The following is a 72089-nucleotide window of genomic DNA, read 5'->3' on the forward strand; positions in this document are numbered from 1 at the left end:
CAGGTGCGAGGAAACACACTATGCAAAAGGATACTTTGAAATTAACAATTGGAATTGCAGAAATTACAGATGGAGAGATTTAATTTATTAGTTGGCATGTGGAATAGGTGCAACTGAGGAAGGATGAATACTTTGGTTCCATCTGACCAAAGCTTTTTTAATTCTTCACATAACTTATAACTGCAGATGTCTGGTTTCTCTCCATTAAACTGATGCAAGAAATGCAGTCATCGTCTCAATGCATGGAATCAATTGTGAAGGACAAAACTTGCATTAAAAAACATGTCTAGTCTCTCTTTTCTTTGACGTCGGAAAAAAAAAAAAAAAAAACGTCTGGTCACATTAGGTATCATTAGCCCATTGTTAGTTTGAGATGTACACAAGAAAGCGTACAATATTATTAAAACAGCTACAGAACAAATTGCCAACAACTCTGAAGGCCCAAAAAAAATACAAGAGCGTACCACGGGGCTGTTTTTAATTTGTCACGGTACACATTGCCTGCACGTATGCTTTTGGTCTTTCTGTTGGAGTTTCTATGAATACAGAGAGTGTGGAATCGATCGTGGCTTATCTACGAACCTGACCTCTTCAAGTAAGCCATCACCCCAAGCCCAGCAACAAGTGCAGCTCCAGCTGCAACTGCACTGTATGCAGACGCCCATGCATCCCTCTGGGCATAGTCAAGGCCTCCTGATTCACCACCTTTCTTCCGGCGACCTAAACCGGAGAAATCTAAATGCAACCTTAAACTCTGCATGAGAAAGAGATAAAGAAGTTATGTACATATAATTCAAATTTTGACTCTGTATGCAACTGAGCTACTCGTATTCGTCAATGGATAACAATGTAATAATAACAACCATCAAGCCTGGTCCAATATAAGATTGGCAAAATGAATCCTCATTTGTCAATCATGCCGTCGAGATCCCTCACCATCTCCGTCCAACTTAGATGAGGCCCGTACCTTCTCTCTCTGAACTTGGTAACGTAGATTTAGATACCTCTCCTTTCCAAGACCTCTCAGGATCTTTGTCCCAAGTTATGAACAGCAACAAGATGTTAACTAATATTTCTTGGTTTTAGGTTAATTGCATTGACAATTTACAATTTTTCAAGACATTTTGGAAAACTACGTATGCTAGTGAAAATTAATCAGCAACTAAGAAGCATTGTAGAAATTATCGTCAAAGGGAGTCACAATGTCTCAGCTTAGACCTATCATACCTTCCAACCGGCTTGTCTAGCATGATCAACAGCTGCTGCGAGGTCATTGTCAGATGCAAGGATGACCTTGTCATGATCCTCATCTTCATACTTCAAAAAGGACATCACAAGAGAAAACATTTTAAGGAACCCCTTCAGTGAAAAAGCCAGCTAATTAATGTTAAATGGCGTCCAAGCTTAGTGAAACAATTGAGTAGATACCAATATTTGGGGAAGATTATTCCTATCAATATCATCACCCGCCCTCTGGAGAATACAAGTTATAAGGTCTGTCAAGCTCTGTGTTTCTGAAATGGACAACAATAAAGTTCAAGTCAGAAACTTCTAAATGGAAGAATTTCTTTATTTGTCATAATGTCTGACCAGAGAGCATACCACAGTTAAACCTGTGCATTCTGCCCTTTCTATCTTGAAGCTTAAAGCCAAATGTAGTAGATGGACCTGAAGCTGGATAAAAAGCGTTCCTCCCTGTGTCTGTTGCTTCAGAAGACACTTTGATGGATCCTTCACTGAAATGAAAACCAAGCATGGTCAGTAAAATACATATTGAAAAATAAAGAAAAGCATTCACAAAAGAGTACGATAATAGTAATGCTATTAAACCTCTGAGAATCATCATCGTTATCCAAAGGTCCTATGGCCATAGCAGAATCCCAAAACTTTTGCAACATGGTACTTGTTGCCTCATTTCCAAGTCCCCCACCGCTTCCCACCTTGAGATATCATGAACAATGACAACAAATTACTTTATGTCAATTGCGAATGGAGAACAATGAATACTATATCTGTCTGTATGTGTATGCATGTGCATATACACATATGTGCATGCTTATGTCTATGTATGTGAATATGCATTGTTAAGTCAAAATCTGAAATTCTTAATGGTAATCAATGTAAAATTGTAAATAACTGCAACAAGGCAAATAGAATACTTATTGACATAGAAATTTTATAACAAAAAGCAAATTTAGCTGATCATGCAATACTAATGGAACACGCTGGTGCTTGATGTACAATGATGATGGATATGTTGCAGTATGGCCATAGAATTGACAGATGATGAAAACATATAGCAAGGAACCTTTTAGTCACAGGAACATTTTAGTCATGGATATGTTGCAGTATGGCCATAGTGTTGATATATGATAGAAACACATAGCAAGGCAACTTTTAGTCATGAAATTGTAATGGTGGGAGCAATTAACTAAACCAGAATTTTAACCAGTTTCTGTGAAACCAGTCACCAAGTAATACTTATATCAAATGCTGCATGGTCCAGGAAGTCTCATTTAAAGAAGAGGAATCCTGTAAATAGCTTATAGGTTTTCTTGGTTTTCATAACAAGCCTGTTTAGATATCTAGGTAATGATAATCAAAGAACGTATAAAACATAGGAGCCAAATGATGCTCTAAGGAAAAAACCAATAAAAATATTATCCATGATATTTCCAATACTTATTTTTTAATTGATTGTAGGAAAAATACATAAAAAAAAACATTGCAATCAAAAAATAGCTGAATATATGAATATAAGCTAATTTGACTTGGACATGACCTCCTAACAAGTCTTGAGTCTAGATTTCAACCCAAATCTGGTCCATCAACTGGTGTGCTTGGCTTTTACAGGGTCTTATTTGGGGTTGGATAAATGTCAAGTCCAGTTCAGTATGAAGCTATACTCAATATTTTTCAATTAATCTGTACAGAGTTCAATTAGGTCCAATCGGATTAAGTATAGAGCTCGTATCTAAAGATTTATTTCTCACCATGCCTCCCCTATGCCTCTTTTGTATCCTTGACCTTCTCCTAGTAAAAGAAGAGAGTAGTTGGATGGATTGCATCGACCTAATTATGTTAGAAGAATCATTATTCAGATTGCAAGTGCATTTCCTTAGAAGGGATATGGGAGATGCTGCATAAGCCTTAGACTCCATTGTATGTTTCTTATATAATTCAACAATTTAAGTCATAAAAATTGAAGATTGGCCTAGAAGATAGATGTAGGCAGTGGGATGACTTTTGCTAAAGCCAAGAGCTGGTGCAGGAGAGGATGAGGCTGCAGATATTGTAAGTAGATATTTTAGTAACACTTTCAGTATAGAAGTGCTTAGAAAGCAGGGTTGCTGTACAGTAGAGATTCCAGGAAAATGCCAAAGTGGGAGTGTTACTCCAGTTAGAACATTCTGGCTCTAAGGACATGAAAACCTATGTTGTATAGAGAATTTAATGTCACTTTCTACTACTGTTGGGTTATAAAGCAAGAGACTCTGACAACATGAAGTTTAGTGTTGATTATGATATGGGATTGTGATTGTGCAAAGGGATCGCTAGTGAAGTGGTTCTTAACTGAATATGTTAAATCTGCTAGTCTTAAGTGAAATTATGATGAGCAATCAATGGGGTTCCATATGGAGGAATACCAAATCCAGTAGGAACATATTTAACCAGGTCTTGATGGCTAGTCATGGCATGATCCTTCCAAGAAATGGTTTTATTTTAAAGAAATATAAATAAGTTGGGGTCTTGACATGCCATGACATGGAGATACTCTATATTCCATTACAGAGAAACCTTAAAACATATGGGAAACAGAGAAGACTTTCCATATAAAAACACTGTAAGTATACTAACCAAATCTTGGATCAGATGCTCTCCCTACTGCAGTATTCCTTTTCCACATCCTCATATTTATTTTATTATATCCTTTTAACCTTCCATGCTCATTAATCCTCACAAGATATGATAGATATATGTAGGGGACTCATCTGCAGCAGCAGCAGCGTGAATGGTGGCAGACTCCATGGATGGCACATGATGGGTTGAGGTGTGAAGGTTGGAAGGTAGGAGATGGAAGGAAAAAAATGAGGATCATAAGATACGTAGAGCTAGTAACAAGTGAGAGGATAGAGGAGTGAAAGGGGCTGTGGGGCTTCTAACGTAAACATGGGAAAAAAGAGAAATCAGTGAATTTTCTTTTTCCCAGGGAATCTCTTAGTTTCCATGTACATTTAACTGTAAAATCTCTCCCAAACGAGTTTTGGATTTCTATTCCTACAAAGTCTTAAATTCCCTTTAAAATGCCCTGATCCCATCAAATCCCACGGGAATTGGATGCATCTGATCAGGCCCAGAAAATTGTTTACCATGACTCAGTGGGAACTATTCAACTCATTTGTAGAGGCACTTATCTTGAAACTGGACCTAGAGATGAGCTGTTTTGCCTTCAATCTCATCATTAAAGAAAAGACCACAAAGTTAAGATGCAACTTAAGATTGTTATTCAGAATCTCAGATGGCATTCACATTTCATATGCAAGTATCTAACTGAAACTAAATTAGCATCCAGCTTCAGAGCATGCTCCAAAATTGCATGAAATTATTAACGGGAGAGCACATGAGGATGATAGTAGAATTTAAATCCATATTGTGAATGGTAGATGGCCCAACAATGGGAAGGGTTCAAATGCAAGAAAAAGTGACAATACAATGAACAGAAACCAGGCAATAAAGTTACCTAAAAAATCTACTTTGATAACCTAATATTTTAAAGCCAAATCTCAGATTAAAATAATACTTTAATCATACAAATCAGATTTAGATCAGGCCATGATTAAAGTATCAACATGTATCGTAAGTGCATGAAACAACATAAATCAATTACTTGAAAATTGAAATTATCATCATCGAGTACACCACAGTATATCGGGCAACAAACAACTAAATATATATGGTTCTGGTTCTAGTATTGCTCTTTAACATAGCAAAGTATTTGGTACAGTATAGCACATCCTATCTGCTCATACATAAAGATAGTTGATACATGTTAATAATTTTTTGGGCATTGTCTTTGCTCTCAAATATTTAATCAGTGTTGTATAGTTATATAGATATAAATCTGCAGCCTCATAGTTTTTCACTACAATATCTCTTATCATAGTGCAATTAACCACAAATCAAGTGGAAAAATTTATGGTATACATGAGTCTATAAAACACAAAAGCATTAAAATTCGTCTTAAAAATGTAACTCTAATGCATCTAAACTATAACATTTACCAGCTTTCATATGCTAATGTGGCATTGATTTTAGTATTCAGAATTGCTTGAAATACTATCATCACTTAGTTTGATAATACTTGCACAATAAGCAACTCTGGACCACTGAGTCAAGCAAAATGCATGTCAAACGAACTTTTTTGCATTGGATGCTCACTTAATCCAACTAAGCATCATCAAAAGATAAAATATTCACATATACTTTCATTATCAAGATCAAAATCCCAATAAACATAGAACAGAAAAAATGAGTCCAGTATAGCTATATGAATGAGTAATACTAAAACAGCAAGAATCAGAAACAAAACATGTATATTTGCCTGTTGACTTTTTGGCAAAAACGCATGATAACGAATGGCATGATAGAAACTTTGAACCTACCTATCGTACGAGATTGCACAGTAGAACATTTATGTCTTGCACATGCATAGAAGTCTAAGGAATTGAGCAAGGAGCGAAATAGAAAGGCGCTTTTGGGTATCATATGAGAAGGCAAGCATTGGCTATTTGAGGAACAAATGAATAAGACAGTAATAAGGCTTATGACATCATCCAATTAATATGTTAGAAAATTAAGAAGTTCTTACACAAAAAATAGAAATGTGGCACAGATGAGAATGCTGAGACTGATATATGCTAAAACTGAAGGAAATAATATATTAAATGCAGCATATAGTTGCTCCTATTAAGAACAACTGATCAGGAACTACTTGGTATGATATGCACATGTAGAATGAAAGTCCGAGGGCCTAGTAAGGAGAGATAATTGGATCCATGTCCAGAAGTGACGTGTTTGAAAGTTAGGACTGGAACAGCTTGCCATGACACTGAAAAATAGACTTCAAAGAAACAAAATTTAAAACAAAGCTTCAAAAGACCAGCACCAAACAATTGGGATAAGTCATAAACTTCACAGTTCTGATTCACATAGCAATGTGACTGTTAACAGGTGAGAGTCAGGTCATATCTGAGCAAGGTTCAAGTGTAAACTCAATGAAGATACTTCAATTTGGATATGGTCTTGGTATTTTCTTATCAAATTCCATTAAGATTCAGACCCATCATCAAATATTCAAATATTCTATTACTCCACAATATAGTCAATTTTTCACATATAGTTTCTTCAGTATCTTCTTGCCTGTTTTGGCATAAAAAACCTTCCAACCACACAACTTCTAATTTAGTAACTAAACCTTCCATGTTTGGAACATTATGTCCTTTTATAATGATTCTAAACTATTAGCCTAAGAAGAACTACCATGACATTTTGCAAGAATGGCAGATTCTAGTTATCCTTAAATAGATAGCTTATATTTGGATCTAATAAATGATACATTAATAGATTGGCATGCAATATGCAAACCTGAAGTGCATTCTATAAGTTATAAACATGTATGGAATTTCAATTAGAAAATACGAAAATATATATATTCGTGCCTACAGATTGCTATGAAATTGCTAGTTGGGTTACCATTTTGGATGTGGGTCACATCCAGATCCAAACCAAAAAGCTATTGATTATTGGATTGTCAGGTTATCAGATATTCTCTTTAATTCAATTATCAAATTATCATATATTATTTACAGCACTAGGAAGCAATCTATGTTTACAGGTGACAGGCAGTAATTTAGCCATCTGTCAGCATGTAGTAATTGACAAGTGTCCTTATAAGATCCACTTTTAAGCTACAAAGTTGATGGTGTAATCGTCAAGGTCTATGGAGTGAAGCTTAATGATAAGTAGAAAGATGACACTATTTTTTTTTAACACTCTTTGTTGGTATGAACTATGAACTGTAGCAAGCTAATTAGTTTTCTTGGAAAGTTCATAAAAATTTAAGTAGACATATGTTAATATGTATATAGGTATCTGTAAATATTAATAAATTTTACATGCATACAGAACCCGTGATGGGCCATCTAAAGTGGGGATTAAGACCATTCAGCATGATATATTGCACCAAAAATTCCTAGAAAATGCATCAAGGATTCAAAAATAAAATGTACCAATTTTAATTAAAACATGGTATGATGTATAAATTGAAAATACATGCCATCAATCATGATGCATGTGTCTTAGGATTTGCAAAGCTCTGAATTCAATAGGTTTAACTTATGCAAACTATAAAATATTTTTATTATGGGAAATCATGGGTCATGGCCATCTTTATCTCCTATCACATGACACATGCACCAAAAATGCCAAAGACCAACACACACACACACACACACACACACACATGTATGCATGTATAAAGCACAGATACTACATGGGCAGCCAAACAATAGCTTTAATAGGCCTGGTCCTGATCGGACCAGAAGAAGCTTTGCTCAAGAAGATTTGAGATCATATCAGCCTAAAGACCAAATGCTCTTGAGTATTGACGAAAAATAGCATCGCTTAAAGGTAGCACCATGCAACCTCTACATTAAATGTCCTTCTACACTTTCCGCAACTAAGACATCCTGAACCTACTAATAAAAGGATGGGGAAAAGTTGGAGTAAATGGAGTAAAAGAAGGTGAAGCAAGGATGAGGTTCTAAGTGAAGAGATTTTTTTCACAATAAAGGGCATGGGCCACCATATTGATCCCATGTTTGAGGTTTTATTGCAGACAAGGATGATGTTGCTAGACATGCTGGATCACTAGAATTCTTAACATTTCTTTTTCTTTTTCCTTCAACCACAAGATCTAGAAAGCTGATAACACTAATGCAGGTGAAATTCTAGTGTGCTCATGCTGATAAACACCTTGATTATGCTCTTCCCACCACCCTCCCTCCCTCACCCCCTATAGGATTATTTTTTTGTTGCCTTTGTACAAACTTCTTCTTCTATAAATATTTATATGAGCCCCAGTTTTGTGGGGAGGGTTTAAATAATCGATGCATTACTCACCTAGGAAATATTTTGGAAAATATTAAGAAATTCATTTGGTTAACAAGTCATTTAGTTGAGTTATGCAAGAACTCCATATAAAGGGTATCAGGATTTATAGTATGGGAGATAGGTATCACAACCAGAAAAAATAGACACATTTTGCTCTTATGGTGAATACGTGGCTGATCTCGAAAACTGAATAGTTTAACTTTTTTCCTATTATAGCAGAAACCAAATCTATGTGTCCCACTTAAATATCTTCTATACTTTATTCTTTTTCTTTCCAATTCATTTGAATAATTTTCAAATTTATCTTCTTTTCTTATTTCCTTGAGCCTTCAATGGGCTTTGTATCCATCTTGCGTCAAAATGAGGTGTTCTTAAGGAAATATCCATATAGTATCAAAATACCATTTTACCAAGATAGTATTTTCGATCAAGTTGTTTCTTATGCAATAAAAATTACTTAATGCGAGGACTTGTGTGGGCTTGTGTTTAGTGCCATATCACCTGAAAGATCTTGGATACTCATGCAAGGCCAAGGAATCCAAAATGTACCTTTTGGCTAGCCTTTGTGGGTGAGGCCCTAAGTTGTTACAAATGGTATCAAAGTAAACCTAGTCATGGCCTAGCTTTACTAGGACACTGCAGCACGAGCCCTTTTAGAGCTAAGACACTTAGCCTAGCAAGGATGCTAGTGCCCAAACAAGGAGAGAATGTGAGAACCTGCGTAGGAATGTGTTTAGCCTTATATGGATTGTGCACTAGAAAGATGTTTGGTACTTATACAGGGCCAAGAACCCAAAATATACTTTATGGCTAGCCTTTTTGGATAAGCTCATCGGTCGCTACACTTAAAAAACCAAAATATTCAGTTCCATTAGAAGATCAATTAGTGTCTCATTAATTTTTTGAGAAACAAAGCCATTCTTAAGATAATTCTTCCATTACCATACATTTGGATTTGAGCAATAAACCAAGGAATGCGAAAATCGGCCAGTTCGAGGTCAACTAAACTAGACCGATAAGAAACTGGCATGGTTTAGACTTGGCTGGTTTGCTTCAACCAGCCCCTCTCATAGCTTATTTAACATGGTTTGGCTCGATTCTTCGCCTACTTGTGGCATGAAATACATGAGAGAGGCCTCCTGCTCTTGCAAGTAGCTACACCACCTAGCCCCTTGCTTGCTTGGTTGCTCGAGATAGTTCGCCCCCCCTGCCTCTATTAAGTCACTCCTTCCCACCCTCTCCCTCTACCAACCTCCCTCCCTCTTTCTCTCTCAAAGTCGCATTCCAGTAAGGGTTAAGGTTAGGGTTAGTGTTTCCATTCCCTTATCCACCCCCTCCCTTCTTCCCTCCCTCCCTCCCTCCTTTTCTCCCTCTCCTCTCCCTCTCTCTCTCTCTCCCTCTTCCCCCTCACTCCTTTTCTCCTCCTTCCTCTCCCGCTTCCTCCCCAACACATCCTATGTCAACAGTTTTTTTCCTGTTTCACCTTTTTTATTTTCGAATTTTGAACTGAAGTCGGCAAACCATATGCTGACTTCAATTCAAAATTCAAAAACAAAAGAAAAGTCTGAAATGGACTGGAATGGTATGGTACTAGTATCATACCATACAGTCGGGTTTTGGTACTGGTACTACCGGCCTTGCAATAAACTTTTCTTCTATTCACATTTATTATAATTTTTTTTTTCAACAATAACAACTTGAAAGTCACTCTCAATCACTTAAAGCATCAATAGTTAGAAAACCAAATTTGAGAAAACTCTATATATTGCTTTGACAAGCAAACCAAGGGGAGTGGTTGTACTAGGTAGTCCACCAAATCACAAAAGAAACCTCGTGGACAATCTTCTTCATAGGTAACCTATAAGTTAGAGTTTAACAATGTTCTAGATGCTAATGCAATTGAGTTACACTAAATTGCATGGTTAATCATGTCTAACTAGGGTGACTATACTTTTAAAAATCTATCACTTTGTTGAACCTACTACACATGATTGAAGTTCTACCCCCAACCCACTTGGCACCTCTCAGACCAAAAAAACCGAGGTTAACTTTACAAGACATACCTATAAAACAAAATATTGACATAGTAAGAAACAAAGACACCAAGCTCAGATACCAAGAATTCTTTAGCATAAAAAGTTTCATTATCTATCTGTCACAAGATCACCAAAAGAGTCCAGAAAATCCATAATCCATGGCATGCTGCTGCTAAAAAGGATAACTGTTATACCCAACCAGTGCCATACAATGCCTGAGAGCATGACTGCATGATGTGCTAAAAACAGCATTTAGAAAGCAAGAGATCAAGGTTTGATGCAAAGCTAGCTTGCAGCATCTGGTTGTCAATAAAAGAATGAAACTTGAAATCTAGTGTGCAATTTGAAGTAGATGGCTGAGACTGGGCACAACTATATCATGAAATTGATTGATTAAAGTCCCTTAGCAACTTACTGTGGCTACTGCAGCATGAGTAATATGAATCACATCCATCACTGAAACTATATGTCCATCTGTTACAAATCACAGAAGGTAGGTCAGCAACAAGTGCAATTGTGTGGGTTTGCATCCTAAAGCAACCACTTTGTGCAAAAAAAAAAATGCCAAAGTTTAGGTCTGTCCCTAGTTCACCCCTCACAGGATTTTGGATTGCAGGGACCATAATTAGGCTATGGCCCTTTAGATCAGCAATATCAAAAATGACTAATTTTCTAGTTTTATATGTAAGCATACCTCTATCTACAACAGGGAGATGCAAAAATTTCCCATCATGCATGGTATGAAGAGCATCAACAATTGGAGTATCGACTGTTCCACATTCAGGATTTGGAGTCATGACCTGAGTACAAAAGTTACCGACTAAGACGTTTGCTAAGGAATACCAACATTAGTCTCTTAATAAACAGGATGATGCATAGCTTTCACGTAGAATTAAGGCAAAAACTGTGAATGTTAAATACAAACCTGTTGTAATCATGGTTTGAGCTATTATTCTGCATCATATGGTACATATACAACTCAACCTTTTTTTTTTTTTTTAACTTATCAAGTATGAATCCCCAAATTCTAGAGTATTATTGTCACCTTTTCGACTAGTATCACTCAATGTCACTCAAGACCTTAGCATAGTACTTGGCACTTTTTTTTTTTTGCTTGGATAATTGATTTTCATTCAATTCAAAGATCGTGAACCAGGAAAAAATATCTACCGAAAAGAACAATGAACATATATCATGTGCTTAAAAATAAGAAAAATTGCATGCCATGTTTATATACCGTAAAAAATTCAATTCCACATTTTATATATCAAATGAGGGATTTTAGAATTTTATATAAAATGTTGCAGCCAATATCTGTTCTGCTTTCCCTGAGCTGATTACTCGATAACTAATATATTTACAGACACAAACCCATATACTCATTTGGTTCTTGCAACTAAAACTAATTTGCAATTGATTAAAATGTTTTCCTTATTAACCAAATTATTTAAAAAGTAAGTTATATAGATATGAGGGAATGCAATGAAGCATTTGGCTAATTATGAAGTTTATCCAAATACAAATCAGATGCCAAAAAAAATAATTATTTTGACTTGCAACTACATTCAATTGACACAAACTATGCATTTACAGTGTGGCATAACGCAATATGAATATTAGGTAGGTTCACCAATGAATAGTACCGTTACTCTACCACTAATCTTTTGTTGGAACTTTTCTAAAGAGTATAACATTTGTTGCTGTTTTATGTTTACTAGTAAAGCATGTATAAATAATATGGTACAGTGCATTACTCCTGATTTACATAAATTACCCAATTTCTTTAATTTTAACTCATCTAAGCAGCGGAATACCTTTATATTAGACATTATATCATAAATTACCATGCCATTGCATGGTAGAGTATATGTGATTCATTACATTTTTGTGTTGAACCAATAAAGGAACAATTACAGCAGAAAGTCATATCTCAAAACCCAAGCCGAATCATCACATTGTTAAGTCATATACCGCATGATATTTTTCCAAATATGAATCAGTTTGATAATTGGACTTAACTCTGGATCCTATGATCCATAGGAAGCAAATATAATTATAAATGCTCAGAAATTTTCTCATTCCGTTTTCTAACAATTTATTTTTTTCTTGCATCAATTTTTAACTGATCATTGCATCACTCACTACAGCCCAAATCATCATAACATCATGCAATTGCACTGCAAGTTGAGCTAAGCATTATATATGGATTTGCAGGAGAGAATGGTTCAAGTGGTAGACAGATACCTTCTCAACAGGGGTTGACTCTGGAGAAAGATTTTGTGAGATTACTCTCGTCAATATATCTCTAGAACTGGGACATAAAAAAGAAAAGAAAAGAGTAAAACAGACTTGGCATAGGGAAAAGTAATTGATTCCTTCAACATGAAAATATTTACAAACTTGGGGAGAGCATACGTCAATATCCCCCGAGGTTTGTTTTCTACTGTCACCACTGCTGAACTCATTCTGAGTTCCAGCATCTTCTTTGCCGCAGTTAACACTGAGTCTGTTGGTGAGACCATAACAACCCTAACAGAAAATGCTATCCTCAGTCAAATTAATTACTTAATCCTGTATGTGAGCATGAGATCTCCTAATGATGGTATTACCTACTTTGAGTTCTCTGGTATGATGGTAGACAATGATGGCCTGAACATCTGCTCTCGAAGAGTTTCAATAAATGAATTAGGACCTGGCAAAATTAAAATTTACAGTATAATGAGAATATAGGCCACATATTTAGTTGTCTTATGACAATTAATATGCCATGATAATAACAATGTCATAGAGTAATTTTATTGGAAATAAGAAAACTATGAAACAAAGCAGATATTAATGAAATTTGATGAAAAATAATCACGAGAGAACAATCAACTTCTGCAAGACGTCCTATCTACACACCAGAAATTGATGTTCCCCAATGCTTTTCCACCCCCTCAACGGCAGCGGCAATGGCTTTTCCCTTCTCAGCTGCCCGTTCCATTCGTGCAATTGCATCATATAGACACTTAGCTATGTCAAGTAAAGCAATGACTTCACCATTTTCCACGACAGGCAAATGTCTGAACTTTCCTGAAAAATAGAAAGGTCGAGGTTGAACAATCAATAAGCATCATAAAGAAAAAAGTAGTGTGCGACCTAGGGTTAAAGGATCCTTACAAACCTTGCACCATCTTTTGCAGTGCTTCCACAGCCAATGTGTCTGAAAGAACAAAAACAGGATTCCGAGTCATGACTTTGGAAACAGGTGTTTCCTCAAGCTTTAATTCACGAGCAATGACTCTTGTGGTTATATCCTTCATTGAAGAAAACATATAAAAAGCATCATGAGCTCCAATAAACTGGCTTAGACTTTATTATGTTTCATGCAGAAAGGAGTGAGCATGAACCTTGTCAGTGAGGATCCCACAAAGCAAAGCATTTGAGTCCGTCAGCAACACAGCATCAACCCTACGAGCAGCCATCCTGCGGCAAGCCTCATACAGAGTTGTGTTCTCCGGTATTGTTAAGGCCTTAGACAAACGCAGTCTCTTTACAGTTCTTTCACTCACAGTCCTGTTCCCGGGGATGAACAATAAAATCAATCATTTCACATTTGCATCAAAATTGCATTGTAAAATACCTTTTGGAATTTTTTTTTTCTTATTGATGTTCTTTCTTGCCATTTAATACAAAAAGTTCCATTCAATAGGCCCAGAGTAAAGTGAATAGATATTGTGTGTTTCCAAAAGGTATGCACATAGGTGGCACATGTGATTGTCATATTGTAGTTTCCACAAAATGCATTATGTTTCCAGCCATATGCAATTTCCAAAAGTCGCATTGTAATGGGCATCAAAAGTAAATATTAAGATTCATATGCCAGTATAATGAGAAACTTGAAGTTGCAGGAAGTACAATATGGTCATGTAATTTCAAGAAGTAGAAATCCATGCTTTTGTCAAACAAAGGCATCATATTCTAATCCTATAGCAGCACCAAGGAATTGCTTAGAGCACCAAATTTCCTTTCTTTGCAGAGTTGAATTATTTCAGACTTAAGAACTCAACTAGCAACTTACGTAAACCCTCACCCAAAACCATAATTCCTCTTATCCTTGTTATGCAAAACTATAATTTTTCAAGCTATCAAAGCTCTCTTATCATCAAAAGAATCCAAGTTTCCACATATTCTCTTTAAATTGAAACAGATAAGACTAAATATGGTGCATTTTCACAAACCTTATCTATTTAAATCCTTAAGTAGTGGTCTCATTTTTGGATCAAATCATATTTGTGTGGTAGCTAATCAATCTTTTCCAAAGCTACATGTATTTTATAACAAATGTTAAAGCATGATATTCACAAAATAGGTCCATAGCATTGACAAGGAGCTTAAAGATTGAGACAGTTAAACAGTATGAATTGAGCTTAATCTAGAAGAAGCAAAGTTGCTTATAGTGCTAAACTAAATTGCCCCCTCATATCATGTACGTATCATGCCAGTAGGTCATTGAAATGGCATAAAGATGTGTAGCTTCATAGTGTTTGTTTCAATTAGTATCATCATGCTTTGGCTTGAAAGAGTAAATAAGGATATGCATTGATACCAACTAGTAGATGGTATGAACTCTGTAGTTTATTGTTTTAAACAGTGCCAAACCAAATCAGTGTTACCTGGATAATTGGCACAGGTGCCAAGTGTCAAAATGTCAGACATGACAGCCTCCAAACATGGTGGCAAGGGAACAAAGGAATACATATTGATGTATAATTTTGTTATACATTAATATAAAGCAAAGTGTTAAATTCCATGCGACTGGACCATTCTTGTTTTTCCATAGAATTGAGACCCCGCATCCCAACACTCAGAAAAGTGGATGTCCAGTCCTGTCCTAGTCCATTTTTCCAACTCATCCTGTCCTCACACCTCTGATAGTACTCCAATACGACAGTAGGATACCCTGCCATCCCACCGATATCTAAAACCTCGACATATATAGTTTATTTATACATCAATTATATGGGTTTTTTGTGTCTTTTGGTGCTTATCCAGGAAAGATGAACAGACAAAGGGGAGGAGAATTATATATACTGTTTAACAGACAAATTAGTAGAAAAGCCATGAGTGCACAAGTTATTTTAAGTTATTTATTTTGAGATTACTAAAGATGTTGTGATACTTAAATTTTAATTGACAATGATAACTCTATATGAAAACTTGATGACACTTAAATTACAAATGTTCATATAACTGTGATAATTTTTCATTAAAAATATAAGAACACTTTGCTTAATGTGTCCAAATAATCTAGATAGATCTATGCTGAAAGCAGAAGCACACTTTGGTTGAAGCATCCATAAAGCCTTAGTGACTTGTATTAAAAACATAGGACATTTTGCTAAAAGTGACCAACACCTGAAATTAAGAGTCCCTTGCATGCAACTCAAAATTGAGAAAAACGAACAACTACCAAGTATCGGACACTTTTCCTGACATTGGCAGGACCCTTCAAAATAGAGTGTCCAGCCATGTTGTGTCATGTTGTCTCCGAGTGTCCAAAAGTTTCAACACTTCTAGAAACCTGAAAAGGAAGTGCCCAAGTAACCTGACCATCTTGAACAACCTTATCACTGTTTCAGACATTTCATAGCTTTTTCCTATTGTTTTTCTTCTTAGAAAAAGAAAGAAGAAAAGTAAAAAAGAAAACTATGAAGACAAGTAAAAAAGAAAACTGTGTACAAATTGGACACTGTAACAACCTAAAATAGCTGTTCCACACTAGATCAAAAGCTACAAGTATCCCACACTATATAAGAATATGCAATTCTGCTTTACTACCAGGCTATGAGCTTACGATAATAAAGGCAAATGTTAGCAACATCTATGATATTGTGTAACATGTACATAATTAAATGTTACCTTCTAGTTTCTATCATGAATCATAAGTTTGTTTATAACATTAAATCCTATAGATGTCCAGGTTGATTAATGTTCTAGATTTCTATATGTTAGAGACTATCTTCATTTGTTTGATTCTCATCTTTAAGCATATGTCAGGCTTGCATTATTCAATCCTGTGGTGGATATACGTATCTTGAAATGTCAGTGCATCTCACCTGTCGATAGAGTGTGCTACATAACCATACAATGCCAGCCTTTGACCCACACAAGTAATATAGGCTATGCTTAGTTATTGTTGCTAAATGCCTAGTCTCCCTACTAAAAAGCTTGGAAAAAAGCTTTGGCATGATAAACCGCTGATTCCCTTTTCTGAATATGTCTTAAACAAAATCTTGGTGAATTTTTTTAAGGTAATGTCAAGCACATAAGACCCTTCCAGTTTAAGCCAACATCGTGACAGCACGTTGAATCCAAGCTAGAACTGATAATGGATTCGTCAATCATGGTGCTAAAATAAATCCAGCTAAATCATCCACTGATTGGTGAATAAAACAAAAGAAAAAATTCACATCATTTATGAGAGATCTCTTTTTTCATATCCTAGAAGGTCATTGAATGGAGGACCATAATTTATGGAGTTTGAATGTTGCAAAAGTATTGGACAAGGAAAATTAGATCTAAAGTCACATAAAGAACCAATCCTTTCCCAATGTGCAGCACATGCCAGAGAAACTTCCTTTCGTTCCAATATATCTTGTTGTCCAGTCCAACTACAATGTAACTTTAAGTTAAACATGGACAAGAAGTAAACCAAGAATCCTTACAACCAAGAAATGGATTTACTCCTACACCCTACAAGCAACTTATTAAAATCACTCATTCTATGCAAAGCTTAAAATAAATCTCAAGACGTCAACCACTATGTGATTTCTTAAATAACTAAACAAGCGCTTCCCCAAACCATCTGCCAAAAACCTGCTTTCCTTTTCCTCAGACAAGGTTTCTTAAACTGATCCAGAATAGGATTTCATGCAATCAACCTATAGCCTGATCATCCAAAATTAATCTAGATAACCAATTTATACTTATTTTGTAGTATACTAACACAGCAACTTACAACTACTTAAAAGCAGAGACAGGTCATAAAAACATTACTTTCAAGGATTCACGGGCAAAATAAGCGGAGAATTGCAACATCATTTTTTCCTAGTTCCTTTTAGCAACTAAAATTGTCTAATTTTCAGTAGCTTGATGAATTAACCATTTCATTCTTAGCTGGAAAACATCAAAAGAAACTCAAGTCCCCAAACAAAACACCCAGATTTCAAACTTCTAGGAAGCAAAACTATGAGAGACAACTCTGGTCCTTTCTATTAAGGATAGTATCATAATAACCATCACATCCCGAGCAGGGGAATCAACAAAATATCAGTAATCCAATAACCAGAGCCTAAAAAAACAGATATATAGGCCAAGTAATTCATTTGATATTTAAAACTATCAATATACGGAAAAATCACCAAGAAACAAGAAGATAGTATACGCAAGAGAAAGAAAGATAGCTTTATGAATCGAGAAAAGAAAGAAAGAAAGGATCATACGAAGAGCGGGCCAGGGAACTCCTCCGCCCTCCATCGAAGCTCCCGTTATCGGAGTTGTTCTTCTTCCTCCCCGGCACGCCGTTCCCCGACAGGTTCCTCCTGTGCGGACCTCCTCCTTGCCCGTCCATCCCCACGCCCACGATCGTCAGCCCTTCTTCTCTCCCCTCCGCCGCCGCCCGATAACCGGATGCCGGTCCTAAGCACCGCCGGGAAGAACAAATAATCGGAAGTCTCGTTCCGGCGAGCAGTCTTCGATCGCCGGCGACGGAGAGGAAAATGAGAAGCGAAGCGATGCGATGGCCGATACAAATATAAACTCTCCCCACGCCTCTTCTCCTCCTCCCATTTGACGGGATTCGAAGATTCCCAAAACCGCAAATTTTCCCATTTTTCGGAAGCAAAAAATTCTTAATTTCAATTTTCTGCCATATAAACATACTGAAAAAGAACTCGTACTGTGACCCCCAGGGTGAAGAGGCCAGAGATTTATGTAACATTACGCGTGGGGCCCATGGGTAGACAATACGAGTCATATTGTGAGTTGTTGTGTAGGTAATTTTACTGTTTTTGTTTTTTTTAAAACTTGGCCGCCACCCTCAAAAAGGGCAATTTTGGGAAAAAGGGCCTTTCCGCATCCGTGTCCGAAGCCTGGCAAACCGTGTTGATGCGCGCTAATAAATGCTGCAAAAATATTTGCGTGCGGGAAGGCCTCTGCCGTTCGATGATATCCTTGTAGTGGATCGGAGACAAAATGAACGGTCGTTGCGACGATGTTGTAGAAATTTCTGTGCGGGAGGTGGAAGATGGCATTGTCCGAGAAAATAGGAGTGGGATTTCCAAGAGCATGTGATGTGGCGTTAACGCGCACCTTCAAAAGAGAAGACCAGAAGATGTGGTGCTGTTATTGGCTTAACGAATGCCGGTCTAGTGCTCCCGTGAATCTAAACACGCCAGGCAATCCCGCTAATCTTTTACAACGGCTGGTATAAATATGATTATTTATTTCTTGTATGTTTCACAATTTTTTATAATATAAAATTTTATTTTTTAAGATTGAGAGAAGAAAAGCCGCTCGTACTAATCACTTAACCAGACTCCATCACCTGGAAGGGCACCACTCAAAATTCCAATCCAGATCCTCCGAGCACACAATCACTTAGGTTACATTCGGTAGCTATCCAAGTTGCTGGCAATTTGATGTAATAATCGGTATTACTATATTTGATATACTTTTTAGATGATAATATATATTGTGTTAGCAATCCAAATTGTATCATGGAAAGCAATCTAAATTATTTGAAGAGAGATGACTATCAGATTATCATTTTTTTAATAATATTATAATAAAAATTTTAAAAAAATTATCTCTTCAAAAAATCACATAAAAATCATTGCCATCCCTCCCCTCCCCCCCCCTCTACATATGCCTCCGCCGTGGCTCCTCCATCTCCCTTCATCTACTCGCGGCTCCTCCATCCTTCTCCCCCATCCCTCCATGGCTCCTTCATGCCCATTCTCACTACCCTACGGCTCACATGCATCCGTTCCCTCTTCACTCTCAATACCTATGTTCCCATATCCCTCGATCGCCACTTCTTTACGCCATCACCATATCCACTCACTCCTGTTATTCTCATTCGGAGAAAAAAAATATCAGGACAAAATGATTGGAGATATTTAAAAATTTGATTTCATATAACCAGTAATCTGATTATCATATCAACATATTAATCAAGATTTTCAATAATTTTACTGAATATCTATGTGTATAAATATAATAATCAATATTATTGATAATTTAATATAGCAATCTATCTTAAAATAATCTATATTATCTTTCAAATTATTGATGATGCACCAAATCAACTCAGAGAATATGATGTTGGAATCAAACCTCCATCAATTAAAAGAAAATAAGGGCTATATGCATTATTTCAATCTTAAATATATATTCATCTGGTTCCCACATAACTCTTTGATTGAAAAGGAACCATGTTTTGACCTCTCAGCCTTGCCCATGTTGAACAAACGGTCCCTTCACTTTAAAGGTTTTAATCAACTCCTTCCATTACCTTTTTGTGCAATTCATCTTTTTTATTTGTAAAAATTCATGCGGGTATACGTGTAGTACTAGATTGGTAGGTCTTGGAACTTATGCAGAGACAGTGAATCTAAATAACAATAATTTTGATTAATTTTTTTGGATGTGATCTTGATTTTGCAATATTTAATTTAAAATTATTTGGAGAATACTTTTAAAAAATATTGATTTTTTTTTTTTCTCGCAATTTCCTTGCATTTTTTATTCCTCCAACAACTATTTATCAAAAGACAACACCCATGGATCTTGCTAATATTTTCAATTCGCATCCTGTATTCTCATCACACTTCTATAATCCCTCGCACCAAGTTAATCTCTAAGCCATTGTCGCTTTCCTCTCCTCGTCAAACCCAAAAGAAAAAACAATAGAGTTGTGAAGGTTGCAAGTAGAATTTGGCCACAACTCATTGGAGGCCTGGAGCATTACCAATTAGAGAATGCAGTGGGGTTTTGAGAAGAAAGGCCTTTGGATTATTGGTGGTTGGAGTCATGTGACGAAAATGAGAAGGTGGGGAAAAAGATAGAGCAAATTAGGTCTTGAGGCAATGTTTCCTCGAGAGAATCTATGGTGGAATCCTACATTTAAGAAAATTTATTAATAAAAATGATTGAAGAAACCCAAGTTGAAGAATGCAATAAAACTTTAGCTTAATTATGATATAGTGGAACATTTGATTGGTACCACTACCTCCATACGGGGTTGCAAACTGGGTTGGGCACAACTTGAACATGATTGGCAATCCCGCTCATTAGGTAGGGTTAAGTTGAAGTTTTTTTAAATTTAGGTTAGGTTGGGCTCAAAATTGAGGACTCGATCCTAGGTTAGTTAGAGCTGACATTGACATATGAACATTACTTATATGTTTCGTACAGATAAGTTGCATGTTTGATATAGTTATATTCTTAGCATCCTTAAGTGTATCATTGAAATTAATGAACAGCTGAGGCCTCAATCCAATAATTATTAATCTAACAAAAACAAGCATCTCAAACATCTTATCTATATTACATTTTATTGTTCAACCTGATTTAATCTGATTAATGTGGCCCAACATGGCTTGACTCAACTAACTTGTCTCAACATAAATTTAGCTTAAGATTGTGTTGATGTTAGAAAATTCCAAACTTTAGATCGAGTTGGTTGAATTAGGGATGGGAGCTATTGAAATTGGGTTGGTTAGGGTTACCCTCAACCCAACATAAGCTGCCTGAGTTGCAATCCTACCTCTATACCGTAGCCAGTGCCAAATACTTAAAAAATGCAAAATCTCGATTGTCCACTTATAGGGGTGACTAGTCCAAAAGGGAATTGACGCATCTCTATATCACTACTTAGCTTCTTTTTTGAGAGAAGGGGAGGGAGACCCGTTTGTACTATAACTATTTAGAGCCAAATTTTCTGGGATGCACCGGCCAATGATTGAACCTAGAATCTTTTGTTGGTATGCAGAGAGGATGGCCACTTGGAAAAATCCTAGTTCACTTTTAACTTCATAAAGTACCACCCAGTATGTAGTAACCCATTGAATAACTTTAATATGATTTTTTATGCTTTTTCCACATATTTATCCCATGTTATATTATCATCTTTCTACCAAGTCGCATACAAGTTGAACCACACACTTTAATTGAAATCCTTGGTGAAAGATTTAGCAGTCAAAAGTAAATAGTAAGCCTTCCGGAATTACCATTCTAAACTCATTAAAAAGACAAAAATCCAATATCTGAAGGTCTTTAAGTGGAATCTATGCATCAAGTGATAGAAATCGTATGTTAATTCTCTCAGTATCAGATAGGTAGATATGGATGGCAATGATGAAGATTATACCTTGATTCTTTCGATGTCATATTAGGCAGATATAGGCAATTATATAATCTCATGCGATGAAAATCATATCTTGATTTCCTTGGCCAACTATGCAATCGGATTTAACAGATATGACTAATTCCATGTGATTGAAACCATTCCTAAATTTGCTATGTACATATTTGTAGAGATTTTCATATACAGATTATATCATTCCTTTGATGTAGGGATTTTGATCCCATTTGATGTGTATGTAAGCATATTATTATAACTAATAAAAGTAAGCTTTTTGGCTACAAATTTCTTCTTAAACATTCTTTGTCTAAAACATCTTTTTTAACATGATATCAGAGCCATCCAACTTTTATTGAATATTCAGCACCATTGTCGTCTTCCTCATTGGTGTCCCAATGATGGTGCATCGGTGGGCTACCATTTTTGGTTGACACCTTCTTCTTCTCTTTCACTAGTAACATTTCTCTCAGTAATAAGGATTTTTTTTTAAAGACATCGAAGATCTTCTCTTTGATTGTCATCGAGAGGAGCTTTTTAATTTTTCTGCCACTTCCAAGGTTTATCAAATTTCTCTAATTTTTTTTCTATAATTATATACCCATTGGATAATCTATACTCTCTACCATCGTGGCAAAAGCTCAACACCTTTTGCTAATCCTTCTACCATTGCTTTAAATAGCTCTACCTCCACTCCTCTCATTGATCCAAATTTATTCTCACTCTATACTATTCATCATCCTGACAACCCAGGTGCTAGAATTGCTTCCAAACTTTTGATTGGTGATAATTATTATAGTTGATCCCGTACCATAAAAATAGTTTGAAATGCCAAAAATAAATTGGGGTTCATAGATGGTTCTCTTTCACGGCCACCCACCACATCTTCCATCTACTCCTTACGGGATCATATCAGTGATATAGTCATTTAATGGATTCTGAATATGCTCTCTGCTGAAATATCAGATAGTGTTCTTCATTATAGGACAACCTATGAAATTTGGCAAAGTAATAGATCAAGAATCTTTGAATTGATGCATGATATTGCAACAGTCAAACAAGGCAACTCCTCTATTGCTGTTTGTTATAGAAAGCTTAAATTTCTATGGGACGAGCTTGCCGGTTTGTCAAAAATTGATTCTTCACATGTGGTATATACCAATCTGTGTCCTAATTTGAGCTTCGCCAATGATTGATGCAATGCTTAATAGGACTAAATGAATCATACTCTTTTCTTCACAGCCAAATCTTACTTATAGATCTACTTTCTTTAGCAGGCAAGGCGTATAATCTCCTTTTACAAGAAGAGCGATACTACTCTCTTCATGTAACTTCCAAAACTCTTATGGAAGCCATAACTTTGGCTACTTTTAAGTATCCCATAAGAAGTGCTCCTAATCCTTCCATGCTACTGGCATGTCGTTATTGCAAGAAAGACAATCACACAATTGAAACTTGTTGCAAATTGAAGAACAAGCAAAAGAACGATGCCTTACACTACAAGAAAAATAAGTATTAGCGACTGCTATTAGTGACAGTAGATCAGTCATCACTAATAAATATTTTTACCGATGGCAATTAGGGACGGTGATTTTACCATTGCTAATATTTTTTTTTAAACTTTTTTAAAGAATATTAGTGATGGATTCTTAATTATTAGCGACGGCATTTTCTCATCACTAATAACAAGTATTGTTTTAACATTATTTGCCATCAATTTTTTTTTATTTATTAAAATTATTAGCAATAGTGAAAAAAATATTAGCGATGACACTATTAGGGACGGCATGTCCATCGAAAAAAAATTATTTATTATAATTATTAGCAACAGCATGAAATATATTAGAGATGATAAATACTGTCACTAATAATTATTAGCAACGAAACTATTAGCGATAGAATATCTGTTACAAAAAGAATTTTTTTTTAAATTTTTCTTTGAATATGATATAATTTTAAAATTTAAAATCTATTTTCGTCATTTATTATCTAAATAATTATCGTTAGAGTATTATCATAAAAGACCACCTCGATCCAATGGCTTAAGATATGTCGATCATTAAAATTTGATTTTGATGGTCATAAACGATCGCATAATGATCTAATAGACAGAGACCATCGATAGATTCAAAAATTTATAACCATAATCTCAGTGATATTTATGATATACTATCAAAATTTTACTTTAATCAGACATCATTATCATGGTCAATTTAGCACGAGATGATTTGGATCGTTAAATAAAAATTAAGTGATCAAAAGGTCAAACGATATCTGATTATAATATAATTTTTTAGATAAATAATCTTTGGTACTATTTGATCATTTGTACGATGATGATCATAAAATTCAAACTATATATATATAAGTGATTCAAAACTATATGTCTCTTGATATTCATTCTTAAAATCTTTAAGTAATTATACTTGTGCTTTTGTAAGATCTGCTTAGCGTGGATAGTTCATATATGCACGGTTTGAATTTTATGATCATCACCATACAAATGATCAAAATAGTAGCAAAAATTATTTATCTAAAAAATCATCTTAATCGGATGTTATTTGGCCTTTTGATCCCTCATTTTTTATTTAACGATCGAAATCATCCTGTGCTAAATTGATCATGATAATGATGTTAGATTTAAATAAAATTTTGATAATATGCTATAAATATCATCAAAATTATCATTGTATATTTTAGATCCATCGATGGTCTCTATCTATCAGATCATCATGCAGTTGTTCGTGACCATCGAAATCAAATTTTATTGATGGACATAGCTAGGGCTATCGGATCGAAGTATTTTTTGTGATGATATTCTAACAATAATTATTTAAATAATGAACGATGAAGATGGGTTTTAAATTTTAAAATTATACCGTATTCATATGATTTTTTAGGGATGGAGTCATAGTTATTAGCAACGGATTTTAGCGACGACAAATATGCCGTCGTTAATATCTTAATCGATGGCATTAGCGATGGCATATTGCCATCACTAATAGTCCGCCATATAAACCACCATGGAAAAAATTTTTTTCACTCGCCCGTTCATTCTCTCCTATTCTTGCCCCTCATCCTCCTCTCGCCGGTGCCCTCACCACACCCCAACCCCCCTTTCCTCCTGTCTCTCTGGCATCCCGCAGCCGCTCTGACACCACCGGCCTCGTTCCCATGCTGGCCCGACCCCAAGAAGGCCCCACGGCTCCTGCCCCGACTCGACCTCGAGCCGACCCCATCGGCCTCGCAGCCCTTGCCCCGATCCCATGGACCCTACCTTGCCGCCCCAAGCTTGCAGCCCTACCCTATCGGCCCTCGAGCCACAGCCCCAACCCCGACGTCCTCGGCATGACCCCATGGTTGGTCCGAGCCCCTGTTCGTAGGATCCCAAGCTTCTTGGTCGCCGACCGTCTCCCAAGCCCCGACCGTCTCCCCGAGCCCCCGGCCCACCACCCCCCGACTGCCTTCGGTCCCTTCTTTACCTCACCGCTGGATCCAGCTTCCCCGAGTCATCGGCTGCCTCCCCGCCCCGAGCCCTCGGCCCACCTCCCCCCGACAACCTCCTCTCAATCACCCTATCCCCGACCACCTCTTTGAGCCTCTGTTCGTCGGATCTCAAGCCCCTCGATTGTCTCCCGCCTCCTCGAGCCCTGGCCTTCTCCCCGAGCCCCCGACCCACCTCTCTTCGATCGGATGTATGGTTTAATCTTTTGGATCTTTGTTTATGGTGGTTTTTTGATACTTTGTTTGATAGTTTATTTTTGTCCAGGTGTTAACATATAGAGTGGAGAATTATAGTGATAACATGGTTGGATTACAATCAAAGGAGTTATTGGGTAATTCCATACTGCCCATTCAGGCATCATGATTCTGAAAAGTTGATGTAGTATTTTATTTTTAAACTTTCATTATTCACATGTGTATGCTATAATATTTTATTTTTTTTATCCATTAGCTAGTTTCACGTGCACACTGTCTTCTTTATGTTATCAAACCTTATTTTATATCCAAGGGCTTAGATTAATGTTTGCTTGTTCGTGATTCTGAAAATAGTTCTTATGCTTGTAGATTAATCAAGTTGAGTCATGCATTCAAGGGCCTAGTCGTAAAGCAAATCAGGTATATTATTATATTATACTTGCTTTACTTTCTTAGTATTTAAGAATATGAATTGCATTTGTTGGTTTGATGCTGTTGCAGAACTTGTATCCTTTTATGAATAAGTTAGTGTCAAGATTTTGATTTATCCTACTTGATCATAGATTGATGTTGTTAGATAGTAAATTTTCACTTATTATGTATTGATATTTTCTACTTTTCAAACCTAAATGCCTTAATATTAGTTTTTGTATGTCCAATTTGATTGATTCGCTAATATCAATTAACGTCGGTTGCACCTTGGACTGCTTATCATGTATGATGACTAGAATAAGAAACAACCTTGGATTGCTTGAAATAATTTGTGAATGCAAGGATGGAAATTCTCGTATAATCAAATTTTTGAAGGAGAATTTATGCATCTCCAAAGAAAATTCACTTTTGCAGGGTTTACTTTTTGACAATGAGCCCATAATTTCATTTGACATTTCTTTGCCTTGACCTCAGATAACTTAAATAAAAAAATAAAAAAATATAGCTAATCAAAAATATACTGTCCTTGCAAGATTAGATCTATTTTAGAGCTTTTCTTGAGAAAGAATGATAGTTTTGATCATTTAAAATAAGAAAGGACATCAAAGAGTGTTCTCAACCATTGCCGCCACATGCATGCTTTCTTATTAACTTTAAGCAAGTAGTGCCCTTATTTAATGTCTAGCTTCTGGTTATTCTAATACTTGGGCAATTTCCACACCTTAACAATGGTCTAAATTTTTGTCCAGCATAATTTATGGAGTAAATTAGCTCACTATAGTTTCATAAATAAAGTAATGGGATGCACTATGAAATCAAAATATAAAAGTACCACTGATCACTTTAAAATATTTAAAAATCCTATATACTTCGCTTCTTTCTTTAACTCTTACTTATTTGTGCCCCTTCTTCTTAACTATCCTTGTAATCTTTCAACCATTTCATTTCAATATGAATATGAAGAATAGTTTGTTTTGATCTGTTCTATATTTCAATGACTTAACAAACATCCACTATTAACAGCTATGCTCATATAGTTCGCTAAAAAAATTATGTTAAATAATTTAGATTTTAATATAATATAATAATTTTTTATCTATAATTATGTTAAATAATTAATATTTTATTTATAACAAATTTTAAAAAATAATTATAAAATAAGTTTTAAAATATTTAATTATATACTTTTTTAAAAAATAAAAATTATTAACAACAGCAAGCCATTGCTAATAATTTTTTTTAAGAAAATAAAAACTATTAGCGACGGCAAGTCGTCGCTAATAGTTTTTTTAAAAAATAAAAAATTATTAGTGATGGCAATAGTGATAGCTTACCATCACTAATAATTTTTTAAAAATTATAATAAAAAAATAAAAAATATTAACGATGACCTATCATCATTAATAATTTTTTTAAAATTATAACTAAAAAAATAAAAATTTATTAATGATGGTATCGCCATTGCTAATGTCAACATTAATTATCATTATTAGCGACGGTAAAATCATCGTTGCTAATAATGAGAATTAGCGATTAGAATATTTCTATCAGATTTTTAGCGGCGGCTTATATTAGCGACAGTAAATTGACTATTAGCGAAGGCTAATTACCATCGCTAATAGTCAGTTTTCCTGTAGTATAATACTTTCTAGGTACTCACTTTGCTGATGACTTAAGGTTAATAAATTCTTCATCATGACTATCTCATCGAGCTTCTGAATAATCCAATATTCCGTCCATCATACTTTACCATCAATTATGGTGAAGGTAGAACAAGCGCAACAAAACCTAGGATAGCTTAGGTGTAGATATGACTGATAAGAGTGTAAATATGCAAGGGTCAGGTTGAACCAACCCAAAAAAGGTGAGGATATATGAATAGATGAAAGTCGATTGGAAAAATATCAATTTGTTGAGGAAGCCCTAAACTAAATAGAAAATTTACCAAAAAAAACTAAATAGAAAATTGGTTGTAATGATATTTTAATTTGACAATTAAATCTGTTTATAGTGACATCTAGATTTGTGATGGTATTCTGATTCGATAAACTAATTAGAAGTTGGTTTATCAAAACAAATAGATTATCCCAACCAATACTCATGAGTACTTGTTCATCAAGACAAGTGGAAAAAGATTAGGGATAGACATGATGAGGATAGCCAAGAGGAAGAAGAAGGACGAGCACCAAATAAAATGATGCAAGGCTGATAAATATAGTAATGCAACATAAAAAGTATTAAAATCTTTGATAATTATTCTATGTTATTTAGAATTTGATGTTTTTTATGATCGTTTAAAAAATTATGGATCAATTAACAACTCAAACTCAAATCAACAATTAAAAAATATGTCACACGCATTTGAAAATAAGTTTTTGAATTATTGGGATGAAGTTATGCGGCCCATGGGTAGTACACTAAGGTAAGATGCGTACGTAACACATACTGGGTTTAAGCTGGTACGCCTGCATGAGTTGGTGTATGGGTTCAAATAGGTGCTGCACACGTAGGAAGATCTAAAGAAAAAAAAAGAGAACATATACGGTAATTATATAAAGATAAAGGTCTTTTTTGGCATGAATATTTAAAAAAAAAAATTCATGATGCATTTAATGTAAAAAAAAGGCTTGGATTTTTAAACAAATGGATTTTAGAAGTTCTCTCCCAAAAAATGGCGGGCATCAAGCGGGATCGAGCGCAACATGTGCCACAAGCGAGACCCAGCGACATTCTTTAATTCAAGGGGCTCGATCAGGTGTTGGGACTTGGGCGTTGCTGGCGTGGGACAAGTGATTGAGGTTTTTTTTTGGCACGGGCATTGGACACGGGGAGGCATGTGGTTACACGTGAGTTGGGCGTGAAGGCTGAGCCATGAAAGAAACGTGTTCTTCACGCAATGCGGTGGCCTGGACGCAGACAGACAGAAGCTTTAATAGTTTTAAAAAGAAATAAAAAAAAGAGAAAGGGGAAGAAACGGCTCAGATTTGGAGTTTAAAAAAATATATATATATAAAAAAATTTTACCATCTATCTACCTCTGGTCATTAATCCCATATCAAAAAAGTACAAAACTTTATCTTTTCTACACTTATAAATAAAAACCAATATCTCTATCCTTAAATATCTCTCTACACCATAATTTTTGTAGGGGGCCCAAGTGATAGACAGACATACTCATATTTTAAATCGAGAAGTCCGATTCTTTAAGATAATTTATTTTATTTTTATTTTCTGTTCCAACTTCAAACCTCGTTAATGGTTTAGGAGTTAAAAAAATTTTTTGTATCAGAATTTTTATTCAGTAATAAATTAATTTTTTTATTTAATTTTTATAATTTTAATTTTTATAATAGAGTAGTTTAAATTTTTGTATCTTTTAATTTTTGTAAGTTAAATTTCAGTAAGTAGCATAAGATTTTATTTTATTTTATTTTTTTAGACTTCAAATCAAACTATTGAAGTGAAGTGTGGTGATTTTTACATATATTTTTAAAAAATTTACAGCGGAACTATATAGATTAAACAATTTAATCTATAATGCATACATAGATCAAATTTAAAACTATCATACAGGATCTATGACATAAACTAATATGCATGTATGTAAATCTGAAATCTAAAATTCAGCAAGTATAGATTATATCTATATATAATTAGATCATATCAAATTTATTTTTAGATCACATCTAAATATGAATTGAGTTTAAAACTTCATACGTGAGTGCAGATAGTAGATCATCGCATCCAAAATCTATAATAGTTGGTTCTTCATATTGCTCGACAGTCGCACATGTGTCCGGCCTCTACGGGTATCCATATGAAGTCTTTGTGCTGATCGATCTCCTCGAAAGTGCTAGCTCGCGAAGACACTACGCTTTGGTTGATCTAAGAGAAACACGAAGAAGATAAAAGAATAAGGAGATTTTTTTTTTTTTTTTCTGGATCGAGGCATCAAATCTCTACAATAGAGATCTAGAGAAGAATCCTTTCTTTTCAATTTTCTCACGCACAAGAAAGAATCTTTCTCTCTTCCTTTCATGCCTTTAAGAAAAACTTTTTTTCTATGATTTTCTATGATAAAAATCAAATGTAATCTGATTTTGTATGCTAAAAATCATATGGATTCTCATGTTCTAAAAAAATCCAAAAGAGAGACCCAAGAGAAGAACCATTCTTCTCTCTTTTTCTTCTTGATCTAGAACTCTAGGAAGTCGCAAACATCCAACCAGATTTTTTTAATATTTTTTTTTTCAAATCTTCATGTTAAAAATTAGATTTAATCTAATTTTTATTTTAGAAAAAAATAGAGAAAAGATCTAGAAGAAGAACTCCTTCTTCTCCAAGGATATGCACAAGAAAGAAGATCCTTCTTCTTCCTTCTCTTTCTCTCATTGAGAAGAACTTTTCTTCTCCAATTTTCTACTGTATAACCAGCAGAGGAGCTTCTCTTTAATACCTAAGAATTAGCAATAAAAACCTCACAAAATCTCTTCAAAAGGGGTTGAGAAGGAACCAAGATGCATGGGATATGGGGCATCCAACTCTTGGACGCCCTTCCTTTCTTTTTGGCGACCAAAAGAGGAGGAGACACCCCTTTTTTTCATAGAAGAGAGGGGAGGATGTGGCTCCTTTGGTTGGGCATGGAATTTTACATGGTGAAGAGGAGATGTGGCATGGAGAGTCACTTAAATAGATGTAGTTTAGTTGGTTTAATCCTATTCCAAATAAGACTCATGAATCTTAATCAAACTCTAACTAATTCTTGGACCCAATCTTAACCAATTTAGAAATTAGTTATAACAAATTAACTAATTAGGTCCTAGCCCAATCATGAAACCAATTAGGCCCCAATCCAATTGGAGAATTAGTTAGATCAAATTCCTATTGATCCAGGGATTGATTTTTGATGGATATCAGGAAAGTTTTTGATAATAGGGCTTGATCCAATCAAGCCTATTATCCAATAAAATTTGATCCAATCAAAACCTATATAAAACTAATTGAATCCTATTCAACTTAAAATTTGATTTGCATTCCTGAGATCAATTGGAACAAGCCCTGTTATCCAATAGGGATACATTCAATCAATCCAAAGCCAACCTAATTGAATTCAGTTAAATTAGATCTAATCCAATCTGCATTGCTTAATCAAATTGAGCCAATTAACAGTTAAATTATTGATTAATTATTTTTTAATTTATCAATCATTAGTAAATAATTTATTGCAACCTTTGCATAGGATCAATCATCAATCAAATTGATAATTAAACCCTTCAATGATTCATAATCATCGATCAGCCATTTGATCAGATAGGTACTTCATATATGTGACCCTTATAGGTTCGAACCTAAGCCGGTAGTACAAAAATTATTTTTATATTAATCGATGTAACTATTTAGCAATGGGATCCGACGTCCTGATAGGCCGAATGTATGTCCAGCAACACTCTAGAACCTATGTGGATATAGTTATCGTATAATTCATCTCTTTGACTCTCGATGCTCAAGGATAACTAAGGGTTAAACTGTCAATTTAGAATGAGTGGTCCACATTATGTCTCAACCTTAAAAATCCTATGACTCCTTACTAGGACTACTTTGGTTAAAGTTTTGCTAAATTGAAATACAGTGATACATCATCTCTAATTTTACTTGGAGCGATCAATCCTATCTTGACTTGCACTCAAACTTCACAAGTACTTGATTGTACCCAGTAACCTTCCATTATTGAATTAGAAATTTGGATAGTCCAGCACCAAAGCACAGTAAATTATTTGTAAGTCACCGATGCAATCTCAGATCAGAGGGATATATATACCCATATCCCATCAGAGCAATCTTTGATAGCAGAATGCTCCAAAAGTGGTCATGCTCAGTGAAATATACTCCTACAAATCACCTATATGCCATACCCGTATCACCATACGCCTTGGTTAAGAGGACAATCAACTAATATGGCACACAATGACCTACACTCGATACAATTATCATTCTTATAATAACTGTATCATTTGGTTGTGAGCAGGATTTAAGAACCACATGATAAATTTTTTTTTATTATTTTGGAAGTAGTTTTAAGGACTTCATCATAACATATGAGTTCTTTTTAAGAAGATGTATTCCTTATGATGAATCTGCTAGATAATATTAATTATTTTATAATTTATATATATGTATGAAGCATAATTATTTACAATCTAGATGATTGACTTTAGGACATATTTTCTAACAACTCTCACTTGGACTAATGCCAATCAGATTGGTATGAAATATCCATCTTTCATTTGAGATCATTGAACTCATTAGATCCGAATGCTCTAGTCAATGGATTGATCAAGTTTTCCTTTCAGTCGATCTTCCTAAGGTCGACTTTATTTCAATCTTATCGAACAAGATGATTGTAATGCAGAATATATTTGATCCTCAGATGGAATATCAGTTCTTCAGCTTGAGCTATGGCTCCAGTATTGCTGTCAATACAGAAGAACTGGACCATCAATAGAGGGTGCTACTCCAAGCTCGTTAATAAACTTTCATAACCAAACAACTTCTTTACCAGCATCAAATATCGCAAAGAACTCTGTATCATAAATAAAACTGACTACTGACTATTGCATGGAATCTTTCCAGCATGTCGCTCCTTTTAAAATAAAAATATAACTTGACATAACTTTATCATTTCGATCCGACTAGAAACTAGAATCAATATTCTATAGGTTTTAAGTCAGACTCTCTATAAACGAGCCATTGGTCCTAAGTATTTTATAAATACTTAAGGATGGTTCTTATAATCTTTCAAATCTTTATAGAGAACAAAGATGACAACCAAGCTTTTATTCTCTATAATATAGGGATGTCGTTTCCTATTAAGAGAATTTCATCCAAATAATATAAAGAATACTTTTACAGAACTATTAGTCTATTTGTACATACAGGATTCTATCTTGTTCTCAATGAAGCTATATGTTCAAAACATATGTTTCAACTTTGAGAAGCTTGATTCAATCCAAATAGACTTGAGGATTGTCACAAGAAAAATATCTCGTTATAGTCAATACTATAACTTTGATAAAATCTTTTGGCAATCGGATGAAATTAATAGGTCTCCACCTTTCCATCTACACCTCTATCCATCTAAAATCCACTTACATCCTATAGATCTTATCCATTCAGGTGAATCAACGAATATCCATACATCGTCGATCTTCATAGACTTCATTTCAGATTTAATGACTCCAAGCTACTTCTCAAAGTTAGATCCTTGTATTGCATCCATATGAAAGATCAAATCTTCATCTTGAATCTAGAAATCGAAGTATCCGTTCAGCTGATACGGTACTCTACTATATCTACTTAAGGATGCCTTTCCATCGGGCTCCAGATTTGATCTAATCAACTTCGATTTTGTTGGTTTGTGTCAGAGTCAGTTCCTCTACCCATCAAGCTTTACCAAGCTTGCTCTTAACGGTATCAGTTCTTTCACCAAAGAATTTTTTTTTCAAAAAGAATGCCTTAAGATTCACTAACATCTCATGTCTTTCAGGAAGGTAGAAGAAATATCTTTAATATAATATTTATCAAACCAAGATTCAAGTTAGTCGATTTGTGAATATTTCACATAAGTTTGACACTCTGAATCCTAAGATAAGATAGCATCGAATTAACCAGGTCCATATCTCATATGGAGTTTTGGCAATCGATTTGCTCGAAATATTTTTGAGTACATATCAAGTAGTCTCTAAAATATAACCTCAGATAGACCAGCAAACCCACAATGGACCAAATCATATCTAACAAAGTTTGATTTCTCTTTTCAGACATCTTTTTTAAATAGTGATGTTCTAGAAGAGATCCATTAAGAGAAAATTCAATTTTTTTCAAGATATGTCAAAGTTTATTGTAAAGGTATTCACTTCATCGATCTGACCGATGAGTTTTAACACTCTTTACAGTTTATTTTTCTATCTCATTATGAAATTATTTGAATATTTCAATCAGTTTGGATTTATGCTTCATAAGCAAGACACACCCATGCCAAGATAGGTTGTCAGAGATTTTAATGAAGTAATAAAATTTTCTTCTTGCACTTATGTTCATGAGTGCAAATACATCAATATGTATCAACTCAGAATATCACTGGCTCATTCACCCTTTCTAATAAAAGGTGACTAAGTCAATTATATCAAAAGCAGATTTCTATGATATTATCTAATCTAGGATGCTAGTCAGACGTGTACATTACACTAACAGGCTATGGTATTAAGTTTATATCATTTTCAATTATTCATTTATTATTGTAGTATCATCCACAATGATAACACAACAATTATACTTATTGATACCATCAATAAGATTGGACAATAGTGACAATCACTTAAAATGATAGCTTCAGAATTGAAAACAAGCTCGACGATTCTTAATGTTAAGAGTGGAACAGACTTCTATTTCTTACATTCAAGAGTCTTTTACCATTTTCAAATCTTCTACTATCCTGAAGTCTTTTATAACTATTTGCAAACATGATTTGTACTGTCGATATCCTATACCCAGGTAGTAGTATTACCAATAGAAAAACTTCAAAGAGTTATTATATAACTATCTTGACCAGCAACCATTTGCTGATTTTTTTTAAAAATCTATTTGGGTTAGCCTGAAACTTCTTGATTAATTCGCTCAAAAACTATACTCAACTTCTGATGCTGGCTATCGAGGTTAGGTTTGATAATGTTGTCATTACCTAATAGTGAACAGAGTGATAATATTTTAATCATTTTTGAAAAGAGAATAATTGACCTATTAGTATATAAACTATTTTAAGCCTAAAGACTTGGACTTTAGTCTAAAAGTTCTTCCACTATTTTATATGAATTGATAGCCTCTATCTCCGATTCAAAGAATTATCTTAATTCCTTAGTGGGTACTAGAATCCACACAGACTGCATATAAGTTCAAGGATGGTTCGGTCAACCTATATGCATCTATGGATAGATTCTCAACTAATTATTTCTACAAATAACTTCTAGTATCTAATTTAGCTCCAGATTTTATTTCAGTAGGCAATAGGCCTCTACCGAAAGTCTCGGTTAGGTCAAACCATTAACATGAACCTACTCAGTGATTCTAGTCAAAGAATGATCAGATCCGAAGATGGCTCGATCAATCCAACCATTCATCCGATAGTTCAACAGAGTCATCATATGATGAATGATAATTTCATCATTCAGAAAGAACACCAGATGGATGGCACCTGCAATATCAATTAGAAATAATGGATCCATTATCATTCACCTTAATGAGAGGCTATGATCTAGTTATCATCATAACTAGCTCATTTTAGAGATCTAGTAATTTAGAGGGTTTAATCAATTTTGAGAAGAGAGAAGAAAAGATCAATCAGTAGACCACAATCCTTTCACTGACTTCATCAAGTCACTGAATCGGATTAGGTCATACTGATTGAACTGGCACCTAGATCAGTCACACTGATCAACCTTAATGGCATGGGCTAACTCAAATCACTTAGCAATCTAATCAAAATCTAATTCACTAAATTGGTCAGATAAGTGAGATCCATGGGAGGATCTGCTAAGCTTGCCTTAGACATCATCGAAATGGTCAGATAAGCCACTCTCAATTAAAAACCATCAGTCAAAATATCAAATTTATCTTAGACATCAATTGATTAACTAGTTTTGATTTGACCAACTTAATGATTCGAGTTCAACCACTGAGCCACAATCAAGATCTATTTGGTCAAATCAAAGACATAGACTTGACCATCTACAACTATTGTATTAGAAAAATTTTGATTAATCTAATTTAATATTTGATTAGACTTAATCAATTTCTCTACATGGTCAATCAATTCTTTGATTCTAACCTTAAGTCAACCCAATTAAAGAGAAGGATCTGATTTGAGCGAACCCATACCCCAAGTTTTATGCAACGTCATTAGATCTCAAATCACAATTTTAGATCTATTTAGTTTAATACTTAATTCTCAATGAAGCTTTTGCATCAACATGGTTAAGGTTTCGAAATAATTTTTTATATAAACTTTTTACATTAAATTATAATTTTTTTTAGATCAAATCTAAATTTTTATGATTTTAAATTAAAATAATATTGATTAATCAAGATTAGATGTAATTAGTTTCTTCGCAACTTGCATCATAAATAACAACACCTAGAGTTTCAAGATATAGGATTTTGTAAGAAAGTAAGTTTTCTCCTTTTACTTTCTTTTTCATGGGATCCCACAGTGGCACCCCTACACGTCATAAGAGTACCCCATTGAATGGAAAGAGAGAGTCATATAATCCTATTTGCTCCTATGATCGGATGGCCTGGTGATTACCCAATCTGAGTATTTTGCTACTCAGAACATCTAATCTAATTCATAACTCATATATACAAAAATTTAGATTTAATCTAAATTATATTAGGTCTGATTTTACATTAGATCATATCTAAAATTAGATCATAACACATCTCATGCATTACTAAATCTAGATTTCAACTCTACATGCATATGTGTTCATGTCATAACGAACCTTTGCTCTGATACTATTTGAAGGGAAGCATGGTGGTTTTGTACATGCATTTTTAAAAAATTTACAGCAGAATATATATAGATTAAATAATTTAATCTATAATACATGTATAGATCAAATCTAAAACTACCATACAGGATCTATGACATGAACTAATATGTATGTATGTAAATCTGAAATCTAAAATTCAGCAAGTATAGATTATATCTATATGTAATTAGATCATATTAAATTTATATTTATATCACATCTAAATATGAATTAAGTTCAAAACTTCATACCTGAGTGCGGATAGCAGATCACCGCATCCAAAATCTATAGCAGTTGGTTTTTTATATTGCTCGACAGTCGCATACGTGTCCGACCTCTACGGATATCTATATGAAGTCCTTGTGTTGATCGATCTCCCTGAGAGTGCTAGCTCACGAAGGTACCATACTTTGGCTGATCTAAGAGGAACATGAAGAAGGTAAAGAATAAGGAGATCCTCTTCTTTTTTTTCTGGATCCATGCATCAGATCTCTACAATAGAGATCAAGAGAAGAATCTTTTCTTCTTAATTTTCTTACACACAAGAGAGAACCTTTCTCTTTTCCTTTCACGCCTTTAAGAAGAATTTTTTTTCTCTAATTTTTTATAATAAAAATTAAATTAAATTTAATTTTTTATACTAAAAATTATATAAATTTTTATGTTCTAGAAAAATCCAAAAGAGAGACCCAAGAGAAGAACCGTTCTTCTCTCTTTTTCTCTTTGATCTAGAACTCTAGAAAGCTTCAAACATCCAACCAAATTTTTTTGATATTTTTTATTTAAATTTTTATATTAAAAATCAGATCTAAGCTAATTTTTATCTTAAAAAAAATTTAAAAAAAATCTGAAAGAAGAACTCCTTCTTCTCCAAGGCTGTGCATAAGAAAAAAAACCTTTCTTCTTCCTTCTCTTTCTCTCGTTGGGAAGAACTTTTGTTCTCCAATTTTCAACTGTATAACTAGTAGAAGAGCCTCTCTTTGATGCCCAAGAACCAGCAATAAAAGCCTCACAAAATCTTTGAAAAGGAATCTAGACGTATGGGATATGGGGCATCCAACTCTTGGACGCCCTCCTTTCTTTTTGGCGACCAAAAGAGGAAGAGATGCCCCTTTTTTTTCATGGAAGAGAGGAGAGGACGTGGCTCCTTTGGTTGGGTATGGGATTTTACTTGGTGAAGAGGAGATGTGGTGTGGAGAATCACTTAAATAGATGGGGTTTAGTTGGTTTAGTCCTATTCCAAATAGGACTCGTGAATCTTGGTCAAACTCTAACTAATTCTTGAATCCAATCCCAACCAATTTAAAAATTAGTTATAACAAACTAACTAATTAGGTCTCATGCCTAATCATGAAACCAATTAGGCCACAATCCAATTGGAGAATTAGTTAGATTAAATCCCTATTGATCCAAGGATTGATTCTTGATGGATATCAGGAAAGTTTTTGATAATTGGGCTTGATCTAATCAAACCTATTATCCAATAGGATTTGATCTAATTAAAATCTATATAAAACTAATTGAATCCTATTCAACTTAAAATTTAATTTGCATCCTTGAGATCAATTAAAATAAGTTCTGTTATCTAATAGGGATGCATCCAATCAATCCAAAACCAACCTAATTAAATCCAATTTAATTAGATCTAATTCAATCCCCATTGTTCAATCAAACTGAGCTAATTAATAATCAAATTATTAATTAATTATTTTTTTAATTTATCAACTATTAGTAAATAATTTATTATAACTTTTGTATAGGATTAATCATCAATCAAATTGATAATTAAATCTTTCAATGATTCATAATCATCGATCAGCCATTTGATCAGATAGATACTTCTATGTATGTGACCCTATAAGTTCGAACCTAAGTCGGTAGTACAAGAATAATTTCTGTACTAATCGATGTAACCATCTAGTAATGAAATCTGACATCTGGATATAGTTAGCAATCTGAATATGGATATAGTTATCGTATAATTCATCCTTTTGACTCTTGATGCTCAAGGATGATTAAGGGTTAAACTGTCAACCCAGAATGAGTGGTCCACATTATGTCTCAACCTTAAAAATCTCGTGACTTTTCACTAGGACTATTTTGACCAAAGTTTTGCTAAATTGAAACATAGTAATACATCGTCTCTAATTTTACTTAGAGCGATCAATCCCATCTTGACTGGCACTCAGACTTCACAAGTACTTGACTATACCCAATAACCTTCCATTATCGAATTAAAAATTTGGGTAGTCCAGTACCAAAGCACAGTGAGTTGCTTGCAAGTCATCAAGACAGTCTCAGATCAGAGAGACACATATACCCATATCCCATCAGAGCAATCCTTAATAGCAAAGTACTCCAGAAGTGGTCACGCTCAGTAAAATGTGCTCCTACAAATCATTCATGTGCCATACCCGTGTCACCATACACCTTGGTTAAGAGGACAATCAACTAATATGACACATAAGGACTTACACTCGATACAATTATTGTCCTTATAACAACTATATCATTTGATTGCGAGCAGAATTTAAGAACCACATGATAAATCCTGCTTTATCATTTTGGAGGTAGCTCTAAGGACTTCATCACAATATATGAGTTCTATTTAGGAAGATGTATTCCTTATGATGAATCTGTCAGATAATATTTATCATTTTATAATTCATATACATATATGGAGCACAATCATTTGCAACCTAGATGATTGACTTTAGGACATATTTTTCAACAACTATGTCTGGCTAAGCAATTTCTCTGAAATTTACGATGAAGCTAGACCATGAATAGAAGCCTTCTCTTTTGAATTTTTCTTTTGAGCTTTTAATTTTTAGAGTCTTCTCTTCATCTCTCTTGCCAAGAGACTAGATGGGCTATCGTTGGGTCAAGATCCCTTTATAGTTTATGCTTAATTCAGTACGAGAGGGGATGATTGGTAGAAGATTTATAAATCACTAAATCCTTCTTCTCCTTCCTTGTGAAAATTTGATAGGTTATAGTTGGATCAGAATCCCTTCATAGCCCATACTTGGGCAAAAGGAGAAAAATTTTTTTTTTAATTAGGATGAAAGAAAAATACTTGATGGATCATAGTTGAGTTAAATCTTTTTATGATCCATGCTTGTTCATATTTTAAACCTTAATCAAGGTGTGACATTATAAGAGAAACCATATGAAGGCTCTCTAATTCATTGGTCTAGTGGATTCAAAAGTCTTAGATCTTTTAGATAATTTATTTTTATAATTAATTAATTTACTACTTTGATAGTTAGTAATCCAATAAATAATTTTTTTATTTTTTCTTTAAAGCTCGTTTGAGCAAGTATTTGACACATTTTAAAAATTCAATTCCTCATGGGATCGATTTGTACTCATTGGATGTGCTACATTGCACACCGTGCATTTACGATATAATTTAAGACATATAAAATTTTTGATGCACGTTGTGCAATATAGTACATCCGACGAGTATGGATCGATTCTACGAGGAATTAAATTTTTAAGTTTGTCAAATACTTGCTCAGACGAGCTTTAAAGAAAAAGAGAAGAAATTATTTGTTGGATTACTAACTATCAAAACAGTAAATTAATTAATTATAAAGATAAATTATCTAAAAGATCTAGGACTTTTGAATCTATTAGACCAATGAATTAGAGAATCTTCCCATGGTTTCTCTTATAATATTCCTTGATTAAGGTATAAAACATGAACAAGCATGAATCTTGAAAAAATTTAACTCAACTATGATCCATCAAGTATTTCGCTTTCACACTAATTAAAAGACTTTTTCTTTCTCCTTTTTCTCTTGTGTTGCCTAAGTATAGGCTATGAAGGGATTTTGATCCAACTATAATCCATCAAAGTTTCTACAAAGAAGGAGAAGAAGGGATTTAGTGATTTATGAACTTTCTACCAATCATCTCTTCTTGCACTGAATCAAGCATGGACTATGAAGAGATCTTGACCCAACAATAGTCTATCTAGTTTCTTGGCAAGAGAGATGAAGGGAGAAAAACTCTAAAAATTAAAAGCTCAAAGAGAAAAATTCAAAAGAGAAGATTTCTATTCATGATTTAGCTTCATCACAAATCTTAGAGAAATTGCTTAGCCAGACATAGTTTGATTTGAAGTGTGAAAAAAATAAAATAAAATCTTACGTTACTTGCTGGAATTTAACTTACAAAAATTAAAAATTATAGAATTAAAAGATATAAAAATTTAAACTACTCTATTGCAGAAATTAAAATTATAAAAATTAAATAAAAAAATTAATTTATTGTTAAATAAAAATTTTGATACAAAATTTTTTTTAACTCCTAAGCCATTAACGAGGCTTGGAGTTGGAATAGAAAATAAAAATAAAATAAACTCTTTTACAGAATCTGACTTCTCTCTCTTTTGGCTTGAGGCCAATCTCTTCCTGGCTGACTCTCCTTCTCTTGTGTTGGAAGGCTGGAAGAAAGTGAGAATAAGATGGATAAAAAAATTTAAAAAATGGATATGCCTGCCTGTCTCATGGGCCTCCTATAAAAATTATAATGTAGAGAGGGAGATATCTAAGAGTAGAGATATTAGCCTTTATTTATAAATATAGGAAGGAGGAGATTTTCATACTTTTTTGATATGGAATTAATGCCTAAAGGTAGACGGATGGCTAGAATTTTTTTTCACACCTCTTTCTTTCTTGTTTTCTTTTAAAACTCCAAATCTGAGCCGTTTCTTTCTCTCTCTCTTTTTTTTTTTTAATTTCTTTTTAAAACTGTTAACGCTTCTTGGTCTGCGTCCAGGCCACCGCATCGCGTGAAGAATGTGTTTCTTCTGCGTCTCAGCCTTCACGCCCAACTCCATGCCCAACTCACGTGCAGCCACATGCCTCCCCGCGTCCAATGCCCGCGCCAAAAAAAAACTTGATCGCTTGTGCCATGCCAGCAACGCCCAAGTCCCAACACCTGATCGAGCCCCTTATTTTGAATCAAAGAACGTCCCGCTTGTGGCACATGCTGCGCTCTATCCCGCTTGAAGCCTGCCATTTCTTGGGAGAGAACTCCTAAAATCCATTTGTTTAAAAACCCAAGCCTTCCTTTTACATTAGATGCATCGTGGACCTTTTTTTTTTTTAAATATTCATGCCAATGTCATGCCAAAGAAGACCTTCACCTTTATATAATTACGGTAAATGTCCTCCTATTTTCCTTCTTTGGATCTTCCCGCATGTGCAACACATGTTTGAACCCATACACCAGCTCATACATGCATACCAGCTTGAACCCTGTGTGTGTTGCGTATGCATCTTTCCTTGGTGTACTGCCCATGAGCCACGTAACTTCATTTCAATAATCCAAAAACTTATTTTCAAATGTGCATGACATGTCTCTTAATCCTTGATTTGAGTTTGAGTTAAAAAGTATCAAATTTTAAATAATATAGAATAATTATCAAAGATTTTAATATTTTTTATGTTATATTACTGTATTTATCAAAGGCCATTTATAGAGAAGATGCATGTCTTATCAAAAAATGAATCAAAATTACCACTAATGCAAAAGATAAGGCTGGTCCCTATAGATATGGAAGATCTTTTGAGCAATGTGCAAGCTATTTCTGTATATAGAAGTATTTCATGAATGCAAACGTGGCAAAAGTATAAGGCGTAGGGGAATTAGAAAAATATATGAACAGATTATCTTGGGTGGATATAATGCTTCAATAAAATGGTCATAATAATCGGTTAGCAAATTAGGATTACAATTGTGAATTAAAACCTTACAAATATCAAGAGATGATGACAGACATCCCATCAACCTCTTGATTATCGACCAATGATATTTGTAGGCAATAATTTCACCCCCTCACAACAACTTGATTAGATACAGGCTATGGACAAGCACCATGTGGACAAAGTTAGATGAAAGCAAATAGAGACCATGTGACCATACATAAGCTGGATATTTTTGGTCACGATAAATCCTATGACCCATAGAGGTACAAACAAAAGAGGTAGAAAGAAGTCATGATGCTAAGGATTAAGCAGATAGATTAAATCTTGATTATGAGATATCACAATACAAGAAGTATGAAGTTGGATGTGCTGCATATTTCACGTGTTATTTGTGATTTAAAATTTCAAATGCATGTGAATTTGCTTTTCTTTCTTTAAAATTTTTCATTTTATTATTTTCAAATTTTCTTTCATGAGACTTTTTCACCATTTCTATCATGTGTTGACTTATTCATTTGGGAAAGCTACAATCATGACTAATTCCTTTTTCATAGTTGTCACTTCTTAATCAATGCCATAATGAGAAATTAAAGGCTCTAAAAGATTATACCTCCAATTACAAATATAGGCCTATGAGGAAGGATTGTGCATGAAAAACCCTTGAAGCTTCCATAGCATATTCATCTCTTTTCTTTTGATATTTCTCCATCTCTATTGTTAGACACTCGAAAGATTGCAGAATCTCATAATCTTCCTTGGAACTGTGCTGACGGAGAGGAAGAGTGGTAGTCCATTGGATCGTTGTATCTTTAGAAGCGGACATGCTGGAGCCTCGCACGTGGAGGGACGATACCATTTCTAGGACAGCACCTTGTGCGCCTCAACCAAGCTACTCTCAACACTTAATTTCATGTTTAACTCTTATTTACATGCTTGTGATGTTCTACATCATTACAATAGCATTTATTATTTATTTGTGATTAGATCTATCATTTTGATTTTATATTTTCCAACAATCTAGACATGGTATTGTTGGTTTTTGATAGATCTATTGTGTTGCACGTTGTTTTCATGATCTTGGCATTATACCCGTGATTTATTTGTGATTTAGTGCATTGCCATTTCTTAAAATAATTGTGATCTATCATATTGCATGCTATATTATTTTTCTAGTTCTAAAATCTGAAAAACTTTTGAAACATATAATGATGGATTTTTTAACTTGTTTCTAGATTTGTTGCACCATTCTTATATCTTCTGCCGTAATCCGATTTACAAAAATGATGCCTTACTATTCTCATTTGAATGATCTTCATTCATCCAAACCTAAACCTTTTGATGGAACCAATTTTCAACATTGGCAGACTCAATTAAAATTTTGGCTGACTACTTTGGGTCTCATTTCCATCATTCAAGATGTTGATAAGAATATAGTGATTTTGTACAAGGTCGTGGTCATGGGAGACGTAGAGGCCGAGGGGCCGAATCTATTCCTAACAATAATACTGAAGTCGGATCTTCTACTTTTCTCTCCTTAACATCTGAAGATCTTGATTATCATTGTCATCATCGCATCTTGAGTACTCTTTCTGAAAAGCTTTTGATATCTATTATGATTCTAAAACCACCAAAGATCTTATGAAAGCCTTTGAATCCAAATATGGCCAAGTCGATCCTACCCAAAGGAGATTCAAATCTTCTGATCTAATTAATTTCAAGTTTGTTGACAACTTACCTATGTCTGATCAACTCAATGATTTTGAACTTATGATTGAACAACTCAAATCCAATGGCATTAACATTGATGACAGTTTCATTATTGCCTCACTCATCAATAAACTACCTTCCTCTTGATCGAGTCATGCCAATACCCTAAACCATTACCAAGGAGAACTTTTCCTATCTTATGTTCTTAATTCTATTAGAATAGAAGAAAGGCATAAGAACTTTGAGAAAGCCCAAATGAGAAAACTCTAATGTCAACTTGATTGAGAACAAATCCAAACCTAAGAATTCCAACCCTCCCAACCAGAGAAGAATATTCAAGAAAAAGCCCTTCCATCATCATCACAAGAATCAAAAACCTAATACCCAACCAAGACAAAAGAAAGAGAATGGTGTGCGTGCTTGCTTTGTTTGTGGAAGAACAAATCACCTAGCTAAAGATTATTTTTACAAACATACTTCTCCTCTACCAAAGAAGAATGGTTCCTCATCGCATCGCTCTCAAGTCAATATGGTGACGTCGGGGAATACTTCCCTTGAGACCAATCCTAGGTCAGATTTCTTCACTCTTGAAGTAAATATGACCTATGATGCAAATGATTGGTGGATAAACACCGGAGCTAGTATTCATACTTGTCCTAATCCCTCTTGGTTCACCACTTATCAGGTCTCAGTAGAGGAACAGTGATAATGGGGAATGAGGCTTCGGCACCTGTGAAAGGTGTAGGTCAAGTCGACTTGAAGCTCACTTCTAAGAAGACTTTGATACTACACAATGTCCATCACATTTTAAATATTAGGAGAAACTTTATTAGTAGTTCTATTTTGGTTTGATGTGGTTACAAACTTCAATTTGAGTGCAATAAAGTTGTAATAATTGAAAATGTTCACTTTGTTGGAAAAGGATTCCTGTGTGATGGTTTATTTAAACTTAATATTATATCTCCTTTTTTTTAAATTCTAATGCTATTATTATGAATGTTGAATCATGTGATACTTGGCATGGTAGATTAGGACATTGTTAATTTTCATACTATTAAAAGGCTTATGTAGTTGAATCTTATTCCTAAAGCTAATGTTTTTAATATTAGATGTGAAATTTGTGTGCAAGCTAAAAAGCTTAGAAAGCCTTGTAAACATATTGATAGAGATAGTGAATTACTTGAATTAATTCATAGTGATGTATGTGATTCTAATAAAACTTCTAGAGGTTGCAATAAATATTTTATTATATTTATTGATGATTTCTCTAAATATTGTTATGTTTATTTGCTCAAATCTAAAGATGAAGCATTTAAAAAATTTAAAGTGTATAAAGCTGAAGTTGAGAATCAACAAGAAAAGAAAATCAAGATGTTGAGATCTGATTGAGGTGGTGAGTACACCTCAAATGAATTTACTTTATTTTGCTAAGAGCATGGCATTGTACATGAAGTGTCAGCTCCTTACTCTCTCCAATCAAATAGGATAGCTGAAAGAAAAAATAGAACTCTAATTGATATGGTGAATTCTATGCTTATTAGTTCTGATGTGCCTGAGAATTTGTGAGGGAAAGCTCTCATTTTTGCTTGCTTATTCCTAATAGAATTCCTTTTAAGCATGACAATTGTACTCCTTATGAACTTTGGATATATAGAAAGCCTAATTTGGATTTTCTCAAAGTATGGGGGTGTCTTGCTAAAGCAAGAATTCATGATATTAAAAGAAAGAAAATTGGTCCTAAAACTATTGATTGTATTTTTGTTGGTTATGCTACTAATAGTAATGCTAACAAATTTTTTGTTATTAATTCTGAAATTAGTGAGATATCTAACAACACTATTATAGAATCTAGAGATGCAACATATTTTGAGAATATCTTTCCCTTTAAATGTGATATTGGTAGAGCTCTTTCTTTTAGAGATAACTTAGTAACCCACATTAGTAAAACTAGATCTAGAGAAGACAAAATTGAACCTCAACCTAGGAGAAGCAAAAGGACTAGAATAGAAAAGACCTTTGGAGATGACTTTCATGTTTTTCTGGTAGAAGATATACCCATAACTTTTAGTGATGCCATGAATTCCATTGATACACACTTTTGGAAAGAAGCCATTAACAGTGAAACAGAGTCTATTATGCAAAATCGTACTTGAAAACTATGTGATTTACCTCCTTGTTGCAAACCTATAGGTTGTAAATAAATCTTTAAGAAGAAGTATAGACCAGATGGTAGTATTGAAAAATACAAAGCTAGATCAGTTGCCAAAGGCTTTACACAAAAATTTGGTGTTGATTATTTTGATGTGTGTGTTCCTGTTGCTAGAATTACTACTATTAGAATCTTATTGCACTTGCTTCTGTTCATAATTTGATTATTTATCAAATGGATGTAAAAATATATTTTTAAATGGTGAACTTGATGGAGAGATTTATATGAAACAACCTGAAAGTTTTATTGTGTATGGTCAAGAGTATAAAGTATGTAAACTAGTTAGATCTTTATATAGTCTTAAGCAAGCTTCTAAACAGTGGTATGAAAAATTCGATGCTATCATTTCATCATACAATTTTTCTATGAATATGACTGATGAATATGTTTATTATAAAGTGATTGATGACCAAAAAGTTATACTTTATTTATATGTTGATGACATTCTCATATTTGATACTAGCACTGAGATTATTAATGATGTGAAATGTTTCTTATCTCAAAACTTTGATATGAAAGATTTAGGACAAGTAAATGTTATTTTAAATATTAAGATTATTAAAAATGATAATATCCTTATTCTTTCTCGATGACACTATGCTGAAAACTTTTGAAAAAGTTTGATTATTTTCATTGCAAACCAGCATCTACTCCTTATGATCCTTTTGTTCACCTTAAGAAGAACTTAGGTAATCCTCTAAATCAAAATAGATATGCTCAAATTATTAGATCACTTGGTTTTCTAGCTAATTATACTAGACCAACCTAGCTTATGCTTTACACAGATTAAGTAGGTACACTTGTAACCCAAATCAAGAACATTGGAATGCATTAGAAAGAGTTCTTGGATATGTTAAAGGTAATATTTCTTATGGTCTTCATTTTACTAGTTATCCTACTATATTAGAAGATGTTAAATCTACTACTAGTTATGTATTTCTTTTGGGTGGTGCTGTAGTACGTTGGAAATCATCTAAACAAACTATGATTGCTAGAAGTATAATGGAATCTGAATTAATTGCTCTTGATTCTACTGCAAATGAAGCTAAATGGCTTAAAGAGTTATTACATGATATTCTTCTTGTTGATAAATTATTGCCTCCTCTATATATTCATTATGATTGCAGGGCTGCGATTGACAAATATGCATAACAAAATGCAAGTGTGAAAATGAATAGACACTTGAAAGCATGGCATAAGGCAATATGTGAAAAGCTTAAATATAATGTGATTTCTTTACATTTTGTCAGATCTGAGAGGAACTTTGCTGATCAGCTTACAAAAGAATTATCAAGGACTATGGTACTTGAATCATCAAGATGGATGGGGCTAAACCCATAAGAAAAGTCATCGACGGTGGCAACCCAACCTTGTGGAGGTTCAATGGGTAGAAATAAGCCGAATAGATGACATGAGTATAATGAGCACTACTTGTGTTCCCCACCCTATGATGATAGTTCTCCATAAATGTAAAGGATTTGGGAAGAGTTCAACTTTGAATGGTTTTAAGATCCATGTGGTAGGGTACTACCTTGCAAGTATCCTTTAAGAACCTACTATATGTGCGGAGTCGTGAGGCCACAGCTATGAAAAATGGGCTATTCTCTAAAGCACACATGAAGAGATGCCAGCACATGGCCATAAAAGCGCTACCCGCTTCGAACCAATTGCTAATTTGTACTATGCATGTGACTTGTGCAAATCTGATTCACCGATCGAGTTCAAGGCATAGTCCACCAATAGGCCCTCGGATGAGTACTTATCAACACTAAGTGAAGGTTCAAACTTGAAAGGTACCTTTACCCACTGCATAGTATAAAGTGTCTAATATAAGAGATTTTGAATAATTTCAAATTTTGAAAAGATTTAAAATTTTAAATCATGTGGGTGGTTGCTGCATATTTCACATGCTATTTGTGATTTAAAATTTCAAATGCATTTGAATTTGCTTTCCTTTCTTTAAAATTTTTCATTTTACTATTTCTAAATTTTCTTTCATAAGACTTTTTCCACTATTTCTATCATGTGTTGACTTACTCATTTGGGAAGACTACAATCATGACTAATTTCTTTTCCTTAGTTGTCACTCCTTAATCAATGCCATAATGGAGAAATTAAAGGCTCGAAAAGATTTTACCTCCAATTACAAATATAGGCCTATATATGAGGAAGGGATTGTGCATGAAAAACCCTTTAAGCTTCCATAGCATATTAATCTCTTTTCTTTTGATATTTTTCCATCTCTATTGTTAGATACTTGAAAGATTGTAGGTTCTTATAATCCTCCTTAGAACCGTGCTGATGGGGAGGAAGAGTGATAGTCCACTGGATCATTGTATCTTTAGGAGCGGATATGCCAGGAGCCTTGCACTTGGAGGGGCGATACCGTTTCTAGGACAGTGCTTTGCACGCCTCGACCAAGCTACTCTCAATACTTAATTTTCAGATTTAAGTCTTATTTACATGCACGTGGTGTTTTACATCATTATAATAGCATTTATTATTTATTTGTGATTAGATCTATCATTTTGATTTCGTATTTTCCAACAGGATGACCAACCGAACTAGTAGATTTTGATAATCGAATTGATTTCAAAGATATTTGTAGATAATAAACACCATACTATAGTGAATAAGGAGAGGCAATCAGCATGTTAGATACACGATCGATAGGATATAATTATCGATCTAATAGTCAGTACAAAATAATTGTGCTAATAAACTTGCATAATGGAGAATAGCTAGCATCAAAATTATTAGAATCACTAGCAATAGAGACCAAATATGAGTAGTAATGATCAGAGTGGTGGTTGCTATATTTAGTATATATAAATAAATCAAAATTATACTCTAACAATGATCTTTCGATAATCTCACTTATCAATGTATTTTATTTTACTAATAGCTCTCTATCTGAAGAGTAGTATTAATGTAGATCTTTAATTCTGTAGCTTAGGCCACATGCCTATATCTATTGCAATTTGTTTTCTTCTAATAGTGGTATTATAATGGCAAAATCCTTGAAGGTCAAGGCACCACATTCACATTCTAATTTTACGCATATATAAATATGAGAATAGGATTGTCAACACCATGTTCACATTCTAATTAAATCCTAGATCAAGAGGTATATATCGTGGTAGATATATTATTTCCTTCCTTGGCATTGAGACATTTAGCTCTATTTTTATCTCTTGGCAGATGTTTTCCCTCCATGTTATATAGATAGATAAGACGGTGAACTAATACCTACACCTAAGGCTGTTCATTTAGTTTTAACTGATTCGATCCGATCTGAACCGAACCGACCCGATCCAAAAATTGAATAACAGAAAAATAAAATAAAAAATCGACCCAAATAGAGAGGAATCGAACTGAAACTGGATCGAGAATTTCGGTTCGGTTTGATTCGATTATTTGATTTTTTTTATAATTTTTTTATTTTTAATTATCTATTTTTGATGCAACATATTCAAATAATTATTATAGATTTATCGTTAGTTTGTTACATTACATTTAATTAAATTTAAGATCTATTGAATTTGTTAATTGATAATTTTTTACATTAAAAATCAACAATTGATAAGTGATGATACATTGATGATTAATAAACGATAAATTGATAATAAATAAAATATAACATATCAAAACCACATCATTTATAATACAAATAAGCAATCAAGCATTACAATAAATTATAATAATAGACCAAATCTAAATATCTAATCATCCATCCAAGTAACCAACAAGTTCTCAACATAGTAAATAATATGAATTTAAATTATGATTTTTATTTTCGGTTCGATTTTTGAGTTTTTTGATTTTTAACCGAACCAAACCGAAAATCAAAATTCTTGAAATTGAAAACCAAAAACCGAACCGAACATAATTCGATTTTTTGATTTAGTTCAGATCAATTTTTGATTTGAAACTGAATTACGAGCGGCCCTACTTACGCTAAATTATCTGACACTTCAAATTTCCCAACCCATGGAACCAGATAGGTGACAAGAAAGCCAACAAACCAAACTACCCACTAGACTAGTCATGCAAACACCAACAAACTCCACCAAGTCTCTCAGCCATAAATACCAAACCACTAGTCTCTTCTCCTCATCACAAACTCAAGCCCTTAGCTCTTCTCCTTGAACAGCTTGCCAGGAGATCTTGTAAAACCATGGCTTCAAACACTTTCCAGTCCTCCTTGTCCATCCTCATTGCATTTTTGTTCCTTAGCAACTGCCAAGCAGCTCGCCATCTATTGGATACTCCAGAAGTGAAGTCTCCGCCGCATCCAACGATCCCAACCCTACCTAAGCCAGAACTCCCCTCACTGCCCGACATTCCAACGCTACCCAAGCCTGAGTTGCCACCGAAGCCAGAGGAGCCGGCTCTGCCAAAGGTTGAACTGCCAACATTACCGGAAATCCCAAAGGTCGAACTGCCTCCCAAGCCTTCCATCCCAAGCATCCCAAAGGTTGAACTGCCTCCTAAGCCTTCCATCCCAGAATTCCCAAAGGTAGAACCGCCTCCAATGCCTTCCATTCCAAAGGTCGAATTGCCTCCTAAGCCCACCATCCCTGAATTCCCTACCATTCCCAGCACTGTTCACTCTCCAGCACATGAAACTACTAGCCCATGATAGACCCTTTTCTTTTTCCAAAAAAGGGTGTCAATTAATCATGGACACTTTGCATGGCGTCCTTATACCATTATATGACTAGGCTCATGGAATTAAATGTGGACAACTAGCTCAGCTGGTTTTCGCAGGAGTCGGTGCTTCAGACTTGGGAGCCATCTATATTCTTGTGGTCTTATTTTCCTTTTATTTCCTTGTTTGAGATCATATGTTTATTATTCCTACTTTGGGTTGGTTTGTGAGCATTTGGATGGTTTAATTTGTACTCGATTTCATTGTCTTCTAGACTGTGTTCAGGAATATCTTGTACGAATAAAATTTCGTTTCTATATGTTCTGTCTTCAAAGTGATCTTTGAAGTGCATATAGAAGGAGTACCTCTCTCTCTCTCTCTCTCTGAGGTTCTTAATTCGTCGAACAATGATGCTGTAACATAGTACGTACTCAACATCTATTTTAGAAATTAAATAGAGGATATGGTGTCCCACGCTACGCAGACGAATTGCCGTATTACCAACCATAGAGATGAAGTTAACCAACTTCGTTCGAAAGATAAAGCAGAAAAGCTTCAGTGCTTCGCATTTGCAGGCCGCTCGATCAGAATTCCTTGGCATATTTCTGTTATCATGGCCAATCAAGGTGATGATGGGCTAAACAAATAATGGCTATTTGGGTCAATACCTATCCAGTATTTGAGATTGTCAATCATAGTGAACAGCAGAAAATTGCTGGTGGAGTCCGCAAATCATTTGCCGAGGGTGAAGGAAAAAAATTATAACTACTATACAACACCACTTACAAGCGTCGCAAGAACTGGGGGCGAACCTTCTTAAACAGGGCATCCAAAGTCTTTCCATGTGATGCGTATTCAAAGTTTATATGCACGGAGATGGTATAACAATATCAGAATGGATCAGTCTAGCACTTGGTGGTACGTATAATTAAAGATCTTCATGTAGATTATGAGAAGTATAAATCTCGATGCTATACAAAAAATAAATTGCTAGAAAGCCGAAGACGTGATAAATTTGGTTTGAAAATGAAACAAATAAATAGTATATATATTATCTTGTAAGAAGAAATCCCACAAGTTTTGGCTAAGAGGTTCGTACAAATAATAATGCTTTACAATCTTTTTTTTTTTAATGGTACAAACAAGCAGTCACACTAATCTAGTGCAAGAGCAGTCCAATAGATCAAGATACAGAAAATCCCACAGAGTCTGTGGGAAAAGCTCGCCCTGCCTCCATTGCTGGATACCAGATTGCTCAGCAACAAAAGTCGCTACCCAATCTGCTGCTGTGTTCGCCTCTCTATAAACATGTCGAATTCTCACAGCAGCAGCTCGACGGAGGGAGGTCCTGATATTCTGGAGAAGCAGATGACCATCAAACTGCCTGGCCTTCCTCTGGATCCATGAAATGATAGTAGCAGAGTCACCCTCCAAGACAATCCACTCACATGAAGCTGCTGCCTAGCAAAGGTGACATCAGCCCAAACAGCATGAAGCTCTGCAGCCGGGACCGAAAGCTCAAAAAGGTGGGAACCACCAGCTGCTAAAATCTCCCATCCGGCCATGGATAACAAAGCTAGCTCCGCTCCCGTCCGCCCAGACACTGGCATCGAAGTTTACCTTAATAAACCCTAGAGGTGGGGTCTCCCATGAAATAGAAAAAACCCTATGGGTCACTGTCGGGACAGTCAGGGAGCTTCAGAGTTTGGGAATGTCAAGGGACGAAGCGGCATTATCAAATTGATAGTACTCTTGAGCTAAACAGACAACTCACTTCAGCATCCGATGAGCAGGAATCACCTCACTATCAAGATAAAGCTATTCCTAGATAGCCAGATTTGGTAGGTAATATAAGCCAGCGCCTCCGACAATAAATGTCCTGTCGGCAACACTGTGACGGATCAAATTCAAGAAGGATGCCAACCAAGGGCTGGACTCCTCTCCTAAGGGTAATCGCCCACCCGTCTCTAAATCGCCCTCGCCTTAGAGCAGCGCAGGATAGCATTCTCTACAGACTCATCCTCCATTCGACAAACCAAGCACAAGGTCGGAACCTCCATGCCTCACTCCCAAAGTAAAGTCTGAGTAGGGAGCCGGTCCCAGGCAAGCTTCTAAAGAAAATTCGCACCCGAGGATGAGCAATGACTCTCCAAATCCAGGTGGCCTCAATCTGTCTGGAAGGCAATGGGGTGTATAAACGAGAGAGGTCTCTCAAGAAAATCTTTGAGCAGGAGGAGCAACCCCAGTCCCTTGCATTCTATGTAGGGTGCATCGGAAGCGGGATGGCAAGGATCCATTCAGCAAGTGGCCTCCAAAGTAGCGAGTGATCTCCTATACTCTCCAGCCCAAAGCATCACAGTGATGAGGTCAGACACCCGTATGTGGTTCTCCATCTCGATGCTCACAAAGGTCGGCCAGCGAGATAAAGGATAGCTGGAGACCCAAGCATTTTGGTTCACCACGACTGAGCAACCGTCGCTTATCAAATATCTAACCTGCTCCATCACCTCACACCCCCGAGCACAAATCTCCCTTCAGATGAAGGAGCATCCTCTAGCTGGATGGATGGAGGTCCCCTGGCTCCAGTCACTGTAGGGGGCTTGCATCACACTGCTCCACAAATAGTTCGATTGGAGCAAAACGCTTAGCAGTATATCTGGCAATCAAAGCCTCTCTCCTTGACAACAAAGAATGGATCCCCAGGCCACCATCCTGCAAAGGCTGACGCACAACCTCCCAGAAGAGTAGATGGAGTGGATGACAATCACATGCAGATCCCCAAAGAAAGTTGCGAAGCTGCTGATCCATCCATCTAATACAAGCAATTGGGACAATCGTATTAGCCAGGAGGTAGATAAAATTGAGCTCAGCATCGATCTCACCAAGGTCGTCCTTCCCATGAAAGAGAGGCGCTAACCTGCCAACCCAGAAGGCGCTCTTGGATCCGCTGCTCCAAGGGCCTACACTCCGTCCATCGCAGCCGACGATCGATGATCGAAATACCAAGATAGATCAGTGTCCCGACTACTCATGAATCCTAGGAGCTCCCTGATTACGATCTTATTTTTAAGTTGACTGATGGATGGTAAACATCAAAAAATTTTACATGCCTAGGGATGTGCAACTAAACTAGTTAAACCACAAAATTAATCTAAACTGCTAATTTGGGTTCAATTTGGATTAGATTTTTTTTAGATTAATTCAGTTTCTGTTTAAAAATTTTAGAAATCAAAAATCTAATTTTATTTGGTTGAAGTTTTAAAAAATAAAATTTAAACCAAACTAACTCATATGTATATACACAAATAAATGATAAATCAGTTATGTTTCAATTCTATTTTAAAAATTGATTCAAGTCAATTCGATTTGAAGATTGATCCCATCCAACCCAAACCGAACCATGCACAACCTTAGGCCAGCCTATGTTGATGATCGTCGGCCTGATCTTTCAAGAGATAGCCACAGTGAGATTCATGGCTGAGCTATTAATAGGAACGATTTAAAAGAAATATTATCTTACATTATGAGAGACATGTGATAAAATATAAAATTAAAAGATCATGCCATATTATCGGCTATTACAATTATATAAGAATAAGTAATTAGCTTCTCTTTTGCAAAATCGATCTTGGTCTTCCTCCTATACTGCCAAAATTCTTGGTTTTTCCACTTCCAAGCAAGTTGATCCTAATGGATTCTATGATGCTCCCACTCTCACTATGCCAATATTTATATCCGAGCAATATGCCAAGCTACTTGCTTTGATTTCTCCAGGTACTCCAACATCAATGGCCAATATTATAGTTATGCTTCTAGCCTGTTTTTCTATCTTTTCTAAACTGTGAGTGATTGATAGTGGAGCCACTGATTATATGGTATTCGATTCATCTCTTCTAACCTCTTCTACCACCTTAGATTCTCTGAAGAAAATGATCCTCCCTAATGGAAAAGAAGCAGATATTACCTATACAGGAACAACAAACCTCAACTCTTCTTTATCCATAAATTATATCCTTTGCATTCCATCCTTTCAACATAATCTTCTCTCTATTAGTAAGCTCACAAAATCTCTAAATTTTGCCCTTATTTTCTTTCCTAAAAATGTATTTTGTAGGACCTTTCAATGAAGATGGAGATTTTTTTGGGTAAAGAGCAAGGAGGCCTTATATTTTTCAACCGGATTTTAGTTCTAGTGCTGCCTTTTCGATCTCCTCTCAATCCTTCAACCTTTGGCATTGTCATTTAGGACACCCATCTTCATCATGGCTACTTTATTTATCTAAAATTGTTCTGGATGTTAGCTTTTCAAATAGATGTTTTTGTCAAATTTGTCATACTGCTAAACAAATAAGGGTGTCTTTTTCTTTAAGTTCAATTTTATCTGTTGCTCTATTTGAATTAATTCACATTGACATTTGGGGAGCCTATCATGTTAAATCTCATTCTGATGCATTTTATTTCTTTACTTTAGTTGATGATTTTTTCCATGCTACATCAATTTGTCTAATGCAACATAAATCTCAATCCAGACATTATATCCAAACTTTTATCTCACTTATTAAAACTCAACACAACACCCATATTAAAAAATAAGGACTGACAATGGTCTTAAAATTTTTTATCATGAACTTCAATATGCACCTTGAAGGCATTATTCATGAATATAGTTATATTGGGACACCCCAACAAAATGGGGTCATTGAATGCAAACATAAGCATTTACTTGACATTGCTCATGCCTTGTGATTTTAGGCCACCTTCCTCTTGAATTTTAGGGTGAATATATTTTTACAGTAACTTACTTAATCACATTCCCTCTCCAATTTTGTCTAATTATTCTCCATATAAAGTTTTATTTGGGACCTAGATATGCTCACCTTAGGATCTTTGGTTGCTTATGTTTTGCCTTTAACATTCATAAGAAACATAAATTTGAAGTTATGCTATTCCTAATATTTTATGGGTTATTCTTTTGGACAAAAAGGGTACCGTATATATGACATCCCAACAAAACAAGTATTCACAAGTAGAGATGTCCATTTCTTTGAATATATATATTTTTTTGCAACACATTCCATCAAGTTCTCCTCCCAACCTAGTTCTACCTCTTCTTGTAAATGATCTCTCCCTTGACTCTCCTTTTCTTGCATCAACACCTCCTATTCAGCCCACTATTCCATCTGACAAGATGACTACATCTTCTAACCATGAGCTCTCTTCTATTACATCTATGTCTTAATCTTAGACCCATCACCTTTTCTAAGTCATCTTCCTACATCACCTTGTGATATTCAACTAACCCCTCTACATCATTCTACTCTACCTACCAAGCGACCTATCTAAAAGATTATTATTGCTCCACTGTCACCACCTCCGAGCTTTGGCACAAAAAATTCTCATCTTCGATAATTTCATCCCAAGGCACATCTTTTTCACTCTCTAACTATTTAACATATGATAAATTTATCCCTCTTATCGTGCTTTTCTAGCTACTCATACTTCTATTCCCGAACCTAAAATTTCTCATGGGCTATCAAATCCCCTCAGTGGCAAGAGGCTATGAAGAAAGAAATTCAAGCCCTTGAAGCAAACAATACCTAAACTATTACTACTCTTCCTCTAGGAAAACAACCCATTGCTTGCAAATGGGTGTATAAGGTCAAATATAAATCTGATGATATTGTGGAGCAATATAATGCTAGACTTTTGGCCAAAGAATTTGTTAGATGTATGTCCTATAAGTCAATATAGCTCACACATTGTAATAATTCTAGAGCATAATTTTATACTTAATATATTGATATGATCAATAAAAGGATAATTTTTTTATTCAAGTGTGATGTGTCTTTGAATCATCCATGAAATTAGTTTCGATATATATTCTCAAAGTATTGAGAATTAGATACATATTTTTAATTCCTAAATACTTTCGATTATAGGATCATCATGAGGACGGTGATAAATCCAGATAGACTGACACACAAATTACTTCTTTCGGGATAGATGAGTCTCTGGTCTACCATGTAGAGACACAGAACGATGAGTGCGGATGGTTGTTAGATAATAACTAGTACTGAGCGTGACCATATGAAAGATCACTTAAATTTCTATTCAATCGTCAGTGATTATCTCGATGCTGTAGTTGTGTGACTGATCTTTTGACTTGAGATGGTACTGCTGCTCGCAGTAAGACTACTGAAGTTTGATTGATATATAAACATGGATCTCAATGAGCCTTGTAGTAGATGTTGGCGACAGTTAGTCTACTGTAGGAGTGGAGTGCGCATCAAGATAGGATCTATCGACTTTGATAGAGAGGAGTATCCTATGAAATTTGAAAGACTAAGTTCAAGAATCTATGACTATAGTAGTGTGATTGATAGAAAAAAATTTCTATAGAAGTCACAACTGGATTTGAGCTAATCGAATCTATCATATGATTAATGTTGAGGTTTGACGATTTATCCATGACCTGTCATCTAGTTGAGACTCACGATAGAGGGACTGAATCATACGTTAACTATACTTAGAGGTTCATTTAATTCTACTGGATTGTCACTACATACTGCTAGGTGTCATTGATAGATTGTGAGAGCTCACTAGGATCATTCTGGATTGACAATCTTGCTGAGTTAGAGTAGAATTGTTCTGATCTATTGAAAAGAGTTTCAATAATACAATGATAGAGATCATTGTATATCTCACTACCAGATAGAATTGAACCTATGGGGTCACACAACAAAGAGATTAGGTCTGAATAAGTAATTGAGCTTATGAAGTGTCAATTGAGTTTAGAAAAATTATTGGGTTATGATAATCTTGCTAGCACATAGTTGGACTTAATTTCTCTTTTCATTGGGATTACTTATTTAATAAGATAATTCTAACTTAATTATCTACTAATAATCTATATAAATAAGATTCATGAGACTCAAATTATTGGATGTCTGAGATTATAGATCATATTAATTAAGGGTGCAAGTCCCTAATTAATTTCTTTGATAGTTATTTTTGGGCGCCACTTTGATTTGATCAAGTTGGACTGTCCATTGATTAGAGGACTTTTAGTTTTCTTACGAGGTTCTCTTGGGTGTGTTTTGGGTATCTAATTATGGGTGCAAGGCCCCAATTGTTGGTACCTAAAGGATCTCCTAAAACAAGTTGGATAACTTAAGTTAATAGAAAACCCAATGCAAGTAGGACTTATATTATGTGATTGAATAGGATTCAATCCTTATGCCTATTTAAAGGGACCTCCCTTAAGTCCTAGAGCATCTAAACTAGCGACCTCTCATGCCCAATGGCTCTCCCCACGTCCTCCTTCCTCTCCCTTTCTCTTCTCTTGGGCGTTCTACACGCCCATTTCTTGGGACGCGAGTCCTAAGGAGTTCCATGCCTAAGGTGTTGGGCATCCCATAATTTGTTGTTGCTGCTATTTTATAGCAGCACAAAGTAAGGAAAACTCTAAAGAAGAGGAGAAGAAGAAGATCAAAGAGAAAGATTAAGCATTGATCGCGATCCAAGATTTGTTCAGATTCAGCAGGCTGAATTTTGGAGAACCAAAATTCAAATTAAAGAAGGCTGTTCCAGGCTGATCTGAGTAGATACTTATAGAGACCAGATGCTTGTGTAGCTAAGAGAGAATCTCTTCTCTTTCAGATCTAGATTTGAAGAAAAAGATTGTGAAATAGGTAGGTATGTGATTTGATCACAATCTGAATTTCAGCATATATCAATTTCAACATATGAGATAGATCCATGTGTTTTATATTTTCATGCATACATAATTTGATTAAAAATATTTTAATTTTATTCTCTGCTGTGGTGTTTAAAATTTAAAATTTTTGAAACACATATGCATGCATCAAACTTCAATTCCAGTAGTGGTATCAAAGCCACGGATTTTTATATGCTAAATTTTGATATATATGGTTTTGAAAAAGTTTCAAAATCAATTTTTTCTTGATATATGAGATGTATAGATGGATTTCTAATCTAAAATTTGATTTTATATATGCATAGATTGAATTTTGATCTAGAAAGAGTTCTAGTTTATTTTCATGTGATACATAGAGGCATGTATAAAATCTAAAATTTTTATATGATCTAAATTTTGATTCATATATGTGATATATGATTATGTATTTAGATCATAAATTTACTTTTAATCTGATCCATGATTAGTATATGAGATATATGATATCATGCTTAGATCTGAAATTTTGTTTAGATCTGATTTTACATGCATATATTTGATATATATTTGTATGCTAAAATTTAAAAATTATTTTTATGTTTTAAAATTTACTTTCATGCAAAAATTTAGATCTGAAATATAATTTTAGAATCTGAAATTTGTGTTTGTGCATAAAATTTTTGTCATAGAAAAACCATAAATTAGGTCATGCAATAGGATTGCATTTAAGATTTTTGGTTTGAGTCATATGGATCTAACTCGATTAAGTAATTGATCATACGAGTCAAATATTGATAAGAGTTAGATCAATTAAGTTTATGATCATATAATTATTGTTGATCAAATCGTTTGAATTCATATGTAGAATCGATTAACCTAAGGACCTAATTTGGCTCGCTAGTTTGAACTTGATTCGCTAATGCTAACCAATTCTGATCAATCGACCTATTGGTGTCTAAGATAAGTTAATGAGATATGATTATTTAATTAATTTTATTAGCCAACTTGGCCAATTTATTGGTATCTTAGGAAGGCAACAGAGGGACCCCACTGATCTCCACTTATCTGGCCAATTTAAAAGATTGGGTCTTGAATTAGGTTACTTAGCAATCTGGTTTAGCCTATGTCAGTTAGATCGATCATATGATGACTGATTAGATGAGATCTAAACCTAAATCTCTCTTCAAATATTAAGTCCATAGGTCTTCCACCATTGTAGATGTGCGGGCGTGCTACCGATATTTATTGTTCTCGATTGATCACAGTGGTTCAGTTGCATTGAAAATATGTAACTACTCTATTAGCAAAGAGTTGCTCTAGGATAAGGATGGGGTTGGGCTCAATAACTGTTAGGTGAGAGATCCAATGACGGATTGCACCTGCTTGTGAATGGTGGATCGGACTTAACTAAGAAGTGTGGGCAATAATTATTAGGTGAGCCCATATGACTTAGAGATCAAGTCACTGCAACATGCTTAATGAAGCATCTGGATAAAGAGTTGCCTATGTATTGATGTGTATGCTACCAATAATTGTTAGGTGAGGTACATGTCATCGGTGGGACTGCAGCATCCACTAAAAATTTTTTATCGCGTTAGAATTTTTATTTTCTTTTCGGAGAGTGGAGGGATCTGATAAAATAGTGGGAGCCATTGTTTGTATCTTAAAATTTTTAAAAGTAAATATAAACATTAAGTATAAAAATTTAACTTGAATCTCTACTCTCGCAGTTAAACCACAATGTCAACCTCAAATCTTTTAGTCTGCATCCTTGAAACCAATCGTTTGATCGGTACTAATTACAAAGTCTGGCTCAGAAATCTCAAAATTATCCTAACCTCAGAAAAGTTAAGCAATATTCTCGATCAGGATTCCATAGTGCTACCAAATCGTCCTACTACTGAGCAAAGAGCTGCTTTCGAGAAGTGGACGGATGAAGATAGTTGGGTCAAGTGTTATGTGCTGGCGTCTATGTCAAACGAGTTACAAAGCCAGCACGAGCATATGCCCACTACCCGGGCCATGATCACTCACCTACAAGAGTTGTATGGTGAGCAGAGCCATATTGCATGCTTCGAAATATCCAAAAGACTATTCAACCTGAAGATGCATGAGAGGCAGTCTGTCCATGAGCACTGTATGACAGTGATTAAGGACATTGAGGAGCTTGAAAAGCTCGGACTAGAAATGCAAAAAAAATTACAGATAGATTTGATCCTTCAATCTCTGACCAGTTCATATAGTCAATTCATTATGAATTTTTATATGAACAAACTTGACTGTATTATTTTCGAACTCGTCAACATGTTGGTCACCACGGAGGGTATCTTGAAGAATTCAAGGGCACTATTCTCACTGGAGAGCAGACTTCTTCTTTCAAGAAAAAGTCTACTGAAAGGAAGAAGGTTAAATCTACAAAGAAGCAGAAGAAAGAGAGCACGCCGAAGAAGGATGGTCCAAAGATGGCTGAGGTAAAGAAAAAATATTTCCACTATCATGCTGAAGGCCACTGGAGGAGGAGCTGTCCTAAATACCTGGAGAGCCTAAAGACTAAAAAGGATGATAAGCCTTCTGAAGGTATGCTCGTAATTGAATCTAACCTTATAGTTTCTTTACTTCTAGTTGGGTATTGGACTCTGGCTCGAGTGCTCATATATGCATCTCAATACAGGGTCTGATAGAAAGTAGTAGGTTGAGAGAAGGTGATATGATCCTTCGGATCGACAATGGAGCAAAGGTTGCTGCAGAGATTGTTGGCACTTACCCTCTTTGATTACCGTCTGGTGTTAGATTAGATTTAAAAGACTGTTATTATGTTCCTGTAGCTAGTCAGAATTTGATTTTCATGTCTGTACTGTTGGGTGGATGTCTGACCAGGACACCACCTCCCAAGATCTTTTCAGTACCACGCGATGCAGCAGGAAGAAAGAAGAAACAAAATAAAAGAAAAATAATCAAAATACGTGGATCAGCCACAAAAGGGCTCGCCTCCATGGGGCATGCAAACTTCACTATGAAAAAGAAAATTTTACAAGAGGAGACCTCACCCTCAACCCTTGTACACCCAATTCTCTCTCACCTGAAGTTTCCCTCACAAAAGCTCTCTCTCTCTTGGAAGACCCCCCTGAACCCCTGAAGTGCCTGGCGACCGCTGTCCAGGAGCATCCTGCTCCTTCTCTCTCAGCACTTCCGCCTCTCTCTTCTCTTGGATTCCGTACGGGCTTCGTACGGTGCAAATTCGAACCACCCCTTCCTCTCTGTTGTCATAGGACCCTTTTAAAGGCTTAAGCAGGGTTTAAAACTTAATTAGAGATGGATTAGGAGTCCTAAATAAAGCCAGATAACCCCTGGACCGTCGGATCAAGACCGGGAGCCACCCACACCCTCAGATCGTACTTCGGTCCACGGAATAGTGCCGTGGACCGCGAGAAACGCGTGGGAAACGTCCACGCAGTCCACAAGCCCAGCCGTGGACTGCCCGATCCACGGTGGATCGAGGCAAAGGGCCAGCAGGCCGCTGGCCTGGGCCGGACCACTCCCGTGTGCGGGCCTGCGCGCGCCTGGGCCGTGCGCCCGGTTGGGTCGTGCGCCCGCCTGGGCTGCGCGCCCGACTGGGCCGCCCGCCCACGTGGGTCACGCATCCCGCGCGGGCCTGGGTCGCACGTCCCACGCGCCGCCGCCTGCGGCCGCGTCGCTGCCGCCCGCCGCCGGTCGCCGGCGATCCTCTGCCGCCTCGAATCTTGTACCGACTTCAAAAGCTCGTATCTCCTCCATCCGAGCTCCATTTCAGGTGATCTTGATCTCGTTGAACTCTATTTTTCACCGCAAACCTCACTGTGGGCTCAATGTGGACTGAATCTTAAGACATCAAATCTTAACGATCTCCATCTCGACTCGATATTCGACCTCCTTCAAACTCTGAGAGCTTCTAGATTTCCTCACCCCCATGCCCTGGGGCAATCGCCTGCTGATCATGGATGGGCAAACATGGAAGTCGAGCCAGACTGCTCGATCCCATCTCCATCGTATGCTGTGCTCCTCCTGACCTGAGACCTGCTCGTGGCATCATCCTGCGACAATAGGAATCTCACCTTGCGACGTCGCCTCTCGTCCTCTCGAGTCTCCTGTCTCATGCCCGATCTGCCTCCCGGAGCTCCACCTCGCTCTGGGCTCCACCAGGCTCCCGAAGCTCCACCTCGCACTGGGTTCCCTGCCAGGTAATAATGTCCTCTGCTCCCTTTCTTCTCCTCCTGTACAATCCTATTGCTGCGTAACACCCTCAGGATTCCTCCACCAGCTACCATCTTATAGCCTCTTGAATCCAGTCTGCTAAGTGAGATAAGATTCTGCCTGAAATCGGGTATGTATCGGACCTCCCCCAATCTCTTCACTGCATCGTCATGTGTCCTCTAGCTGACCGTCTCAATACCTCTGATCGCACAGCTCGATCCATCCGACAGATATACAGTGCCCTCACTACTCTCTAGGGAGTCAAGCTGCTCTTCTCTGCAACATACATGATAGGGGCATGTAGAATCTAATATCCACTACTGGGAAGAAGTAGATACCTCGTCAGATATCTCCAGGACATCTCCATCTAAATCACTGCCGGCCGTCGCTACAGCAGCCACCGTCCGATTTTTAAGTTGAGGGCAATCTCTGGCTAGATGCCCTAACTCCTCACACCGGTAACACCTGATTTTGCTCAAGTCCCTCCTGGACTTGGACCGCCCTCGTTGCGATCTCCTGTTGCTCCGTCTACCGCCTCCTGCTCTTCCAAAAGCCACCAAAGCTGAGCTACCGCCATCTGAGCTCGAAGCTGGGTTCTCTCTCCTGAGAACCTTGTTCTGGAGTATCGCCGCGGTGACCTCGTGCATCTTGATAGTGCTCTTCCCCACTAGAAGAGCAGTCACCAAGGACTCGTACGAAGGGGGAAGCGACGCCAGCAAAACCAACGCCCTGGTCTTCTCCTCAACGTTCTCGCCAACGCTGAGGAGGTCGGTGAGGATCTTCTGGAAGTGGCTTAGATGCTCCTGCATGCTCTGTCCCTCAGTCATCCGCAGTTGGTAAAACTACCTCCAGAGGAAAAGTGTGTTGGTGAGAGACTTCGCCATGTATAACTCCTCGAGCTTCGATCACAGCACCGTCGGGGAAGTCTCGCTCAGCACATGGATCACCACCTCATCCGTCAGGTACATGCGGATGGTACTCACCGCTTGCATCTGTAGTCATTTCCAATCCCGCACCTCCATGGTGGTCGGCTTCTCATTGCACAAGAGAGCATCGATCAACCCCTGTTGGATGAGCACGTCCTTCACCCTTGCCTGCCACAAGGAGAAATTGCTCTTACCATCGAACTTGTTGATCTCCATCTTGATTGTTCCTGTCTTCTCCATCTTCAGTCTTGCTCACCACCGCTGCAATCTGCGTCCTTGTACAACTTGGCTCTGATACCACTTGTTGGGTGGATGTCTGGCCAGGACACCACCTCCCAAGATCTTTTCAGTACCACGCGATGCAGCAGGAAGAAGAAGAAACAAAATAAAAAAAAATAATCAAAATACGTGGATCAACCACAAAAGGGCTCGCCTCCACGGGGCATGCAAACCACTATAAAAAAAAAAATTTTACAAGAGGAGACCTCACCCTCAACCCTTGTACACCCAATTCTCTCTCACCTGAAGTTTTCCTCACAAAAGCTCTCTCTCTCTTGGAAGATCCCCCTGAACCCCTGAAGTGCTTGGCGATCGCTGTCCAGGAGCCTCCTGCTCCTTCTCTCTCAGTGCTTCCACCTCTCTCTTCTCTTGGGTTCCGTACGGGCTTCGTACGGTGCAAATCTGAACCACCCCTTCCTCTCTGTTGTCACAGGCCCCTTTTAAAAGCTTAAGCAGGGTTTAAAACTTAATTAGAGATGGATTAGGAGTCCTAAACAAAGTCAGATAACCCCTGGACCGTCGGATCAAGACCAGGAGCCACCCACGCCCTCAGATCGCGCTCCGATCCACAGAATAGTGCCGTGGACCGTAAGAAACATGTGGAAAATGCCCACGCGGTCCACAAGCCCAGCCGTGGACCGCCCGGTCCATGGTGAATCGGGGCAAAGGGCCAGCAGGCCGCTGGCCTGGGCCGGCCCGCTCCCGCGTGCGGGCCTGCACGCGTCTGGGCCGCGCGCCCGGCTGGGCCGTGCGCCTGCCTGGGCCACGCGCCCGACTGGGCCGCGCATCCTGCGCGGGCCTGGGTCGCGCGTCCCGCGCGCCGCCGCATGCGGCCGCACCGCTGCCGCCCGCCGCCGGTCACTGACGGTCCTCCACCACCTCGAATCTCATGCCAACTTCAAAAGCTCGTATCTCCTCCATCTGAGCTCCGTTTCAGGTGATCTTGATCTCGTTGAACTTCATTTTTCACCGCGAACCTCGCTGTGGGCTCAATATGGGCTGAATCTCGAGGCATCAATCCTAACATGTACTAGCACAGAAAGGTTTTGAAATTTATTTCAATAAAAATTTTTATTCTATTTATTTACGAAATAAATTAGTTGCACAAGGTCTTTTAATTGACAGTCTTTATCACTTGCATGTTGATGCGAATGTGAACCTAAATGAGTAAATAGTGAGTGCCGTAGGCCAGAAGAGATTCAGAAATGAAATTAATCAGAAGTACTTGTGGCACCATAGACTAGACCGTATTGGAGAGGACAGGATAAACAGACTGGAGAAGGATGGGATCCTTGGCTCTCTTAATCCAAAATCGTATAGAACTTATGAATCCTGTCTTCAAGAAAAGATAGCCAAGTTGCCCTTTGTAGGACATGGAGAAAGGGCCACAGAGCTACTTGCCCTAGTATACACCGATGTGTGTGGGCCAGAGGTGGTTATACTTAATTATCTTTACCAATGATTTGTCTTGGTATGAGTATGTGTATCTGATGAAATATAAGTCTGAGGCCTTTGAAAAGTTCAAAAAATTCATGCATGAAGTAGAAAAACAAACAGGCAAATTCGTTAAGATTTTTCGATCTGATCGAGGAGCTGAATACCTTAGTTGAGAATTTTTAGGATATCTTAAGGACAACGGCATAGTCTCTCAATGGATCTCTCCTGAAACACCTCATCTTAACGGGGTATCCGAAAGGAGAAATAGGATCCTATTGGATATGGTCTGATCCATGATGAGCTTCATTGATCTACCTTTATTTTTTTGGGGACATGCCTTGTTAAATGCCATTCACTTGTTGAATAGGGTTCCATCAAAGTCCGTTCCTACCATACCATATGAGATATGATTCGGTAAGAAGCCAAGTCTGGATTATCTCAAGACTTGGGGATGTCTGACCTATGTCAAGAGACAAATGATGGATAAACTAGATGATAGATCTATTATAGCTCACTTTATAAGGTATCCAAAAGAATCTATGGGATACTACTTCTACTTTCTACGAGACCACAATGTGATTGTGAGCTGAAATATTGTATTCCTAGAAAAATAGTTTATCCAGGATGGCGGCAGTGGAAGGTTAGTGAAGCTTGAAGAGAAAGTCTCTGAAAAGCCCAGAGCTATAGATCCTCAGAAATCCGTAGTCCATGAGCCAGTAGTTGATGTTCCTCTACCACCTCGTAGATCTAGCAGGATCTTCTGACCTCCAGAAAGGTACATAGGTATGCTTACAGAGAAAGTAAAGAAAATATTTCTTATGGGAGATAGGGGTCATAGTGATGATCCTAATACCTTTGACGAGATGATATCTGATATCGATTTTGAGAAATGGTTAGATGCTATGAAGTCAGAAATTGACTCGATACACTCAAACTAAGTCTAGACTTTAGTGGATCCATCTGAGGGTATCGTACCTATTGGGTGTAAATGGATCCACAAAAAGAAGATAGGTGCCGATAGTAAGATAAAGACCTATAAAGCTAGGCTTGTGGCAAAAGATTATAGTCAGCACGAGAGAATTGACTATCAGAAAACTTTCTCGTCCGTAGCCATGCTGAAATCCATCCATACTTTGCTTGCTGTTGCGGCTTACTATGATTATGAAATCTGACAGATGGATGTGAAAACTGCTTTCTTGAATGGATATCTTAAGGAAGATATCTATATGGAGCAGTCTATGAATTTTACGTCCGATGATGGTGATCACAGTCTGCAAGCTGCAAAGGTCCATATATGGATTAAAGCAAGCTTCTTGGAGTTGGAACCATTATTTTGATGAGGCAATCAAATCATTTGATTTCATCAAAAATGAAGAAGAACCTTGTGTGTATAAGAGGGTTAGTGGGAGTACAATCACCTTCCTTGTATTATTCGTGGATAATATTCTTCTTATTGGAAATATCCATGCTGATCATGGTCAAAAGATGGTTTTCTAAGAAATTCTCCATAAAAGATCTAGGGGAAGCATCCTATATTCTTGAAATAAAGGTCTATAGGGATAAACCTAAATGGATGCTTGGCCCATCATAAAAACTATACATAGAGAAGGTGCTGAAGAGGTTCAGCATGAAAAACTCTAAAAGAAGTCTCTTACCTTTTAGGTGTGGTATTAGTCTCTCCAAGATGATGTGTCCAACCACATCTGAGGAGATACAGCACATGAGTAAGATTTTTTATGCCTCGACCATAGGGAGTCTCATGTACGCCATGCTATGTACTCGACTTGATATTGCTCTTACTGTAAGTATCACGAGCAGATATCAGTCGAATCCAGGTGAGGAGCACTGGATAGCCATGAAGAACATCCTTAAGTACTTAAGAAGGACTAAGGATCTGTTCTTGATCTTTGGAGGAGATTCTGAGTTATGATTCAAGGGTGTATTTTTGTTCGATTTACTAGAAGAGTTTTGAGTAATCGACCAATGGAGGCTGAGTTGCTATAGATGTGTAGGATGAATTTTGATTTTAATGTTAGTTGTAGAACTAGATATTATGCCATGACACAGTACTGCAAAGACAATGGCACCATAGCCCTTGCTAAAGAGCCAAAGTCTCATCAGAAGTCTAAACACATAGAGCATCGATATACATGACTATCTCATATCAAGGTACGAAGAGTAGACTCTACAGACAACGTGGTAGACCCACTGACTAAGTAGTTGAGCCAACTAAAATGAAAGTCCACCTTGAAAAGATAGGACTTAGATTTATAGCCAATTGGCTTTAGTCCAAGTGAGAGATTGTTAGATGTATGTCCTCGAAGTCAATATAGCTAACATATTATAATAATTTTAGGGTACAGTACTGCAAAGATAATGGCACCATAGTCCTTGCTAAGGAGTCAATATCTCACCAGAAGTCCAAACACATAGAGCATCGATATATGCAACTACCTCATGTCGAGGTGCAAAGAGTAGACTCCACGGACAATGTGGCAGACCCGCTGACTAAGCAGTTGAGTCAACCGAAAATGAAAATCCACCTTGAGAAGATGGGACTTAGATTTGTGGCCAATTGACTTTAGTTCAAGTGGGAGATTGTTAGATGTATATTCTAGAAGTCAATATGGCTGATACATTGTAATAATTCTAGGACATAATTTTATACTTAATATATTGATATGATCAATAAAAGAATAATTTTTTTTTCAATCAAGTGTGATGTGTCTTTGAATCATCTATGAAACTAGTTTCGATACATATTCTCAAAGTATTGAGAATTAGAGACATGTATTTAATTCCTAAATACTTCTAGTTATAGGATCATCATGAGGACGGTGATAGATCCAGATAGACTGGCATACAAATCGCTTCCTTCAGGATAGATGAGTCTCTGCTCTACTGTGTAGAGACACAGGACGACGAGTACGGATGGTTGTTAGAGAACAACTAGTCCTAAGCGTGACCATACGAGAGATCACTTGAATTTTTATTCGATCGTCAGTGATTATCTCGATGCTGCAGTTGTGTGATTGATCTTTTGACTTGAGATGGTACTGCTGCTCGCAGTGAGACTACTGAAGTTTGACTGACACATAAATATGAGTCTCAATGAGCCCTTGTAGTGGATGTTGGCGACAGTTGGTCCACTGTAGGAGTGGGATACGCATCAAGATAGGATATATCGACCTTGATAGAGAAAAGTAGTCCTATGAGATTTGAAAGGTTAAGTCCAAGAATCTATGGCCATAGTAGTATAATTGATAAAAAAGAGTTTTCATAGAAGTCACAACTGGACTTGAGCTAATCGAATCTATCATATGACTAATGTTGGGATTTGATGATTTATCCATTTAGTCGGGACTCACGATAGAGGGACTGAATCGCATGTTAACTATACCTAAAGATTCATTTCAGCTCTACTGAATTGCCACTATATACTGCTAGGTGTTACTGGTGGATTGTGAGAGCTCATTAGGATCGTTCTGGATCGACAATCCTTGTTGAGTTAGAGTAAAATTGTTCTGATCCATTGAAAAGAATTTCAATGATACAATGATAGAGATCATTGTATATCTCACTACCAGATAGAATTGAACCTATGGGGTCACACAATAAAGAGATTAGGCCTGAAATAAGTAATTGAGCTTATGAAGTGTCAATTGGGTTTAGAGAAATCTATTGGGTTCATGATAACTTTGCTAACACATGGTTGGACCCAATTCCTCTTTCCGTTGGGATTATTTATTTGATAAGATAATTTTAACTTAATTATCTATTAATAATATACATAAATAAGATTCATGAGACTTCAATTATTGGGTGTTTAAGATTATGGATCATATTAATTAACGGTGCAAATTTTTAATTAATTTTTTTGATAGTTATTTTTGGACGCCACCTTGATTTGATCAAGTTGGATGTGTCCATTGATTAGAGGACTTTTAGTTCTCTTATGGAGCATCTCTTGGGTGTATTTTGGGGTGTCTAATTATGGATGCAAGGGCCCCAATTGTTGGTACCTAAAGGATCTCCTAAAGTAAGTTGGATAACTTAAGTTAATAGGAAACTCAATGCAAGTAGGACTTGTATTATGTGATTAAATAGGATTCAATCCTTGTGCCTATTTAAAGGGACCTCCCTTAAGATCCCTAGAGCATCTAAACTAGTAGCCCCTCACATCCAAAGGCTCTCACCACGCCCTCTCTTCCTCTCCCTTTCTCTTCTCTTGGGCATTCTACACGCCCATCCCTTGGGATGCGAGTCTCAAGGAGTTTCATGCCCAAGATGTTGGGCATCCTATAATTTATTGATTGCTGGTATTTTGTAGCAGCATAAAGTAAAGAGAAACTCTAGAGAAGAGGAGAAGAAGAAGATCAAGGAGAACAATCAAGCGTTGATCGCAATCCAGGCTTCGTTTAGATTCAGCAGGCTGAATTTTGGAAAACTAAAATTTAGATTAAAGAGGATTGTTCTAGGCTAATCCTGAATGGATAGTCATAGAGGCTGGATGCTTGTGCGGTTAAGAGAGAACCTCTTCTCTTCTAGATCCAGATTCGAAGAAGATGATTGCGAAACTGGTATGTGATTTGATCGTAATCTGAATTTCAACATATATTAATTTCAGCATATGAGATAGATTCATGTGGTTTTATATTTTCATGCATGCATAATTCAGATTAAAAGTACTTTAATCTTATTCTCCGCTATGGTATTTAGAATTTAAAATTTTTGAAATACATATGCATGCACCAAACCTCGAATTCTAACCGAATTTATACGGTAAGAGGGCATTGACTATTATGAGACTTTTGCTCCAATTGCTAAACTTGCCACAGTTCGTTGCTGACTTGTCGTTGCTACTATTCATGATGGAGATCTTCATCAGTTTGATGTTAATAATGCATTCTTATATGGTGAACTCTCTAGAGAAGTCTATATAAAAATTTCATCAAATTATTTTTGTCTGGGAGATAATTAAGTTTGTAAATCGAACAAGTCATTTTATGACCTCAAATAATTTGGTAGAAATTGGTTTTAGAAATTCTCTTAAGCCTTACTTGATGTTGGCTTTACTTAGTCCTATGCTGATTATTCTCTTTTCTTTCGTATTCAAGGTACATTCCAACTCTTCATCTAGGTTTATGTTGATGACATTATCCTAACTTGTAATGATACTAGGGCTCTTGATATGCTTAAGACATATATCCACTCCAAATTTTACATCAAAGTTTTGAGACCTCTGAAGTATTTTTTGGACATAGAGATTACTTGATATTCTAAAGGCATCGATCTTTCACAATGAAAATATACTTTGGAACTTCTAGAGGATATGATCCTTTTGGGAGCTAGAACTGCTAAGACTCCTATGGAGCAATATCTAAAACTCATACTCTGACAGTCCATTGCTTGATGATCCTTCTTTCTATCGTAGCTTTGTTGGCCATCTTATCTATGTCATGGTAACTCGGCTTGATATTGTTTACTCAATCCATATTCTTAGTCAATTCATGCTGCAACCTCGCAAGCCTCACCTCGATGCTGCTCTTTGATTGCTTCGCTATCTTAAAGACACTCTTGGCCAAAGCATTCTTCTTTCTTCTTCTAGCTTCCTACATCTCACAGCATATTGTGACTCAGATTGAGCCAGCTACCCATGACTCAATGTTCTATTACTGGTTTTTGCTTTTTTCTTAGTTCTTCTCCTATTTTTTGGAAGACAAAGAAACAAGCCACTATCTCACGCTCCTCTGTAGAGGCCGAGTATCGTGCCATGGCTATAATGGTTTATGAGATGAAATGGTTAAAATACTTACTCCATGATCTAGGTACATCCCAACTCTTTATCTTGATTTACGTTGATGACATCATTCTAATTGGTAATGATGCTCTGGCTATTGATGTGCTTAAGACATATCTCCACTCCAAATTTCACATTAAAGATTTGGGACCTCTGAAATATTTTTTTGGCATCGAGATTGCTCAATCCTCTAAAGACATCTATCTTTCACAACAAAAATATACTTTAAAAATTCTAGAAGATATAGCCAAGGTCTTCTTCTTTTCTTCTAGCTCCTTATATCTCACAGCTTATTATGATTCGGATTGGGCTGGCTACCCCATGACTCGGTGTTGTACTACTAGTTCTTGCATTTTTCTTGATTCTTCTCTAATTTCTTGAAAGATAAAGAAATAAGTCACTATCTCATGCTCCTCTGTGGAAGCTGAGTATCGTGCCATGGCTACAATGATATGTGAGATGCAATGGTTAACATACTCCATGATCTAGGTATCACTCATTCTACACCTATAACATTGTATTGTGATAATAAAGCTGCTCTTCATATTGTGCCAATCATGTATGTCATGAATGCATGAAGCATATCGAACAGGATTGTCATTTCATTCGAGAGAAAATTCAATTTGACTTACTCCATACCAAGTTTATTTCATCCACTCACCAGTTAGCTGATGTTTTCACCAAAGCCTTGGGCAAAGATGCTTTCCATATTATTATTGGCAAGTTAGGCATTCTAAATCTCCATGCACCAACTTGAGAGAGGTGATGGAAATCATACCTTGATTCTCTCAGCATTGGATTAGGCAGATATGGATAGCAATGATGAAGATTATACCTTGATTCTCTTGACATCATATTAGACAGATATGGGTAGTTATATAATCCCATGTGATGAAAATTATATCTTGATTTTTTTGGCCAACCATGCAACTAGATTTAGCAGATATCCCATGTGATCGAAACCATTCTTGATTTTACCAACTATGTACATATTTGCAGAGATTTTTATATATGGATCATATCATTCCTTTGATGTAAAGATATTAATCCCTTTGATGTAGGGATTTTGATCCCATTTGATGTGCATATAAGCATGTTATCATAGCTA

At 36.1% G+C, this 72089-nt stretch overlaps 1 protein-coding gene across 1 annotated transcript; it reads right to left on the reverse strand.

The window, feature by feature from the left end:
• Positions 1-376: 376 nt before the first annotated feature.
• On the reverse strand, positions 377-18006 carry LOC105048997 (CBS domain-containing protein CBSCBSPB1). The gene is made up of 14 exons (XM_010928532.4): positions 17693-18006; positions 13598-13763; positions 13372-13504; positions 13110-13280; positions 12822-12900; positions 12624-12737; positions 12453-12519; positions 10903-11008; positions 10624-10682; positions 1831-1940; positions 1603-1736; positions 1429-1514; positions 1228-1317; positions 377-754 (listed from the first exon to the last, which is right to left on the reverse strand). The coding sequence occupies exons 1-14, from the start codon at positions 17818-17820 to the stop codon at positions 575-577; spliced, it is 1623 nt and encodes a 540-aa protein (XP_010926834.1). The 5' UTR covers positions 17821-18006; the 3' UTR covers positions 377-574.
• Between the last annotated feature and the right edge of the window lie 54083 nt (positions 18007-72089).

The sequence above is a fragment of the Elaeis guineensis genome, chromosome 7 (assembly GCF_000442705.2).
Source record: "Elaeis guineensis isolate ETL-2024a chromosome 7, EG11, whole genome shotgun sequence".
In the NCBI taxonomy this organism is placed as follows: Eukaryota; Viridiplantae; Streptophyta; class Magnoliopsida; order Arecales; family Arecaceae; genus Elaeis; species Elaeis guineensis.

What these genes read in the sequence shown, in the direction of transcription:
- LOC105048997 (XM_010928532.4), bottom strand. Translation starts at nt 17,820, where the DNA reads ATGGACGGGCAAGGAGGAGGTCCGCACAGGAGGAACCTGTCGGGGAAC. An exon ending in AGTTCCCTGGCCCGCTCTTC is followed by an intron (nt 13,764 to 17,692) that starts GTATGATCCTTT and finishes CCCCGGGAACAG; the next exon opens with GACTGTGAGTGAAAGAACTG. An exon ending in ATAATCTTCCCCAAATATTG is followed by an intron (nt 1,318 to 1,428) that starts GTATCTACTCAA and finishes TCCTTTTTGAAG; the next exon opens with TATGAAGATGAGGATCATGA.